This window comes from Glycine max, chromosome 12, assembly GCF_000004515.6.
Source record: "Glycine max cultivar Williams 82 chromosome 12, Glycine_max_v4.0, whole genome shotgun sequence".
NCBI classification, from domain to species: domain Eukaryota; kingdom Viridiplantae; phylum Streptophyta; class Magnoliopsida; order Fabales; family Fabaceae; genus Glycine; species Glycine max.
The window spans coordinates 4,547,098-4,615,644 of record NC_038248.2 but is presented as its reverse complement, the minus strand read 5'-3'; the positions used below and the strand labels follow the sequence as shown (position 1 = coordinate 4,615,644).

Below are 68,547 nucleotides of genomic sequence, written 5' to 3'. Positions count from 1 at the left end.
GAGTGATAAAAAATGATTTTTAGATATAGGTTTAAAATTGTACGATTATTATTGGATTATACATGAAATTGCATTAAAAAAATATATTAATGTGACCTCACAACTTTATATAACATTTCTTGAGAAATTATACTAACATTTCTTGAGGTTTCGATAGATTTCTCGTTATACTCCTTTTTTTACACCTATATTAACCATATTTAATTGTTTGAAAAACATTAAACATTATATTTGTTTAAGAAGTAAAAAAAAAAATTTACATCCTTATACATTACATTAACCTCCGAAATTTTTTGAAAAATAATACATTGTGTACCCCAGTAAAAAATAATGTTGTAAACATTAAAAAAATAATAGGAGATTTATGAGTAATTTCAAAAAAATTCAGAGGAAATTAGTATAGTTTTTTTAAAGTATTGTTAAATATACAATCACGAAAAGTCATATTAAGTTGATTTTCCTTGCTTGTATTGGCTTGGGTACCACTGGTACATTTCAATCTCCTATACTAGTTTTAGTATCCATGCAACGCAACGCTGGAGACACGGGAAGATTCAAATTTTACTGATAAATATTATATTAATTTTAATAATTAACAATATATGTTTGCTAATATGAGCATTATAAGCATGTTATATATATATATATATATATATATATATATATATATATATATATATTATTTTTTATTTACCATATATATGTATTTTTTTGTAAAGGAGAGACAAAAGAGGAGATAAAAAAAAAAAAGGTAAAAAGACTTGATTGGAAAAGTGAAAACTTCAATTAATGAGAGGACACAATTTATTTCTTGTGTTATGTTTTATGTATATTTTTATACTAATGAATTTACATGTAGATTCAATGTGTAAAAATAAGAAAAGAATAAAAATTTATCTGCAATTTTAATATTTTAAATATCATGTGAAAAATTCAATCAAAAATTTGAATTGAATATAATATAATGAAAAAATGTGAGATCATATAACATAACATGCTAATGCCACCTAATCCTACCGCTTAAAATCAAATAAAAAATCTACTCGTACATCATTCAGTAGCAAACCGAAGCAATGTCCACCTTAAGCATTCGTTGATAGTGGTGTGGTAGATTCCCATTTTTGCATCAAGTTTTTTATGAGTCATTTTTGCATCAAATAAATATTTTTAGAAGATATTTCAACTAACTTATGGCTTATTTTAAAAAATATTATGAATATATTTGATAAGATATTTCAATTAGTTTTTAATTTTATTATTAATTAAAAAAATTATTTGAATGTTGGATAGACAATTTTCTTTTAATAGTTTCTAGTATTTTTTAAAACATTACTTGAATCATCAATCTTGAAACTTTAACTCGTAGTTCTTTATATTTTCTTTTATTATTATCCTATCTTCCATATGTTGATCAAAATTCCTATTTAGTCTTTTAAATAAATTGTAATTTTTTTTATCATTTTATATTTTTCAACTAATTCAACAATTAATTTTACTGAATACTTATCATTTAATAAATTAGTTTTCAACTTTCAATTACAACTAACTTTTCAACTTCTAACTAACTTTTTAATTAGTTTTTGTTAAAGATAGTTTGTACCCAATATGTTATAAAACAGTTTGATGTAAATGTTTAAAAAGGAAAAAGTTTAAGTGCAATTTCAAACTTAAGGGGTATTAGTATAATTTATTTTAATTTATTTAAATAAGAAGATGATAAATAGGTTTAATTATCAATTTAGTCACTTGATTTATTTATAGTGTTCAATTAAGTTTCTCTATTTCTAAAACTCCAATTAGATCCTTTATTTTCTTAAAGAGGGAAGATCCACTAGTAAGTCTTTTAAAATTAATTTTCATTCTCACCATTCATTTTCTTGTGACCTAATAATTAAGACTAATTATTTATTACAATCATTAGATTTCAAGAAAATAAATTAATATAATTTTTTATTTTTAAAAATACCTCAATGTGTTACTTTCAGCCAAAATATACAACTTAATGTCAAAAGCCTCAATTGGACTAAAAGTGCCACATTGAGACATTTTTTAAAAATAAAAAACTATATTGAACACATTTTAAAAAATAAATGACTTTATCGAAATTTTAAAAAATAGAAAGAACTAATTGAATATTCAAAATAAATAAAGGAACCAAATTGATGATTAAGAAATTATTTATTTAAAAATTAATTTTAGATATTACTCTTTTGTCCCTAAGTGTCATATTTTAAAAAATAATCCAAAATAACAATTATGTTAACTTTTCAATGTTAATATTAATTTTTTTTCTTCTAATTTTATACAAAGAATATAATATACACTGAAATCCCCTTAATTATTTGAAAATATGTTATACCAAACTCCTCTAAAGAGAGATTACCGTAAATTTTAAAAAGAGAAAAAATTGATTTAAATATATTTTTCCTTCTTGCAATTTAGTGTTTTTTTTTATTTCTATATTTTTTTTTCGTTTTAATGCTTCTAAAATATATTTATTTTGTTTTTCGTCTTTAAAGCTCTTTAAACAGTAATTTGAACAGTAAGAAAATATTTTAAACAGTGAAAAAATATTATCTAAAACGTTTTAAAGATAAAAAATAAAATAAAAACATATTTTATAAGAACTAAAATGAAAAAAAAAAACTTACAGTGACAAAAACAAAAAAAATACTAAATTATAAAGAAAAATTTTATAATTTCACCAAATTTCAATTTTAATTTGTGTGATTTACTCTATATAAATTAATTGGGTAATTTTAGTAATTAGTGCCCCATCTCGGTCCTCATATCAAATAACCCCTTTGTGCATCTCAATTCCTCGATCACAGGGATTTTTTTCACTTTTTTCACCAACATTATCGGTATAATATAGTAGTAATATAATAGAACATATAATCATTACTGAACTTTTTTTATTGTTTTAAATTGATTATTATATTGGAAAATATTTATTAGTCCTTACTCCTTAGTTTTATATCTCTTATTATTTCTAATAAATAAAGTAAAAAATATTGCTAAATTAAAAAGATAATATTTTATCAATTTGATCAATAAAATCGAGTAGTTATTCTGAAAAAAAAGAAGTCTTGTGAATTAAGTGAAAACTTTTACTTAATTTTATAGTGACAGGTAGAAAATAGTCATGATATTAAATGAATCCCTTAATTTGATCACTGAGATTTTCGTGGTTATGTGTATAATAAGACAAATTAAGTGGAATGAAAAATTGTTGGTTTGAGATTATATAGCAAGTCGTAAAGGTATTTTTCTTTGACAGAAATTGTTGGTTTGAGATGCAAATCTGTAAATACAAAATTGTTTATTTTCCTGACAGAGGGAGTCTTCCACCACATGCTTTACTACCTGACCAATGTGACTATGCAAACGGTTTATTTTCTTCTTATTTTGCAGCTACTCATAATTGGAGAAAACAAAATTCAATTAAATAATTAACTATTTTTCATGTACAATTCGACTAAATCTCTACAATGCTTCAGTATAAAATTGACCTTAACAATGGTTTTGTAAAACTATATTTTTTTTTATAATAATTAAACAATTGTTATGAATTGAGGACAAATTAAAGTATCACTTAATATTTTCCTTTCTATCATAATTGGCTTCCCCCAATAAGGTCACAGTTAGTTCAAAACCTTCAAATGGGTTGGAGCATTCCTTTTCCATTTCTATTGCTGCTGCCTGATCTGCAAGAACATGAATGATAGAACTACAAAAAAAATATTGATGTTGCCTATTCAAGTGTCATGCTTTTAGTGTTGCCTGCACCTTGACACTCCACTGTTGATCCTTCTGTCATAAAGCATTAAAAAACTGTTAGAAATTGACCATGTACTAATATTTTTCCAAAGAAAGTTTCAATGGATAAAATATATTACAGGCACAAAATGCACTATGTATAGACCATAATTTTTCAGTTAACAATGAGAGGCTAGACCATAATTCTTCAGTTACCATCTTAATGATTGTTTTACCCTTTCAATTTTGGAGTTACACCATAATTTGTTTTGCTACCTGTCTGAGAGGCCAACACGTGTACATTTATCAATTTTAAATCATTTGTTTTGGTTGTTTATACCTTTTAAATGCTGTATTTTTGAAGTGTTTTATTGTTATGTTTAAGTTTCTTGCCTCTAGAGTAATCTTCATTTGTTTATATATATATATAATCCTGCCTAGGTTAGCTTTGCTATTCTTAGCCGGTCCCAAGCCCGGATAAAAGGAGAGGGTTGTGTTAGGCTTTCGACAGCCAACGTTAAACTTTGTCGAATCTTTATGACATGGATCAATTACGTAATAATGTGAATGCTAGGTCGTTGCCCGGAAGTAACGCGCTGTATGGCTCGAGTACAGTGTCAAAAGAGCAAGGGCCGCTGCATCGCCGCCCGGATGTAGTGAAAAGTAAGCAAGGGTTCCCACATTTTCGTGAACGGGTGTGGGTAAAGAAGCTAGTTCATGACAGGAGGATTCGCTTTGGTACATGGAATATAGGCACACTTACTGGAAAATCTATGGAAATAGTGGATGTTATGGTGAGGAGGAAGATCAATTTTATGTGCCTACAAGAAACTAAGTGGACAGGTGAAAAAGCGAAAGAATTAGACAACTCGGGATTTAAGCTGTGATATACGAGAAAAATCAGATCAAGAAATGGGGTAGGGATTATTGTGGACAAGGAGTGGAAGAAGGATGTCGTAGATGTAAGAAGAGTAGGAGATCGTATCATAGCCTTAAAATTGGTTGTGGGACAGGACACCTTTAATGTTATTAGTGGGTACGCACCTCAGGTTGGGTTAACAGAACACTTTAAGGTAAAATTTTGGGAGGATCTAGAAGGGGTACTTCAGGATATACCCCAAGGAGAGAAAGTTTTCCTAGGAGGGGATCTCAATGGACATGTAGGTAGCGTGGATAGAGGTTTTGAGGGGGTGCATGGGGGTTTTGGCCTAGGGGAGATGAATGGGGAGGGTAAATCCATCTTGGAGTTTTCGGAGGCTTTGGATCTTTCTATAGCCAATACATGGTTTAAGAAAAGAGAGGAACATCTTATCACTTACAAAAGTGGAGGGACATGTTCTCAGATAGATTTCTTCCTTATCAGGAAGTCTGATAGGAAGTATTGCTTGAACTGTAAAGTTATCCCGGGAGAGAGCTTGACTACCCAACATAGAGTTTTGGTTATGGATGTAAGAATTAGAGATAGGGCAAAGAGAAGAAGTCCTATGGTAGCACCAAGGATCAAATGGTGGCACTTGAAGGGTGAGAAACAAAGAATCTTCCAACAAAAGATATGGGAGGGATGGTGTGGACAATTACAAGGAAGTGCAAATGATATGTGGAACAAGACGTCCCAAGAGATTATTAAAGTGGATAAAGAGACGTTGGGTGAATCTAGAGGTTTTGGACCTAGGGGTAAAGAATCGTGGTGGTGGAATGAAAGTGTTCAGAGCAAAGTTAGAGTAAAAAAGAAGTGTTTCAAGGAGTGGTCTAGGTGTAGAAATTCTGAAACTTGGGATAAGTATAAGATAGCTAGAAATGAAACCAAAAAGGCGGTGAGTGAGGCAAGAGCCCAAGCTTTTGACGGACTATACCAAGCTCTAGGAACCAGGGACGGAGAAAGATCTATATATAGGCTTGCTAAGGGTAGAGAGAGGAAGACTAGAGATTTGGATCACGTAAAGTGTGTTAAGGATGAAGAAGGCAAAGTCTTAGTGCATGAAAAAGATATCAAGGAAAGGTGGAAGGTGTATTTCCACAAATTATTTAATGATGGATATGGATATGACTCTAGCAGTCTAGACACAAGAGAAGAGGACCGGAACTATAAGTATTATCGTCGGATTCAGAAACAGGAAGTAAAGGAAGCGTTGAAAAGAATGAGTAACGGTAAGGCGGTGGGGCCAGACAACATACCTATTGAAGTGTGGAAAACTCTTGGAGATAGAGGTCTTGAGTGGCTCACCAAACTCTTTAATGAAATTATGAGGTCAAAACGCATGCCGGAGGAATGGAGGAGAAGCACGTTAGTTCCAATCTATAAGAACAAGGGGGATATACAAAATTGTGCAAATTATAGGGGAATCAAGCTCATGAGTCATACCATGAAATTATGGGAAAGAGTGATCGAACGGAGATTAAGAAAGGAGACTCAAGTTACTGAGAATCAATTTAGTTTCATGCCGGGAAGGTCGACCATGGAAGCGATTTATTTATTACGGCGGGTGATGGAGCAATATCGCATGGACCAACAAGACTTGCACTTGATTTTTATTGACTTGGAGAAAGCGTATGATAGAGTGCCTAGAGAGATTTTGTGGAAAGCTCTAGAGAAGAAAGGGGTTAGGGTTGCATATATTCGAGCTATCCAAGATATGTATGATAGGGTATCGACTAGTGTTAGGACACAGGGTGGAGAGTCAGATGATTTTCCCATCACAATTGGTTTACATCAAGGGTCAACCCTTAGCCCCTACCTTTGTACCTTAATTCTGGATGTCCTCACGAAACAAATCCAAGAGATAGCGCCGAGATGCATGCTTTTTGCAGATGACATAGTCCTCCTTGGAGAGTCGAGGGAGGAGTTGAATGAGAGGTTGGAAACTTGGAGACGAGCTCTAGAAACACATGGCTTTCGCCTAAGCAGAAGCAAATCGGAGTATATGGAATGTAAGTTCAACAAAAGTAGGAGGGTATCTAACTCAGAGGTGAAAATAGGAGACCATATTATCCCTCAAGTCACACGGTTTAAATATCTTGGGTCTGTAATACAGGATGATGGAGAAATTGAAGGGGATGTGAATCATCGCATTCAAGCAGGATGGATGAAATGGAGAAAAGCATCGGAGGTGTTATGTGATGCAAAGGTACCGATCAAGCTAAAGGGAAAGTTTTATCGGACTGCGGTAAGACCGGCGATTTTGTACGGAACAGAATGTTGGGCGGTCAAGAGCCAACATGAGACTAAAGTAGGTGTTGTGGAGATGAGGATGTTGTGGTGGATGTGTGGTAAGACTCGACAGGATAAAATTAGAAACGGAGCTATTAGAGAGAGGGTTGGAGTAGCGCCTATTGTAGAGAAGATGGTGGAAAATAGACTTAGGTGATTTGGGCATGTAGAGAAGAAGACCGGTAGACTCTGTAGTGAGGAGAGTAGACCAGATGGAGAGAAGACAAACAATTCGAGGCAGAGGAAGACCCAAAAAGACTATAAGAGAGGTTATCAAGAAGGATCTCGAACTGAATGATTTGGATAGAAGTATGGTACTTGATAGAACATTATGGCGGAAGTTGATCCATGTAGCCGACCCCACCTAGTGGGATAAGGCGTTGTTGTTGTTATATATATATATATATATATATATATATATATATATATATATATATATATATATATATATATGCCGAAAAAAAAAGCAATAAAAGTTGGCAACTAGTAAGTAGATGATGATTGTTTATTAATGGAAAAAACTTTGTTTTTAATGCATCAATTTATGATTTTTTTAATTCGTAAAAATTAAAGATAAAACTAGGAGAATCATAATAACCCATCCATGCTGTTTAATAAATTAAATTAAACTCCTTAGACCATCAATCTGTGTGATTGCATGTTCTTGAGATTGTTTGAGAAATTTTATTCCAAACATATTGAAGTATATCAAAGAAATGAGGTGGGGTCTATACGACACGGGAGGCTGAGTGTACTTTCTCATTGTTTTAGTTTTAGTCAGTTTTGACATTTTTTTGTGTTAAATCTGATTTTCATTTCAATAAAATTTTGATTTACCTTTCAAAAGAAAAAAAGGTTACAATGCTTTAATCAACGCTTTGAACTAGTAGAACATGACAATGATGAAATTATTTGTGATGATTTTTTTCCTAAATAAAAGTATTTGCTTATATTTTTAGAATTTCTTATGCCAATTTATCTATCTTTACCAACCTACTACTACTCCAAATAAATGAAATGGTATTTATTTTAATCATATTTTTGTTTGTGAAGATTAAAGAGAGAAAACGAAGAAAACTCCAATGAGTCTCAATGTCTCACATGGGAGAAAAACCATTTACAAAAGAAAAAAAAAACAAAAGTATTTTATCTTCTTTAAATATTATTAGTTAAAATTATAAAGATTTATATTTCACAGGGGCAAGTTATTTTAATTGTCAACATAACACAAGTCTTCACTGTTCACGGGTCGTTGCCTATCAGTCTATGACCCTATTTACAAGCTAAGTCTATTATAACAGTTGGTATTTTTTATGTAAAAATATTTGTCGTGAGAATTAAGTAGATCACTAGCCATTAGCTGCATTCATCGTTTCAGATGAACATGGTCAATAAGAATAAGAATAGAATAAAGTAACTGTTCTGGCTTATTTTTTAAATATGAATAGCAATGAACGATGCATTTATTTACTTATTTTATTTAGCATGTTTAATAGATTAATAAAAGTATATGTATTTTTTGGACCCAAATCAAAATTTGGACCAAGACGGGTTTGTTGTCCAGGTGTAACCTTTTGGGCTTATAAATAAAACTGTCTCCTTAGAGTTTCGACTTGAATACGTGGGTCATGGAGGTGTTATTGGCCCCTACACTCAAAATTCCAAGATTACTTTTCCTCTAAAAGTATTAGGGTATCATGATTTTACTACATAAAAGCGTGTTGGCACAACGGAATCAAGGGAGTAAAAGAAATACACAATGGAACAAGGGAGGTTAAAACACCAGGGTAGTAGTAGGGAAGTGTGATTGTGTTGTATAATGTGAAACAAAATCACACTTTCCTTTTGATTTTGTTCTTGAAAAAAAGAAATGCACAATAAAATTATATTTTCGTTGTATATTTTATTTCCATAAAAATAATAAATGAAAGTGTGATTCTATTGTACACAATACATAACAGAATCACGATTCTGTTATTTTTTGTGGTGTTGTTACACCATGAAATCGTAATTCTATTGTGCAATAATAATACCGAAAATAATAAAATCATAATTTTACTGTGCAAAAATTTATAACAAAATTATAATCTAGTTTGACCACGAAGACGAAAAAAAAAAACTTGACAACATGAGTGTTGAGAGTTAAGAGCAAAAAAAAAGGAAAAAAAATGAATGTAGAGAAGAAAAGAGGAAGAGAAGAATGAAGATAAGGGATGTGAGAAATGATAGTTTGATAATTATAATAATAACCCCGTTTGATGGACATTGTTTTATGTTTGTCTATGTTTATTTACTTTCGAATATCAAAAAAGCTAAGATATTATAAAATAATATTTTATATTAAAAAAATGTGAGAATTATAAATTTAAATCAGATAATTAATTGAAATCAGCATCAAGGTCTCAGTTTAATATGAAAATAAAATTAAATAATAAAAGGTTTAAAATCAAATTATTTTAGTTGAAAAACAATCAAATTATTATTATGGTTATAATTATAAATTATTATTTAAATTATTTTAAGAAAATTATTTTAAAAATTAATAAATTTATCATATATAATAAAATATGGTTAGTTGATTGTATAATCACATAACATTTTTTTTCTCTTTTTATTATATTTTTATTTTTATTTGAAAAGGATACAGAAGGGCAAAAATACAAACATAGACACACGTGCAACGACTCGTTTAGTTTAAATCTGAAACCCTGAATAAATAGGTTAAGTGGCAACTGGTGGTGTGACCTATATATACCATCTTGTTCCACTTCCGAGTTAGGGTTTGGTTTCTACCGCATATCGCAGTTTCTTCCTTCATTTCATACTCTCTGGCAAAACCCTCGTCGACGGTGACCAATCGGTGGATCAAACATGGACAAGAGCATGCTAGCGGATTTGGATTCGCTCCCTGAGGCTGATAAGCAAAGAATGACTGTCATGATCGATCAGCTCCAAATCCGTGACAGGTTCTAATCTTTTCCCTCCTTAAGCCTCTATGTTGCTACATTTATCCGTTTTGCGCTTTCAAAATCTGCAATTTTGTTATCGTGTGAGCGTGTGTGTGTTGAATCGTTGACTGTTGACTCCCTTTTAGATTTCGGGGCTTCATACTACTTTGTAAGTTATGGGCAGCTCTGTTGTTTGAAATATCTGTGTTCTCTTTCTATGAAGCCCATATTGTGAAGTTCTCCTTAAAACCAGTGCAACATCTGAATGTTGCTTCTGGACGTTTTGGGAACGACATTTTGTTATAAGAGAAGCTTACCGATGATAAGATGGTTAGAAATAAGTTCCATTCAATCAAATTAACCCCTTTATTGGTCTCCATTTTGCTTTTTTTTTTTTTTTTGAGAAACGAGAATGATTGAACATATAAAATACCTGTATGCTGCTAGGTTTTAAACCGAGGGCGTTGTTCTGCTGTGATATTTGACATTGCAGTAAATTTTGCATAAATGAAGCTACATTGAGCCCAAAAACATTGATGTTGCAGCTGAAATTGCGGCTCTGGATTATATTTTAAAATCAACAAAAGGTTGATCCAGGTTGTAAGAATCAGGCTTATACTCCCACAAGGATGGGAGTTTGAGTCCTGCCGCGAATGTGAGGATCTTGTTGGTGAGTCATTTGTAAATTCCTTTTTGTAAGCTCTCATTAAGTCCACAGACTTGCCTTGGCCCTAATGAGTCATCGGGACTCAACTTAAACTTCCCTTCAACAAGAGAAAAACAGATTGTGAATTTTTAGATTTTTTCTGTTTATTTTTTCTGAAATATTGAAATGTAAATGTTTTGGACCACAACGTAGTAGGGATGATTGTTTGTTGCTTGATGAGGGGTAACATTGTCAACCTTGACATAGCAATTGCTTGTTTAGTTGAGCTTTTGCTTGGTATAAGATGGGATCCTGATTAAGATTTATGTTTCATTGCAGTCTGAGAATGTATAATTCACTGGTTGAGAGATGCTTTAATGATTGTGTTGACACATTTAAGCATAAATCCCTGCAAAAGCAAGAGGAAACCTGTGTTCGAAGATGTGCAGAGAAATTTCTCAAGCATTCTATGCGGGTTGGCATGAGGTTTGCCGAGCTCAACCAAGGAGCTGCTACACAAGATTAATTTCTGTTTAACTTCTTCCAATGGAAAACTGTTAATTTATTATTGTTATTATTTTGAATGCAGTTCGTTTACTTGCATTTTTGATCCTGAAAAATGAGACTGTAGAGAATTCTAATTTGCTATTGGTACACAATAATTTGTGCTAAATAATTTCATCATTATGCAATAACAGTGTTTCTGAATCCTGATTTGATTGAGTTTATTTGCTACCCAAGGTCCATTACGAACTACCCCTCACCTTCCATAACTCCATTCCAGTTCTGTTGTGTAAAAGCAACCAAATCGAAGCAGAAAGCTTTGGCCACAAACTGATTTGGATTAGGTGCATTCATTTATATTGTTGTTACGCCTGGTAAAATGTGCCTATATATCAGTTTGATATGTAATTGGTTTGCAAATCATGCATGGCTTTGATTTGAGCCATTTGCATGGAGACCGAACGATATACATTTTCCCCGCGTCAGTTTTTAATGAACCGAATACAAATCTGCTACCGAGCATTTTAACAACTTTTATTTCTTTAAGGATGAATTACTTGTTTGGTCCTTATATTTTTATTATTTGTACTTTTTAATTCTTATAGTTTTAAAGTGATTTTTTTAGTATTTATATTTTATTTTTTGATTTTTTTTAATTTCTGTAATTTAAAAGTGATTTTTTTAGTTCTTATAATTTATATTTTAATTTTTTTTAATCTTTTTAGTTTAAAAGTGATTTCTTTAGTCCTTATATTATATATTTTAATTTTTTTTAGTTTTTATCATTTAAATATGAATAATATTATTAATTATAATTAATTATAAAAATATTAACAAGTAATTTGTAATTAGTTTATTATAAGATAATTTATAATTTATAATTAATTTGTAGTTAATTTTTATATATTTTTTAAATAATAATTAAAAGATAATTAAAATATAAATTATAAGGATTAAAAAGATTATTTTTAAATTATAGGGACTAAAAGAAAATTAAAATACAAATTATAAGGATTAAAAAAATTACTTTTAAATTGTAGAGACTAAAATTAAAATATAAATTATAAGGACTAAAAAAATTATTTTTAAATGATAGGAACTTGGGCACCTAGCATTTTTGCTTGGGCACCCAATAACTTTCTAAAATGTCAAAAATATCCTTATGGTATTTTCGATTACAAATAACAACTATATTTTTTTTATTTTTGCAAAGTCATTTTTTTTCACAAATTTTCCATAATTTAGTGTAAGTTGCTTTCGTTAAGGGCATTTTGAAAGTTTATTTGGTCTCCGGTGGTGTACGTGAATTTTTAAGGAGTATATGGTGATTTTTGTTGGTCTTCGCCATCAAAAAATGAGAGGAGTGCCAAAAAAGTTGACGTACGTACGGATTGGCCATCCGTGTGTACGTCAACCTTTTTTTTATACCGACCTTTTTTTATACAGTTTACAATTTTTTTTAATAAGAATAACAAAAATTTTGCAATGATAAAACAAATGAATTCACATAATATTTTAATGATTAATTTTAATCCAGTTATTGCTTAAATTTAGTTATTAATTTTAATTTACTAATTGGTTAAATTTAGCAATGATAAAATTTAATTTAGTCATTAATTAAAAATAATTTATTTCAAAAACATGATCAAATTTTTTCAAAAATAATGGGATAATATTAAACATTACAAAAAACTATTATATATAAGTTGCAAAAAAATTTAGAATCAACACATGATAAAACAATTATTATAAGGCAATTATTATATAAATATATTATTCATAATAATTAAAATGTTCTGTTGGAAATCCTAAAATGTTTATAAACATGGCCAATACAACACACAGTTAAGGGTGAGATCAATGAATTCAAAAATGATTTCCATGTTAGCTTTCAAAGACAAAGTTTTGCATAAATGTTTTCATCTAGCTCAAATTTTAAGTGTCTTCCTCCAATGATTGAACACAAGCCGTCATTCTGCAACGTTCTCCAAGTGCAAATGAGTTCAATCTTTGTCTTTAAGAAAATAATGCATGCTGCTTGGAACGTCCTAATATTAAGAATAGTGTTATGTCAGCAATTTATGTAATGAAATTTAAAACTTGAAAAATAAAGAAATGTTGACAACTAAATTAATAAGTTGCTTACCAACTGTTAGAGGTAACTTTCTGCTCAGCGAGATAAGCCTTGAAGGTTACAGAACCTGGCACTTGATGGTATAAAGAGTGTTATCTTGGGAACGAACTGGGCAGACAACTGGTCTTGAATATGGTAAGAAAAAATGCACTCTTACCATAATGAGTTAAGGATACTAGATGATATCTGGTCTGTTAGTAAAAATCTCGTAGTGATGTCCACCCTGCTACAATGGTTGGTTGGTCCAAATCATTATTGTAGACAACATTATGATAATTTTCGTCTTTGTCAATCAAATGTCATACACCGTCAAGTACGTCCTTCCACCTGACACCATATACCTTACTAACTTCACTGAAAATCTACAATTTATATCACAAAATAAGGATGGTTAGTTACACGAAATAACAGAAAAATCATATGTTAATTAAATCAAAATGAACATGACCTGGTCCCTAGCGTGAACAGTCTGAAAATAAGTCTCAGGTAGACCTGCGACATTCTGCATCATGTTTGCCATTTTCCTCAATTCTTCGTGCTCTTCAATTGTTAATTCTGACATAATTAACATTCAAGCAATTAACAAAATTAACATTCAAGTAACTATATGTTAATTCTTACTGGGCACATTCGCAAGAAGCTGCTCCAGTTCCTCGTTGAGGCTGGTCCAACATGATGACGACGGATGAAAGCGTGACATTCTAAAATATATTTGATAAAATAATATTTTAGTATTTTTGTTCTACTAACATTTTCTTGTTTCTAATCCGAATTTTCTTTCTCAAATCTAATGTTTGTTTTAAAAATCTAATAATATAAATTGTAATCTAATCCTGCTAACATTTCTTAGATAAACTGAATAATAAATAAATCATTCATAAAATCAATAATAAACAAACTAAAATCAGTATAAATATTTGTCATTTTTCTTATTTTTTTATAATTAAAATCATTTAAAAAAAAACTCATACGAATTGGCGATCCGTATGGCTTTTTCACAAAAAAAACCATGGAGCAGAGAAGCATGGCAAGGAGGAAGCATGGTAGGCAAGAAGAACAATACACACAACAATACACAAAACACAAAACAAGCAACACCAATGCAAACCAAAACACAAAACAATACACAATACACGATATCTAACGGCAAGGAAGAACAAGCACCAGAGGAGGAAGAAGATTCACTAACCTTGAAGATGGGAGAAGAAGAGGCCGCAACAACGAGGAAGAATTTGCAAGAGAAGAGGAGGAAGTGCGGAAATGAAGCGAAAAGAGGCCACAGATTCTCAAAAATGAAGCGAGAAGAGGAAGAAGATTCTCGGAAGAACAAGCTTTCTCTTGGAGGAAGAAGAATCGAAAATGAATAGTGACTCGTACGGATGAGTCACTGTGCCGCTTTTATATTAAAGGGTGACGGACATTTTCGCCTTTTCTCCCACGTTGCTGGGTGCCCCAGCAAAAATGCTAGATGCCCCAAGCAACTGCCTTCATGATATTTATTTGGGCCTAAAAATGTGATGTGGCCCTAATTAGTTTTGGATATTAAGAGGGGGTTTAGATATTTCAAGTCATTTTATAGTTTGAGGAAGTAAATTAGATTAATGTGTGTTTTAGGCAAAATGTTCCATTTTCATCACCTAGAAAGGGGCTATTTTTTATTTCAAAAACTAAACGCATTAATAATTTTAGCTTCGTATTATCCGACCAATGTGCTCTTACAATTTTAATTCTTATGGATAAAAAAAAATTTCATGGATCAAATTTATTAAAGGGACCAAAATAAAGTCAAATTAGATTGTTTTGGTAGTTAAGTTATATTGGATTTAATTTTTTTTTTTTGTAATGGATCAAATAAGTTAAATGGTGCATTGTAGTAATATCAAATATGCATTTAGTGTATTTTTTAATCAACAAATATTAATTTATTAAAATATTAGTTTTGTTAGTAGACAAGATTGAATCCATAGTTTTTTTTTTCTCTTTTCTTATTCATTAGTCATCCAACTCACTTTAATTAGTGGTGGAGTCATATGATCATGTTTATTCTAGTCAATTTTGATTTGACTCAAATTTAAGACATTTGGTTGCCATACAAAATCACTTTCAATTGAGGAAAATCAAGTCGGATTGGAGCAATATGGAGCTGATTTTGCTTCATGTACACGGAGAATCAATTTTGAACTTATGGCTAATGCATCGTGGTATATTGAAGAAAATGTCTGGTCTGGTCATGGCTTCATTCTTCAGCAAATTGGTTCAAATCTTCCTTTGATGGCCAAATCTGATTTTCTTTGGGCCTTTGTAGGATGCTAATGCCCGCTGAACTTATCTTGATGGGGCCGTTATATTGCTGTAGGGGAGCAATACGTTAACAAAATTGTAGAGAGGGTACTGGATCGTATATTGGATCCTTTACTTTTGTTGTTTGGTTGCAGCGGGGTTATGCTCTATTTACTCAGTTCTAGTAAATATGGTATAACATGTGCTGCCTCACAAATGCTATATACTGCCCATCATGTAATTTGGTATCTTGGTACCGATTATCATTAACATGGGATATATATATATAATATGCTATTTGTATTGTTCTCACCGTTGAATTACATTTATGTTATTATTAAGATTATTTTTGTCAAATTTTGTTAAAGTTAAATAAAAAGATAATTAAATAATTTATATTTTGATATATTTAAAAATGTTTATATTAAGTTGATTTTAATCTTTATAAATGATGTAACAAATGAATTTGGATTAATTGTATATATGATTTATGAAAAAAAACTTTTAATTCAATAATAAATTTTAAAAAAATATTATATAGTAAAAGTTATAGAATAATGTAATAATTCAGTAAAATTTGATCACTCATATATATAAAAATATTGAAGAAAATGTCTAGTCTGATTCAAAAATAGTTAAATGACACAATAAGAATAGTTTCATTCGTAACTTTAGCCTTAGTCATAATCACTGCATTATATTATTGGCTTGCTATGCTATGTAATGAAATGAGAATGCAATTGGCGCATCATGGTAAAAGACATTTGTAATTTGCTTATTTTTTAAAATAAAATCCATTGTTAAATTAATAAATAAATAAATTAAAAATGTTAAAATGATTAAATTAAATTCTCTAAATTAGTTTTTATTTTGTTGATGTATATCAAAATAGATAATTATAATAGAAAAGGTATGCAAAAACATTAAACTTTATTTTGGTGTTTACATATTCAAAATCAATTTTGGTTCAAAGTATCAAAATTTGAAAAACCACTTTTCTAATTTTGTAATAAAAAAACATGTTACTGATAAATTGATTTTAACCAAAATCAATTCTATAAAATCAATTTGGTATAAAATTAATTTTATTAACATACGTTTAAACATATTATGTGTCCAGTTGCGCATTCGCAACTTACATTTTGTCAAATTTCGGCGTTCAATTAAAAAATTCATGCAAAAACTAATTATACAATTTGCTTCAACTGAATTTGCATCCATCTTTTTGACACACAGCCAGATAGACCGTGAGTTGGTAATACTTTCAAATCCACTATTTTAGTCCTTAAAATTTAAAAGCATTTGAATTTAATCCGGAAAAAAAATCATTTATATTATAAAGAATGAACTAAATTCACATATTTTTTAAAATCTAATGATCAAAATTGACGATTTGAAAGTATAAGAATTAAAAACAAATTTTACTAAAATTCAAGAAGTAAAAAAATATTTTATAATTGTTTTAGACATGCTAATGAACATATTCTCTCTATAAAATTTCACATGTTAAAAAGTTGAATTATTATTTAGAGAAGGAGAAACACTACATAGACACGTACCCAACACGAAAAATTAAATGAAGCCAAATATCTAACACTTCAACCAGTTGCGAATATTATATTAATTATTCCTATATTTACTGTAATTAATGGGTACCACTTCATAGCAGTTGAAATTAGCAAGAGTGTTAATAATACTGATTAAGTTTTAAATTCTTTATTATATCTTATGAAATGACTAATAATCGACATATATTAAATTAATTATTGTTTGTGTTGTTATATATTTGATATACTATTATCTATCAGAATTCTAAAGCAGGCTAGAAATAACATTTAATGAGTTATCCAAACCGCCCCAAAATTAGTATCCACAATTTATTTGTCAATTTGGTGATGAACGCAAAGCAAGTTGCTCGGTAAGAAATTTAGAAGAATCTTAGTTTAAATAACAATTTAACAATCTTTATCTGTGAGAATATAACAATTTAACAAATACGACGAGGGTATTTATAAATTATAAAATATTAAAATGAGGATATAGAAGAAGAAGACAAAGGGCATTGCGTGAAGTGTCGTCAACATTAAGGACCAAGGGATCCAATTCTGCCCAACATGCAGACAAAAAAACTAGGAAGCTTACTTGCTACTAGGGCTATAGATAATACGAATCTTATGTAGGCTTTTTTTATCATCTGGGGCAGTTTTTTTTCTTTCAAAATCATCAAATGTGGATACTTTTAATTAATTTTTGTTTAGGGATAAATCATAAACTTAATTATGACTTTATTAACACAAGTTATACATTTTTATATTACTTCAATTTACAAATTAGCACCTACTTATTTAAATTTTGTGTAGAAATATAATAAGTAATCCACATTATGTGGATTTAGCATATCATCATTCAAATTCTAATATTTTTATTTTCATTACTTTATAAAGTAAATATTGTTTAATAAAGTCAGTAGAAATTACTAAATAAGTACGAAATTTGTTTTTTTTTCTTACTTTATTTTGCTGGATAATACTAGAACATGGCTGGCGCGCGTTGTGTGTTGATTCATGCAATGGTGTGACATGAGTGATGGAGCAGAAGAAAGAATTTTCAATGACTCTCAAAAATGATTGAGGGCCCTCCATAACTTAAAACTATCTATCTTAAACAGCTTTTAAATTAAAAATTAAAAATAGACTTTAAGGTATTTCAACAGCTTTTTTACTTAAAATTAACTTTTAAAAAATATCTAAACAACTTTAACTTGATTTTAAAAGATTTTTTAATTAGCTTTAATTATAAGTTCATAAAGGCTGGACCAAAAAGATGGCATGCAATGCAATGCCAAATGACTAGCCATACGCACCTTCCTTCTTCCTCTCTATCTCCATGTCTTTACTTATCCTTCCAAGCTATTATCTGGATCTTCGGTCAACTTGTTGTTTAACTTCTGAATAGTTTCTCTATCTCTCTGGGGACCACACATCACACTACAACCACTAATATTAATTAATGCCTTGCCTTAGTACATCTCAGCACGCTTTGTGTCTCTCCTCTACGGCATATCCTTTCTCCTTCTTCCTGTATCCTCTGACTTAATTTACTACAAACAGGTTCTTCTTGGCCTTTTCTTTTCTTCATCCTTCATGTTTTTTGTATGACATCTTTTTTAGCCTTCTTTCCAATTCATCATCATGGTTTCTGCTGGTCCTCCTCATATGAATGGTCTCTTTTTTTTTTTTCTTTTTTTTTTGTGACCTATAGGCAACAAGGCTCAAGGAATTAGTATTGTTTCCATCATGGGAATTTGTTTGAGCACCCAAATTGAAGCTGGTACATATTCCAAACTTTTGTTTACCTTTGCCTCCATCCTGAATTGAGTTTTGATTACATGTGCTTTTGTGTTGATTGATTTTGGTGTTCTCCACTTTTAAGTCACTCTACTTCAGCTTCTTCTCATACCCTTTTTTGGTTTTAAAAGACCACATGGAGAGAATTTTGATAGGACAAAGTTGTTTTTACCAAGTTTGGCTTCCTTGCTGGCTCTTGTTTAATGGGTTTGGTTTGCAACTAGCCTCTTTCAGTTGTTCTTTTATGCCAAATTTCTCGTTTCAATATATTGACAACCTCTCCTTCAGTGCTTTCATCTAGTCTTAACTTAGGGAATTTGACTGTTTTCTTCATAATGTACTCATATGATTCATAACCATAACATTGTCTAAGTATATCCAGTTTGCTAGCTAAGTGAATTAATGTTACAAAAGTGTAATAGGACATATAGTTTATGAAAGTTTAACATTAATTGTATTGATATATTTCATCTCAGGGCTGAATTCAAAGCATGTGAGTGTCGATGCAAAAGATCTCAGCAGTCCAAGCAGTAAAATTACAAAAGATCTCAGCAATCCAATTAGCAATAAAATTACAGAAGATCTCAGCACACCAATTAGCAATAAAATTACAGAAGATCTCAGCACACCAATTAGCAATAAAATTACAGAAGATCTCAGCACACCAATTAGCAATAAAATTACAGAAGATCTCAGCACACCAATTAGTAAGGTCTCAGAGATCTTAGTGCCTCTGACTCCTCAGATTGAGGGTGAGATCTTGCAGTCATCCAATCTGAAGAACTTTAGTTTGACAGAACTAACAGCTGCCACAAGAAATTTCCGTAAAGACAGTGTGTTAGGAGGAGAAGGTGATTTTGGATCAGTTTTCAAGGGCTGGATTGATAACCACTCACTGGCTGCTGCAAAACCTGGCACGGGCGTTGTTGTTGCTGTGAAAAGACTTAGTTTGGATAGCTTCCAAGGTCACAAGGATCGGTTGGTGAGTTTAATATTCTTCTTTAACCCCTTTGATTTGCTCCTGCTAATTAAGAATCAAACACTGCCTCTGTTACATGTTTAATTTTTAACTGTGTTTGAGAATATTTTTACCATATAGGCAAGGCACGGTATGACTCATGAAGCAAGTCTCGAGGTGCCTAATCTCATCCATATTAATTTCTCTTCTAAGCTAAACTCAATCTGTTTTACATGACAACATTTTAAACGTGTCATGATTTGTAAAGTATAAAGATCAAATAATATGTACGGGTCCTTTAAGAATATTTTATACTGTGGTTCAATCATAAATTATCTTTTAAACTTTTTGTTAAAGATGTTTTTTGATTGATTGACAATATAAAAGCTTTTATAATCGTAGTACATGCCTGTTAAATTCATAATTAATAATGTTATGAATATTTGGAAAACAGAGAAGAGTTTAAGTGCTACCCTTATATGGGTTTGCCTTACATTGTTTTAATTTCTTTTCTATTTTAGGCTGAAGTGAACTATCTAGGCCAGCTTTCTCATCCTCATCTAGTGAAATTAATTGGGTATTGCTTTGAAGATAAAGACCGACTTCTGGTCTATGAATTTATGCCTCGTGGTAGCTTGGAGAATCACTTGTTCATGAGTGAGTTTTTCATCTCCCATCTTTTCACATTGTTGAACTTGAGAAGTGTGTGCATAACATTTACATGATTAATTGCTGTAACAGGAGGGTCATACTTTCAACCTCTTTCTTGGGGTCTACGTTTGAAAGTTGCTCTAGGCGCTGCCAAAGGGCTTGCATTTCTTCACAGTGCTGAAACAAAAGTGATATACCGAGATTTCAAGACCTCAAATGTCTTGCTGGATTCAGTATGTGCCCTACACACACATGACAATGTTTCATGAATAGAGGAAATTATAAAGATACCATATCTGAAGATTCCCTTGTTGATTTGATTTAGAATTATAATGCAAAGCTTGCTGATTTGGGGCTGGCAAAGGACGGACCAACACGTGAGAAAAGTCATGCCTCCACCAGGGTAATGGGAACCTATGGATATGCAGCTCCTGAATATCTAGCCACAGGTATTAATTGTGCGTTTAAACAAATGTTTATTTATTATCTAAAATCGGCATTCGTACTACTACTTAATTCGGTTCTTGGCATTAAAAAAAAACAATTTGACCTTTTTCATTATGAAAAGGCTAAGTAAGCCATTGACTTTGGCAACTATGGTGCACATTAGGGACCCCTTAACTTCATATTTCATTTTTATTTTGAGTGCATAAATTTATTCAAGATTCAACTCAATATCATTCTAGCCAACTCGCCAACGGGGTTGGCGTATCTGATAAAATCTTTCACTCACACTAGCTTTGACTTGGGTTTGATTATATAAATCTGATAATATCATTCTGGTTACTTACTAGGGTCAGCCTAATGAGAAAGGATTTAGTTAATTTACTTGAGATCCTAGCTGGAAATGACTAAAATTATCATTTTGGTTAATGACTAAAATCTATGTTGGTGAAGGTAATCTGAGTGCTAAGAGTGATGTCTTCAGTTTTGGAGTAGTCCTGCTGGAAATGTTATCTGGCAGGAGGGCTGTGGACAAGAATAGACCATCAGGACAACACAATTTGGTGGAATGGGCCAAACCATACTTATCCAACAAACGCAAACTTTTGCGTGTGTTGGATAATCGTCTTGAAGGCCAATATGAATTAGATGAGGCATGTAAGGTAGCTACCCTCTCTCTGCGATGCCTTGCAATAGAATCAAAGTTGAGACCAACCATGGACGAGGTTGCCACGGATTTGGAGCAGCTCCAGGTCCCCCATGTGAAACAAAATCGTAGAAAAAGTGCTGATCATTTTACCCATGGTAGAATTGCCACTGCTTCTGCTTCCCCGCTCTCACGTGACATTGCAAATACACATCCTTGAAAGCTGCATGTTTCCACATGAACTCAAACATGTTCATATCATGCACACATGTTATCTAATAGGTTTTACATATCTTAGTACATTGCATGTATATATTTCAGGTTCTGTTTGTTATATATATAGTCAAAATGGCTGGAACTGCAGGTACTTTCTTATGTGGCTCTGGTTAGCTCAATTTTGTTGTTTTTGATATATTGGTGTAAAGTTTCCTACTTTATTTTGTTACACTTGCAATGTGCAGCTTTCACATAGAAATTGTAGCAAAACTAGATCCTCTTGACCTTCAGTGGGAACCTTACATAATTGTCAAGATTTTTTGCTTTTTTTCGGGGTTGCTAAGGACTAGTAGATGCAAAGTTGTGCTTGATTGAAACTTTCACAACACGAGAGAATTGTGGATAACTCTCTTCCTTCAAATCAAAGTCACTGGGGCCGTTTATCGTGAGACATTAAAAAGCGACTTGATGCATGATTCACGATCAATTGAATGAGTTTTGGGCACGCTCTGGGGGCATTGATCAACTCTGTCTATAACCAACTTTATGATGTTCTTGGTACAACCATAAAGAATAATGTGTGATAAATGAAAAGAGTAAGTACATAATTTTATCCAAACAGATAGTGGTTATCCAGACCCTGATAGATTAATTTTTCCAAAGAAAAAAGGAATTTTTCGAGTCTTGATAAGTATCCCTAAAATAAATTAGTTTTTCCATCAATTAAATGTAAATTTATTACATTCTTAACATCTTGCGTGTAAACTATTTTGAAGTTTTCATTAAATGTAAATTTATTACATTCAAACATATTGCATGCAAACATCTATTTTTTTTTAAATTTTGAAAACGATCAAATGAACGAACTTATTGATACTTTCCTTACTTTATACCTGTCACTTTTGAAGAAAATTTATTATCTGTCACCGTTGAAAAAATAGAAGGAACAACGGTATATAAAATGTCAAAATAATAAATAAAAGAGATAAAGAACATACTAAAAATATTACAAATAATATAAATGTGGAAATTAATATTTTTTTTCTTAATTTGTATACTATAACCTTTAACGAGAGATAAAAAGATAGGAAAGAAGTATTCAAATATTCATTTTGATACTATATAAGTGAACAGCAAACATTTCTACAAAAGCCCATGAAACCAAATGAAACATACCAAAAGTCAAACCGGTGTGCTCTAAGCTGAGTGCTATCGCAGTAATGGCATCTTGTTTTACGAATAGAACATTTACCTTTTGATAGAAAACTTGATATTAAATATTCATTTAATCTCTGCAAGTTGAAAGACTCAAGCGAGTATAGCTGAAATGAAACATTTAATTCCTTTTATTGCCTAAATACTCATTTTGAAGACTAAATTCGATGTTACTTTTGGGAAGGCCAAATCATTTAATAAATTATAGCTTTCCTCAAAATTAACCTGTACATACAATTATTAACTGATACAAAATTGGATATATACCAGCATGTTACCTGTGTGCCTGACAATGTCGATTTCACAGAGTGAAAACTATGTGATCAACAAACATTGCTATTAGCAGGTGACTGTAGGGGAAGAAGATTTTTCTTTCCAAGATATACAGGTCACTTATCACCAAGTTCTTACTAGCCCAGGTGCCCAACTTTTCCAATCCAACCTTCCAACGGACTTGTTTCTTAAGCTGACCATGTCTTTCAATTCAAAAACCTTCTTCAGGTAATTGTTCCCTTGTTTAGCTGCAGGTTCAGGTTGAGTGTCCTCTACAGATAACTTTTCTTCTTTTTCTTCTCCAGTTGCTGCTACAGCAGCTTGGGGGATGTGTTCATCATGAGGAACTGTGTCATTAATAATGCTTCCAAGAGACTCAACCACCTCGCTCATTTTTGGACGGGATTTCGGCTGCTTCATGAGGCACTTGTTTGCTAGGATTGCAAGTTTATGAGCTGATTTGATGCAGTATTGTCCCTTAAGCCGGGGGTCTAATATATGATGGAACTTTCTAGGATCAGAAACATAAGGTCTTACCCAATCCAAAAGCTTTTGCTCATTTCTTGGTAGGTTTCTCTCTACAACTCTCCTCCCAGTGATAAGCTCATAAAGAACTACACCAAAGCTCCACACATCACTCTTAGCAGTTAGCTTACCAGTCAGAACATACTCCGGCGCAACATAACCTATGGTGCCGACAACCTTAGTGAAGAAATAAGTCATTTATTTTGCGTAACAGCAAAATATCAGGAACAAAACAAAGATTCAGACTTCAGATTATCATTGTAACTTTTTATAAATTAGAATCATTCACATTGAATATGGTGAAATATAGTTAATTTACTCAAAATAAGCTGCCAGAAGGCACACTATTCTGATGTTGTCATGCAATATTGTAAATATAATGAGTTTTCTCAAGAGTATAGACAAATTCTTACTGCTGTTGAAACATAGCCAGACCCTTCTGAGGGTCCTTGCCTAGCCAGCCCAAAATCAGAAAGCTTTGCATTGAAATTCTCATCCAGCAAGATGTTGGATGTCTTAAAATCCCGAAATATTAGCTGCACCAGTAAGAATGGCAATCATTAATAATGTGTTTCCCCAAAAGTTCTCAGTGGATTTTAGCATATGTGAAATGCTGTAAAAGATATCCATAGTACAAACCATCCACATCCTTCTATTTATGACAAAAACTCTCTTCCATAAAGATATCCATCCACCCAATTCACATTTAACCAAAATCAATTCTGTAAAACCAATCCAAAATCAAGCATGCAAATGTTTTAACCACAACTAAAGACCCACATGCTTTCTTTTCAAAATCACATAAATGATCACAGAGACAAAACCTAAATAACCTAATTAATACGACAAGGTAAAGAAAGTCACAATCTCCATCACAAACAAACACTGTACCTGAAAATCCATTTCCTCGTGAAGATACGCCAAACCCCTCGCCGCATCCCGCGCAATCCTCAACCTGGTCCCCCAAGGGATTATCGTCGACGGTACTCTTGCAAGGAGATGATCCTCCAAGCTCTTATTCGGCATAAACTCGTAAACCAAAAGCCTCTGAATCCCTCTCTCATCGTCTTCGGCACAGTACCCAACCAATTTCACCAAATTAGGGTGCTTCACGACACCTAACAGGTTCAACTCGTTGATCCACTCCTTGTGCCCTTGGTGGCCGTTGCGGTTCAGCTGCTTGATCGCGACGTCGTTTTGGTCGAGGAGGCCGCGGTAGACGGAGCCGAACCCTCCCTCGCCGACGAGGAGGGCGCGGCTGAAGGCGCGCGTGGCGGATTTTAGGTCGGAGAAAGAGAAGAGGCGGAGGTGGTTGGCGCGGCGCTGCGCCAGGAAGTGGTGGAAGTCCACCGTGTCGGAGAACTCCGTTGATTCGGAGTCGAAGTGGGAGCGGCTGGTGCTGCGCGTGTCCATGAGGCTCAGCGAACGCGCCCACGACACCCGCGAGGTGGAGCCGCCGCCGCGCGAACTCGGCGGCGCCGCTCCCGCCACGGAATCCTCGTCTTCTCCTCCGTTTGAGAAATAGAAACACTTCATTATTATTATCAGAAGAACATTCCACACAGTAACTTGCAACTCAATGTTTCATTGTTTCAGACACAGACAAAGAAAGGAAATTAGTATGAAGAAGAAGATGGATAAAAATACTACGCTTTTTCTCCCCTTTTTATTTCGGTTTGGTTTTATTCTTCACCTCTACCATCATTAAATTTTATACTTAATTTATTAGATCTATTAGACTAAATTAAATTGGTCAATTTGATGACATAAAAAAAACTGTAAATATTAATATTATTTGTATGAAAAAACTGACAAAATAATCAATGCAGTGTAATATAAATACTTTAAAAGAGTAAAGTGGAACTGTTTATCAAATTGAAATACAAAAAAAAAAAAAAGAGATATGAATATATTTTAATATAATATAAATGTATAAATTTGATTCGAGTAATAAAATATGGATTTCTCGAAAATGATACGTTTTTGGTAAGCAAATGATGCGTTATTATTTACCCTTTTTTTTATCATTGAGAAAATATTATTGACCCTTTACTTGTAATGGAATAAAATTTTATAGGATCTCAATTATGCTATTGACATCTTTTTTATAATGTATAATGAAAATTATATCAGATAATACTAATTTATTTATAAAGTACAAGAAGGAGGCTATTGGCTTTGTTGTGGTAGAATGAAAAAGAAAACGAAATGACAACAGAAGGAGAGTATATTATAAGAGAACGTCGTGCCATTCGCTTGTTTTTCTTTGTTTCCTTATAGACTAAGAATCGAAATCTTTAACTTTATTTCATAAATATATTCCATTTTAAATTTTAAGACTGTAATTTTTAGTTGTTTAAATATTTAAATTTATACAAAAAAATAATTCAGGACTTAATCTTGCAAAACATTATTTATTTGAATCTTTTAAACATATTTTTAATTAATGAGTGAATAACGTTTTATAAAATTAAAGATTAAACAAGATTTTATAAAATTAAGACTTTTTTTCAAAGGATTATTAAATTAAGACTAAAGACTTCTAATCTCATAAAATTAAGAGTGTTTATATTAGAAAACATTCTCTACATATAAATTAAAACAACTATCTCAAATGCGTTTTTTTTTTCGATACTAAATGCTGCGTTTTTAAGAGCCATTTTTCAATAAAAAAAAATTAGGTACTTTTCTTTAACTATGCTATTTAAAAAAAAATCAAGAAATCAAAGTGACAACTTTATACATATCATTAAAATCAAGAAATAGATTAAAAATAAAGTAACAACTTTATAATTAAAATGTGAAATCAAAAGTATACACGTAAGAAAAATAAACCATAATTACACGAAAGGAGAAAGAGAATAGGGGGAATTTTTTTTTAGAAAAAAATTAATTTTATCTATTTATTTACTTATTACTAGTATTTTGTTAAAAATGATTAAAAAAAGTAGAAATATATTATTAGTACAATAAGTAAGTTAGTCAACAATTTATACAGTTAAGAAAGGTAGGAAAAAAAAAAGAAAAAAGAAATATAATAAATGAAGTGAGAGAAAATTCATATTGTATAACTTTTTTTTGGAGGAAATATTGTATAACTTATGCATGAATAATACTAATAGCACGTTTGAAACTTGTTCATAAATATTTTCTCTCTCCAGTAAAAAAAAAACAAAATATTTTCTAAAAAAACTTGTTAATAAATAAGGAATTATGTTTAAGATATGAAAGTTATAATTATTAATTTTTTTAAATCACACGTAAGATGTAGAAAATCATATTAAAGATCTAAAACTAAATTGAATATTTCAAATTTTATTATCTTTTTAGCATGTAAACTTTTAGGATTTGTTTTTTTTTTGTTTTTAAACTTTTTTTTACGTGTTAACATTCTTTAATTTCTTAATTTTTTTTACTAAGAATGAAGAAGTTTAATGACTAAAAATAAAAGTTTTAAAAATTTAAGAACAAAAAAGATAATAAATTTAATATTTTTTACATCTAAAAAAACATATAACAACTTTTTGAATTTTATAGTCATATATGTAAAATAATTTTACATTTTTATTTAATCATAAATTTATTGTTTCATATAATTTTTAAGATCGTTATTTAAAATAATAATAAATTTATTATATATAGTAATATATGATTAAATGAAAGCTTAAAATTATTTTATAATGTAATTTTTTTCTCTTATCTTTTTTTATTCTTAATTTTGGTAGAGCTTAGTATTTTATTTGTCATCACCGTGGATTGTGTGACTGAGTAGTAACTGCGGGACCTTCATATTCAACAATAATTATACTGAATAAATAGATTTGTTCGTACGAGACATTCAGAAATCGATTCCTCAAACATAAAAATATTAAATTTAGTATATCGACATTCATGGATAAAAATATGATAAATTAATCTTATAAACAATTTGATATTGAATTAATTTTTGAAAAGTATAATTTATTATTAAATTATTTTTTAAACATTACAAATAAAATAATTTCACAAGATGAAAGGATTAATTTATTATATATTTTTACAGAAATTAAATTTTTATTTTATATTTTTTATGAATTCATTTATCATACTTTTAAGAAGAATGAATTTAATTATTTATCTTATTATCATCGTCACCAGACGGCGGTGGGGTCCATGTGATGGAAGAGCTGAAATCGGTGTAGCGAAATTTTGCACACATTTTGCCGTTGTTGACGCCGTCTTCCCTCAAATGACACCATTCTTTCTTCAAATACGAAATGTCAGTTGGAGTTCTTTTACTTATAAGCTATTATTATTTTGAATATTTTACAACCAAAGGTAAAAAAAAAAAATCAGCCACGAAATTTCTTTTCAAAAGTTAAAGAAAATCAAACGTATGCTAACAACACAAGACTTTTCCTGAGCTTATTTCCAATTGTAAAAATAGAATTATAATGTATAATAAATGTATTGACTTTTGAAATAGGTTACTTAAAATTAAGTGGTCACAAGACAGAAGAGCCAACTTAACTTTTTAGAAAAAAAAGAAAACTGCAAGAGTCCCATGGTCTTATCCGATATTAATACTTGTAAGATACTATTTATCACTCGTGCCATGTAAGTTATTAGTAGCATTCCCCTCATTCATTATATCAAGTTAGATTACCTTATGCAATGAATTCTCCTCGAAATTTCAATATAGCATTCATTTACCTAAAGAATCAAAGTCATGTGAGGACACGATAAGCTCATTAATCATTATATGCAAATTTAACGCTACTAAGCCTTGTCATTACCAGTGACGCCAATATAATGATGTAAATAACTTAAAACTTCAAGTGTACTACTGCTTCCACTTGATTTCTACTTATTAATGATCTCTCGACACATAACATGGTGATGATATATGATAACTACGCATGCAAGGTGTCTCTCGGTTGTTTTCTCTTAAGTAAAATCTCTTCTTACATATGATAAATTGTGTTTATTGTCTGAAATATTTCGTATTTGTATAAATTCTTAGTTTAAAGTTTTTTAGTTGTGCTCCGAAAATAATTAAACTATACTCGACGAAAATATTTGGGGTTGTCAATAATGTGCTTCTACAGCCTTTTACTCTCCTAAAGTATAATTTAGACGATTTATTTTGTTAGTTTTTTTGGTTAAGACCAATTTTTTTCGTGAGGACCACTGTTACCAACATTCTTGTTTTTCGCTATTTATACACCAATTTTTTTATTCAGCAAGGCCCAATGGGGAGTGCCAAAAGCCGAAAGTCCACTCTTGTTTGCCTATAATTTTTGTCATAATATTATTTAAGGTTCCTAACTATTTGCTTTCTGTGCACCCCAAGTATATTACAGTTGTCCCATCCATGCACTTGGGGTGCACCAAAGCAAATAATGAGGTATGCTAATTAATTACGTTTTTGTAATTACACACTAGGCCTGTTTATCATATTAAATTTTGTTCTTGCCGTGAATAAATTTTGTTGACTCGACCATCTTAATAGGCTGTGATGATGGATAATTGGTTTTGAGATTTGATAAATTTTATGTGTCTTGGTATGAGTAGTTTAAATATAAATCATGGTTTCGTTGTAAGAGAAATCAAAACTATCAACGAGAATCACACTCACACCTAGAGCCCAAACCGAAAATACATGATAATTGGAGGAGAAATTGAAATATTTTTTTCGACCTTTCGAATTGGTCATTCCAAAAGCAACAGGGAAGTGCAGGAAGCAATAGCCTTGAAACTCTTGTTTAATCACTCGCAAGAAAAGCAGGGAATGATACGTTTTCAAATGGGTTACTAAGTTGCTAATAAAAAGGTATTTCTTCATCCACAATTCATCTCCAATATTTTGGCTCTGTCTTTCCATCGAGATTACACAAATGCTTTGCCAACTCACCATACATATTGATGCCAAGATGTGCAAAACGAGTTGGGTCGAGGTGAATTTCGTATAGGCTACATTTTTGTTGGTCTAGCCTAACTTGTAGGCCCAAATGAGACAGGACACATCAAGTATCAACCCATTTTTTTGTCTTAAATTTATATTCATTTTAAAAAGTAATAATTCTTGCCAACGATTCATGGGCATTTGTATCATCCACTTCCCATTTTAAATACTGCACCTCTAAGAGAAAGCTGAATGGACAAAAATGTCCTGTCCTCTTTCTTCTATCTTCTTCCTCTCTTGTTCTCTCTCATCGTGACCACAACATTGTACCGGTGGAAGTGTTCCTCAGCGGTGTACCTGGTGGACCTTGCATTTGGGCAGATTTCCACAAGGGTGGGTTTGGGTGACAAGACCTACCTTCCAAGAGGAATCACTTCTTGCCCACCCAATCTTTGCATGAGCGAAGCGCATTTGGAGGTAGAGGCCGTCATGTTTGGCACTGTTGGAAATAATCCAAGTCCCACATTGGCTAAAAGTAATCCCACATTATAATATATAAGTGAGGGACAACCCTTATCCCTTGAGTTAGCTTTTGAAGTTGAGTTAGGTCTCTCACATTATACATTCTAAGATGGTATTTCTAATCCTAAGACTTAAGCCTCTCACATTATACATTCTGAGAGGCACCTTGGACATTAATATTCTGGAACCCAACACCATCTCTCTCAGCCATGTGAACTGTCGCTAAGCTTTTCAAACAGTCTTTTTTGGAATAGGAGAAATACTATTTTGGAAGTATATCCGTATTATTGAATAATTTATTTCAGAATAGAAAAAATCTTTTTTGGAATTACTATTTTATAATAGAAAAAAAAATCGTATTTTGAAATATCTATTCTGGAATAGTTGTATAATTCCGAAATACAAAGAAAGGTTAATATGACTTCCCTTGTATTTCAATGGGGCTTTTTGATGGAGTGGTGATTTAGATGTCACTTGACGACAAAAGAAACGAATGCTAGAGATGACACTCGACGCAAATGGGAGGACCTTGTGGAAGTGCAAGAAACAAATGCAGGCCAGTTTGGGGATATTTCAAAATTGGGAAGTGCAGGATTCAAAAATAGGAGGTACAATATTCAAATATCCGATTCATGGACCCACTTGACCTGTTAGCCCAGTTCTTTTTACAGCTTATATTTAAGAGTCTGGTCCACCATATTAAATCATATTTAACAGCTTTACGTCAAAAGAATGCTAACGGAGTTACATGACAACTGAAGGTAGATATTAAAATATAAAAGAATTATTCGTTCAGGAGTTAAAACCTAATATTTTTTAAGTATAAGATCAAAACGATAAAGTTGGAACAAGTAGAGAGACCAAATATATATATATATATATATATATATATATATATATATATATATATATATATATATATATATATATATATATATATATATATATATATATATATATAGCGCGATAAATTGTCTTGTAACGCTGTGCTTGCACGTGATGGGAGAATGGTGATAGCCAATTTAGTATGAGTGCAATAATAATAAACCTACGATCACAAGGGCCTTCATAATTTGTTTTACCTGTTCCAGTTGTTTCTTTGGCACGTTTTTTAGTAATGATAACACAATTGCAGGTTCTCTGGTATGAAAATGTTTTTAATTATTTTTTGTTCGTATATTTTAAATAATTACAAAAAAGGTAATATTTATTTATATTTAAAAATATTTAAAAATAAGAAAATATTTTTTTTATTTTATAATCTTTTTACAATATCTTAAAATAAATATTTTAAAGCTATTAATAAGGCTGGTCAATATTTATCTATAGGTCTAAAGTGTATTTTCAAAAAATTCGTCCAAAAGAATAAAGTGAATTTTAAAATAGAGTATTTTTAAAACAATTTATTGAAGTCATTGTGATTTTATTAAAATTTATTTTAAATTTTTTGAAATGAAAACTCACTTCTAGATTATTATAATTAATATTTTAAAACATTTTTAAAATTAAAATATAATCTATTTATTTAATTTTTCTTTGGACATTATTCGTTTAAAAATCATTATATTCAGTTGGTTGGGTAATGTGAATTGTTGAAAACTTTCTAATATCTTAATTTGATTGTAACGAATACAACAAAATCTGTTTTAGCTTTAGAACAAGTATAAAAATTAACATTAGCTTTTGTGTTTGTGCGTGATGATTTTCCATGGAGAAAGAATTTGATCCAGCTTTGTTATGAGCTTTTGAGAGTAAGTAGTTAAGTCACAGGTAGGTATTTAAAGACAAGATGGCAACACACAACTTACTTGTTTCGTCTCCACGCGCGTACGTGGCTATTGGTTTCGCTCAAGCTAAAAGCAATTGTTTCAGAAAACCGAATGGAAGAAGTGGAAATATATATCTATATGTTTTTATGATTATGTATAACTGAAATGAATTATGAAAATTGTTTGTCAAGTTAGAAAATTTAACATCATGGGCATAATCATTCCAAATCTGCAGATGACATGCGTTCTTTCATTCAAATTCTTATCCACGATGTGGACCTTGACATTAATTTTTTTGCTCTAGATTCATTTTAAGAAGCTTTTTTTTTTGTTGAGAGGTCATAAAGACCAATTTGCTCCACTTCCCTTTTAGTCCAGTAAAGTTGCAACTAGAATTTAATCCTACCTGCTTCAATTAATCAATTCAAACCTTTCATTTATTATTTGTTAAAAAGTTGTTGTGATGGTTATCTTAGTCAATAAGCATTTTATGACAAATGCTATTTTTTTATTGGTTAATAAATAAAATATTAAATATATTATTTAAAGTAAATTACATATGTCTCTCTTCATGTTTAAAAAAATTACATATGTCTCTTCTTCTTTTGAAAAATCTACATATATTTCTTTTAAAGTTTAAGAAAATTACATGTATCTCTCTTAAGATTTAAGAAAATTAATAATATCTCTTTTTTATTTTTAAAACCTAAACAAACTCTCTAAATGTCGTTTAAGCATTTGATAGTAATAAGTCATGTGCATTGATGGTTTTGATTAAAAAACGGCTAAATTGTTTTTCATTCTCATAAATATGGAAATGTTTTAAATCCATAATTGCAATTTTTTTTTGTTTATTGTTCCTCCTCGCAAAATTTAAATCTTTTATTTTTTGGTGTGAAATTAGTTAAGAACTTACATGCATGTTATGGTAAAAAAGTGTCAAATTTTTAAAAGTTCTACATCGACTATATGCCCAACATACATGAATGTTGTAGAAAGTATCAAATTTTTTAATTTTTATATATTACTTATATGTATAATTGATATAGATTCTAAGATAGCGTACACTTAAGTTCATACATACTTGAACCTAACTCTGAACAAAAAAGTAACATATTTAAATTTGATGATAATGAAAAATAGATAATTTTTTTGTCGTAATGGATTATGAGCATTTTCATATTTATGAGAACAAAAAATATATTTTAGTATTTTTTAATTAAATTGTTAATACATAATTTGTTATTATTAAATGTTTACATGATATTTATCAGATTTGTGTAAGTATTAAAAATTAAAAAAAAACATGAATAATTTCCTTAAGAGGAATGCTGAGGTTAAACTCTTTGAGAGTTTACTTACTTTTTCTAATTGGTCTAGCCCACCTCATTTTTTAAAACCACTATTTGTCTACCGATTCTCCAAGTTTAGTAACTTTATATTTTTTTAATCAATTTTAAGATGCAAGCTGTCATCCTCACTGCACAACACAAACCATTGGTTCACCGAAATCAAAGTTGTATATATATTTTCCTCTTCATCATAGCTTCCTTTTTTAATTGATTTAGGTTGATATCTCTATTTTTTTAACTGGTTCTTTTCTCGTTTTGTACCCTCAAATCTTTACAAGAAATTTTGGAAAACCAAATAAAGGTGTCTCCAACTGATGTGGTTATGCAATTCAATACAAGTAATATGCAGATAATGTGTAACAAATTAAATAGTATAGGCAGGATTTCATTAAATCTGAAATACCAACAAGAAATAATCCAAACGATAATAAGTTTGGCCAAAGAAGAGATACATTACAGAGAAGGAGATCACAAAATCCACACCAATCCCTTCAGTCCACTCGCTACCTAATTATATCCATCTCTTTTCCTCTCCTGCCCTCAACTTCCATGTAGCACCCCTTCCAAATATGAAAGTGACGAAGTTGTTGGTGCAAGAAATGTAAGGGCAAGAAGGGTAAAATAATGGGTAAATGAATTTGGACCCTACGCTGCAAGCTTGTTGCTTGACTGTGCCTGTGTGGGAGTTTTCCATATATGAAAAAGGGGCAACGCGTTAGGGTTGAAAATAAAAATTTGGGTCTTAAAAAAAATATAAATTTATTAAATCTGGAGTACAGTTAAACAAGTTAAAGTTTTAAAAAATAGGTGAGGTGGACCAATCGGGAAGAATGTATTAGCGGAATCTAATGATATTTACTCTTATTATATTCTTTCTTTTGCTTTGACTCTGCTAATTATTAAGTTTCTTTTAAAGATGTCACCGGATTGTTTGATGGGAGAGAAGAGAAAGGTGTAAAACTCACAAAAATTTGAAAATTTCTTCATCTTTTCTTCCTATTTGATCTCAACCAAAGGCTTTGATCTAAACCAAATCAAGGCCACCTGATCCACACATCCCCTAGAAAAGGAAAAAACGAAAGAGAAGAGAAAATGAGAAATGCATGTGAATGAAACAAACAAAACACTCATTTTCAATTATAGGGTTCTTTGTAAATTGCATTGGTTGGAAATCTATAATGCAATCTGACTGACTTGATTTCAATCATCAACTTAAAGAGAACAATAATGCAGTTAAATTCATAGAACAAATTTATACCATTAATAATATATATAACACCATGATTCTATAATAAAAAGCGCAAATTAGCTGCGGGCTACCATTTTGCTTAAGCCACTTCAGCGTTACCTACAACACTTTCTCTCATCCTTTCGCTCTCCCTTTCGCCTTTTCCATTCCTATTACGCCCCTTTGGTCTACGGTACAAATTAAAATACAACTTCACGCACCCCAACTATAATTATAAAACCCACCCAATCAGAAAAGAAAAAAAAAACACTAAAACCCAACAACATCTAAAGTCACAATTAAGAAGTTGTCACTCACTATCCAGTCAAACGACCATCTAGGAATAAGTAATTAAAAGGCGGGAACCTTGAAAAAAAAAGGATTACAATAAAAAAATATACATAAGCATGTCATTGATGTTGATGACATGGGTGGTGATTATGATTAGGGTTTTTTCAGACACGGAAATTCTTTCCGGTGAAAGTTTGACCGAATTGCCAATTGGGTGGAGCGATGTTCCACGAGGTTGAGGTGCGGCGGTCGCTGCCGGTGACACGAAAGGACAGGGCCTGGCCCACCAAAACCGCGTTTGACTGCCAGTTCTGACCCCAGTTACGGCTCATTGGCATCCACCCGGTTCGGGTGCCCTTCACGTACGTGCGCACGATATCACCCGCACCCGCTACGTTGCTAATCAGCACCAGGTTGAAGTAACGGAATCCGTTTATCGTGAACCTTATCCCTCCGTGCTTTCTGCATGGCACCCTGCGTAAATACCAACCAAACCTAGTCGTCAATTATTTTTTTTAACCTTTCCCCACTCCTTCAAAAAGTAAACTACCCCACCACAATATCCAACTAACACAGTTAATAAAGATACTTTATACTAGTTTATATAGTAGTACTTTATACTCGCTTAATTAACCTACAGTTCTAAAACAAGGTTAAGTAGATATCAATTACTATCAAATAAGAATGGACGTAATTAAGATTATAAATTTATTTGGTGCGTTTACGTACGTAACACATTAGATATGAGAATGCAATAACACCACCGAAAGTGACTAGAAAGTAAAAATTAATGATAAAAAAGGACCGCAATAACACTAGCTGGTGAAGGATGAAATTAAGGAAGATCCTAAATTGGTGAAAGGTTGAGTGAAAGAAACCCCGAATTTAGTGACAAAAATTGACCCTGCCCCACCCTCCTCCACTGAATTGAATCAGACACAGCCCATGCCGAAAACTGTAGAAAGCATAATGTTACATAAACAAATCACCGTCACATTGGCTAAAGTAACAAACCATATGGGAAATGAACTAACTAGTAACTACCTAGGGAATTTTTAGGTTCAAGTCAGTAGCTTCCTTTCTTTTCCTTTCAGTTTCACTCTGTGACCAGACGAGACCCCTACCAATTTTCGTGCCTAGTACACTTTATCAATAAGTCAATAATCGTACTTCCAACCCAAAAAGAACAAAAGAATCCAAAAATCACGTATGAGAGAAAAAAAAAAGTAACAAAAATAAGAAAGTAAAAAAGTATATAAAAAAACCACTATAATCATTAAAGATCATGCTCCAAGTATATGATAGCTTTACATTATCAATAAATAAGAAATAGGTCTTGTTAACCAATAAAAAAATTATAAATAATACAACTTTTCGTCTTCAAATATATATATATATATATATATATATATATATATATATATATATATATATATATATATATATATGTGAAACTGTTTTACTGCTATCATTATATAATTCAGTCTACTTTTATCAGTTTATTCCCTTCTAAGTTGACTAACAACAAAATGTGTATTAAAATGGATGTGTTAAAAAGAGCATGTTGCTAACCGGCGATAGGCGACGGGGACGATTCCGGCGCGGTATTCGGCGATTTTAAGGAACATGGGCATGGCGAGGTCGAAGTGAGGGCGAGGAGGGTTGCACCAGCCGCCATTGTCGTTAGGAAGAGCGAAGTTGGGAGGGCAAAAGTTGGTGGCGGTGATGAAGATGGAAGGACTGCCGGAGTGGCACCACTGCCTGTCGTTTGCGCACTTTATCTCAAAACACGCACCGCAGCTAAGCCCGCTGTTGAAGAGCGCCGTGCTCAATGCCGCCGTGTTCACACCATAACCCTGGCTGTACAGGTTTCCATACCCACACGCTCCCCCTGCAAAATAAAATCTCCTTAAAAATAGGCACATTGTGAGTACTAAGTACATGCTACATTCTAGGTGACACCAAATGAGATATAAGTTTGGTCTAGTGACAATGACGAAGGTGTTGGTGAGTTAGTTCAAACCCATGGTGCCGGAAGCATCGGAGCCTCCGTAGAAGGTGGCGTGGGCACTTTGCCATGCACCAGCAGAGTAAACCCCTGGGATTCGAGCTTGAACCATACATGTTAAGGAGATAATGAAGAAAATGCAAAGCACATTGTTGGCCACAGCCATTTTCTTCTTTTCTTTGTTTCTCTGGGAGATTCGGGGATTAGAGGTGATTGGTCAGTAGGAGAGGGTGGAGTACTTATGTAGCAGGGGAGGCGCTAGTGACAGCTTGCACTGGAGGGGCATTTTTTGGAAATTTCTTTTTAACTTTTCTATCATTATTATTAAATGCTACTTTGCATAATTTATAATAACATAATATTTTTCTTTTCATACAAAAACCACCAAATATATTTGCATTGTTACTGGCTACTCTAATCTTGAACACGTATTGATCACCTTCCGTTTACGTGTGGGCTCCACTACCCACACCACCTCACCTTCACCGGATTTCTTGGAGATTACCACTCACGCTCTTCACAAGCGAGTGATATGAAAACCCTTTTTTCTTTCTTGTACTTATTTTTTTACTAAAAAATAAAAAAATTCTCTCCAAATCAGATTTGATAACTTCACATGTAACACTTACATAATTATTTACAAATTACACATTCATAAAATTTTTACATCAGTGGTAAAAATTAAATTTATATTCTTTTTAAAATATGAATTTATTTATTATTACTAAATAAATCAATCTTTTTTATTCTTATACTTATTTCTTTAGTAAGAGAAGGATTATCTTTTTGTTATTTTTTTTCTTGTTTCAAAGTCCATAGAATAATTATTATGGTGAAGGTGCATGACCCTCTATCCAAATCCGATACGTATAGTACGTGATTGTTAAATGGAAACGGAAAAGAAAACAGAGAAATATAGAAGCAGAACAGATAACATGAAAAGGACAAGTAAATGAATATTTTTTCTAGTGGAATTAAGAATTTCAAGGACGATGGACAAAAGTGCCCCTGAAATTTTCTTCACATCAGGATTAGGTTACGTGACAACAACTACATTATGTGATATATATATTTAAAATCACAATTGTGCATAATGTATAGGTTTTATAACTTATGGCAACACGATTGCAATTCCAATTCCAATTTAAAATCATGCCCTGAAGTGAATGAATGATGAAGGAACAGGACAGAAACCGAAGGGAAGTGCTACCCAGCTGACCCTATGAGCAAAACGACACAAAGGGGATTGAGAATCCAACGTGTGGGGCGAGTCCTTTTTTTTCTCTATAGTCCCCGTAATCATCGCTCCTTAAACACCGGTCCCAATTGGCTTTAACTGTAACGTGGGTCACCGTAGACATCCACATTCTATAACCCTTTTTCTTTCCCCTCTCTCTCTCGAGCCGTAGACATCCAATGGCAAAAAGTATTTTATCATTTTAATTTTTTAATTAATGTCCTGGTGCGGTAAAGTTGTGTCTTGCTGACGTTGTTCATGGGTTCGAATTTGGAAACAGTCTTTTATTTAATTAATGGGGTAAGAAGTTTTTTTTTTTAATGTCCTTAGGACAATGATCAGTAAGACTCTAATAATATATACTTTTTGCTTCTGCTGCTTAATTTTCTTTACAAAAACTCTTCATTAACTTAGGTGAATTTGTTAATGAATTGGTAGGAGTATTTGAGAGATGCATAAAAACGAAAAATGGATAAGTAAATTATTACACAAGTAAAACGTCAGTCTAGCTGTAACTTTTGAAAAAAGAAAAAGAAATTGGAAAAGCAAATTAGCTGCATCGGATGCTCCAAATGCCAAAAGATGATTGAAGATCTGTGACCGGTTTCCTGTTTGTCTTCTTTGTAGTGTTATGATTCATCGTTTGAGGAGTCGTGGGAACCTTCTCATTTTTTGTCAAAATATGCCAAACAGGTCACATGGAAAAGGAGGGAAAATTTTGGATTCTCGGCCAAAAGAGTAAATTCGAAGTAAAGCTCAAGTTAAACCGAAAAAGCTCCACTTTGTCATGGGGTTGGTAGAAATTGCATTCCCAACGTGCATGATGTGTACTGGAACACAAATAGTCAAGCATCGATCCATGTCATGGAGACCGAAGACAATCCTTAGCTTTAATTAATATTGTACCTTTCCATTAACATTGATCATTCTCACTACTTCAAACTTATTTGTGTTTATTGGATGATCAATTTAAGATCTATTAACTCGAAAGTCAAATTAGATTGAAAAAAACAACATATTATACTTTCTCATTTGAATGCTTTTGGATTAAATCTCGTTTATGTGAAACCTGATCCGCTACATGAACAAATATATATTCAATTATATATGCATGCCACGGCCAATCAACATATATAATAACACTGATCGATACAATGTAAGTTGTAACACACTCTCAAACTGGATGAGAAAATAAACGTGGAACTTGAAACGGAAATTATAGACCTGCAGGAAGTAAATTAAAATGACTGGTGTGATAAATATGTTGATGTTTATTAGCATGGGAAGAGCCATTTTGACAGTAGCACTAAATGAAAATTGATCTGGGAGATCAGATTTTAGTCAAAAAGTAATTATTAAGAGGTGCCTGAGCCTGACATGCGTATACTTTATACATACTAATTAATCTTGTTCCATACTGAAATAAGACACAAATATTAGACCTAGTTATTGGCTTAAAATACAAGTCCTTTATTATTAGTACCGTTGAGTAAGAGGGTGCAGCATGCCACACTTGAATTTGCATTGTTCTTTATTTCAATCGGGACACAATTGTTAGTTTGTAACCGAAAATTGGGGGCCATCATGATCATGCACAGGTCAAAATTCAAATGGTGTTATTAATGCAACCAACCATAATATAATCAGGTTGAGTGGTCTTGTGGAAATATGATTATGAGAGGCAACTGAAGGTGAAAAAAAGGAAAGATTGCGTGCTGGGCATGGCGGGGTGGTGGGGTTGTGGCATAGTCATAGCTTTTTTCTCCCCTCCAAGGCACCCCAATGCCATGTGCTTCCCACACAGGTCGCGTCTAGAGAAGACACCAAACAAATTCCATACGCTTGGGCCAATAATCTTGCTCCACGTAACCTGTAACTTATTCATGTGGAGGGGTGTAGGGTTTTTATTTTTGGGGAATTTTGACTAAAAAAACACTTTCTTTTTATCATTTGTCCCCACATACGCAACCTTGTTATAAAGGCCGATAATACATTCTAAACAGTCAAACAATATAGGATTTTTAATACAAGTTCTACAGATAATTAAATAATTAAGAATCGTAATAATACATGATAAAACAGGAATCAAGTTTGAGTTTTCTTTATCAAATAAATTTAAAACTTATCCTCCACTAGTGCATTTTTTTTCTTTGGACTTTGATGATATGTTGGATGGAAGAAAAGAAAATAAAGAAAAAGTAAAACATGAATATCAATATATTTCTTTTTATTTGATTGAAGAAAAAGAAGAAAGAAAAGAAAGAGAAAAGTTGATTTATAGAAATAAAATTTAAATTTTCTCTCTTCTTATATGTTTTCTTCTCAATTCAAATTTAACTTTTTTTCTTTCATTTTTTTTCCTTCAACGAAAGATAATCTTTTTTCTCTTGACTATAGAAAAATTCAACTATAACAAATCAAGTCAATATCATTTTTTGAACATATTGGGTTCACATGTCATCCCACTTAGTTAATTAATTCAATCATATTTTCAACTACTAAAATAAAAAGTAAAAAAGACCTTGCACATTTCCTTCAATACTTGACTTTTTTCCATTGTAACGCATGTGATATGTTACGTGAGATATATATATATATAAAATGGGGAAATCAAAATAAGATCTAAATAAAGAATTTCATAGTTAAATTTCAGACTATTTATTAATAGAAATTCTTAAAATAACTCTACGTGCGATCATTTTTTACCATGTTCTTCCATGTAATTTTCAAGATCGATACTGACATCAACCCAAAATAAAATTTGAAAAAAAAAATAGTTAAAAAGAGGCTTATAGAAAAAATGTACTAGAGGAAAAAGAGAGTTTGATAGCTATGCAATATATAATGATAGTATAAAACAAATTTTTTTAAAGTTTCATGTGATATGAAATCTTCACTGTACAGATATAATTGTATGATTAACATTTAATTTTCAAGAATGTTAATCATAATATTAAATAAAGTTTTAAAAAATATCAAATTATTATGAAAAGAATAAATATTGATCATTGATTTTAACATGAATAATTAAAATTAAAACACAATTTTTTAAGTGAATGCATAGTTTCAAATCTTGACTATCAAAACATAATTGTATGATTAACGTTTAATTTTCTCACTTACATATCACATTAACTCTTTGATTATGGGGGATGGAAATGATTTAGGATGAATGCAAAAAAGTCAGGATGTTTAGAAAAAAGAAATAAGGTAAAAAAAAATGTTGGGATTGATTGTATTATTTTTCACCTATTTACATTAATCTCTTCAACTAAAAATCTTTAATTTTTATTTTTCACTTATTTTCTTTCATCTAAACATAATTAGCCATGACATGGTAACATGTTCAAACTAAAAACACTTAGTGTGCATTAACAAATTCCAAAATTTTTTTTACTAAAACTTTAATAAGTTAATACGCCAAATACTAGGGGTATCTATACAAATTCAGATTGGTCCCTTAAGCTCACGGACTTACTTTGCAGGCAACAAACATCTTTTTTAAAATTTACATAGTTATCAAATTTTTGAGTTTGACTTGTTAAGTCTACAGATTTAGTAGATTTTATTTGCGGACTCGTTGACCACTTGTTTAATCCACTGACTTGTTGACCACTTGTTTAATCCGCCTAACTTTATTTGTTTCTTTTAAAGTCTACATTAAGTTTTAAAAGTTTTATTTTGATTCTTTACATTTTTTAAAGTTTCAAATTAATCTTTTATGTTTTTAAAAGTTTTATTTTGATACATTAAGTTTTAAAAGTTTCATTTTGATCCTTTATATTTTCAAAAATTTCATTTTAATCATTTCTTCTAATTTTTGTTAGCAAATGTTAATGTGTCATTAACTTTAAATTTTGAAATAATTAATTTAAAATAGTGAAGACTAAAAATGGTTACCATCTTTTTAAAATGCATTCAATCACCTGTTTTTCTTTTTTCCTACAAATTGCATAACCACCATAATATAAACAATACAATTATCGTGTATTCAGATCTATAATCTCCTCAGCACTACAACTATAGTCAACAAACAACTCGAATAGACAACATCCATCCACCAAATAACACCATCACACTACCCACTCCATAGTCAGAGTACGACCCAACACCAACATAGATTAGAAATGTTGAGTTCTGATGGTGATGAGAAGCTTTAGATCTAAGGTTGCGTGCACTACTACAAATAAGGTATTCTACATCGGTTATTGAAGCCATTTTACATCGGTTTTCAACCGTCGTTGTAGCGGACGACGTAAAAAGAGAAAACCTTTTCTACGACGGTCGTAAGTGACCGTCTTAGAATGTTAAACATTCTACATCGGTTCTCAGAACCGATGTAGAATGCATTTTTTTTTTATTTTTTTAGTTCTCCAACAATGATTTTGAAAGTTCACCTTCCACAGGCTTGGCCTCACCATCAGCAATACTGTAGGCACAAGGCCCAAGCATCCACATGCACCTAAAACACCAAGTTAGTAAAATTAAACGGCATTTATAATTTCTACCTTACAGACCACAAAGCAAACTGCATCAAGTTCAATAATTAGTATTATCTCCAATATTCTAGAAGGAATGGCTTGATCAATACCTAGTTGTTCAACAGGAAAGTAACCTTTTTTCCTCATATTTCCAATGTCATGCTTGGGTCTGTGCTTACTAATGGTAGGCAAGTCCTTTGCATTCTCAAGAAATTTGAAACCTCCAAGGCTACAGCTTGTACTCACTTACAGTTTAGATAGATGCACAAGGTTACAATTAACATCATCAAGGATAAATTACTAACATCTTTTTTTTGTCTGTAAATTAATAACATTGTTAAAGAGATCAACTACAAGTACAAAGTGAGACAAAAAGTGCCAACATATTATTAAAACAAAATGCATAAGGCAAAAAAAGTGTTCACTTATTATTAGCATTTCACAAATTCCATTTGTTCTAAGCCAGGTTAATAACTTCTAGTTCCTGTTTAAGGTAGGTCATAAGTCACTAATTTAATAAACATGAATTACATGCATCATAAAGTCATATTTTAACCTGTTATGTGCATCAAACCTAGTCAAAAGTTACTTTCTAACTTGTTGTATTAAAAGAATTCATATAAATTATAGAGATGTCCAAAGTAGATGATTCCAAAACACTTTTAAAGCTAAGAATTAAATTTTTAAGCGGTAAAAATAACTTTAATAAATTCAATATAGGTAGTTCAGATAGCGACTTTGACTACAAATATGTTATAAGGCAGATTTCAACATCAATACACAACATATTCCTTTCTCACATCAAGGATAATTATGAATTCACCTAGGACACATGAAGGATAGGTCACAATGCATAAACATCACACCTCTTATTAGTATTTCCTATTAGATTCACAATAATCACGCAACACACAAATTTAAGTGATCAAATTCATCACATACATATTTGACATAAAAAATATATCTAACTTCAATTCTATTATAATCTACATAGCAAAAAATATAATTTTCGTTGTGTATTTTGAGTGTTGACACAATAAAAATTAGTTTTCATAACATTAGTGAATGAGGATTGAGGAGGAATGAAATTCTTTGATGGGCCAAGGTTGCTCTGGCCCATTTTGATATCTTAAACTCACGCCCGATTAGTATACTGCTCCTATAAACTAATTCCTAAAAAATAAATACACCTACAATTAGTTTTATTTAATTAATTATATAAAATTAATTATAAAAATATAATTACTTTTATAGAAATTATTATTTCAAGTAATTTATTTTTATTCATTCATAACCGGTTATATAATTGGTTTTAAATAAGAGACCTCTATGATAGCAAGGTATAAGGAAAGAAAGGAAAGTATGAAGGCATACCAAATCCACCAGTGCTCACAAAGCCTAGGCCATACATCTGTTCATGTGTTCATATTGTTAAAAATGTCAATTTAGGCATAAGTGCTTCTTTGCTGCCCCTCTAATACGTGCTAGCTCAACTGCACAATACTATGACCAATACCTTGGTCAATTATTAGTGCCTTCTATCATGATCAATGCATGTTAGCTATGATAAACTAGGCATTGGTTCGTTAACCAGCTTGTCACTCCCATACATGCAAATAACAGTTTCAACTAATTATATCATATAGAGAGTAAAAAAAAAAATATTGTTTAAGCTCCTTTGAATTTATATTTATTAATTATTTTTCCATGACTTGATAGGAACACAGTAATTCCTTAAATCTGAACGGGACAAGGAAAACCTCCAAATAAGAGACTATATATATTTTCAATATAAAAAGACTTATTTTCAATTTCTTATAATAAAAAATACAACGAAGAGACTATATATAATATAAATTTTGTATTAAATATAAAATTGTCTTCAATATTTAGACAAAGACTTTAGTTTTACCTGGATGATCTGTAATGTTGCATCAAATTTCTGGCTGATAATGGCAATAGAGCATGGCGTAAAATGACTACCTGGATGCAAATTTCTACAAGAATTTAGATTAAGATCATTGAGTTGTGGGCAGTTTAAATACAAGGCTTGCATGTTAATTCAAAAAAGGAAATTCCAAATATTAGAAGCATGAGAAAAAAACATGCTCAACAAACTTGTTTAGTCAAATAAAACTTACATCCAAGCAATATTAGAATTTCATAAAATAAAATAAAAACAAAAACCCAACAACCAGAAATCCTTGAGAATTCTACCTCAGATTCTTCCAAATGTTCATCTGCCAAAGATTTGAAGCAACTTAACTCTTGTCCAACTAACTTTCGCAGGAAAGTCAGATTCCATTGGTCTGGCAGCTGGAAAGCCTGTAGTGAGAGACTTGTCTAATAAAGCTTTGACAATGTCAAGTGTTTCCTTTTAAATCAACTTGATGCAACTTTTTATTATATATTAATATGGAGTACATGTAAGAGCCACTAGGTTGGGCACATGCTGATCCTACATGGACTTCTCAACAAATCTAGGCTCTAGCTTGCAAAAACTCAGGACATGGAGGTACTTGATAATTTCATCTGTTAATGTTTAAACTCAAACAACAGGTTCTTATCTTGGATTGAAACAGAAGCTTCAGAAGCTAGACACTGTCAACAGGTTTATTAAAAAGATCATTATAATGAAAACTCAAAAAATTCTATGCAGTACCACTTTTATTTGCCTTTTTCCTCTCTTTCCATGGTCTTCTAGATGTCCACTCCTTGAACACATCCACTCTTCCTTCCAACCCAGACTCACCTGCTCAGTACTTGATTGAAAGAAAACATTTCAAAAGCAGGAAATATCAATAAATAAATGATATTAAATTTGCAGCATAACATTTCAGACTAGACCATTTCTACAACAACATAAACTCCAATTACATGATTTGTAGTCAGAACAAAATCCACTAGGAATAACTGAAAATGCTAATAAATTAAGTTCAAAGCTGTTCTTTCAACTAAAAAAAACAACATCCTGCAAAAAATAAAAGAAAATGAAAAATCATCATTGAAACATAGTCATTTTATACGTTTTATTCCTGAAGTAAAGCAATCTAAATCTCACTCATTTGTTTTTCAACAATAAGAAGATAGAGAATACAAGCATGAGTGGGTAAAAAAAGAAATATGTACCAGGAGTAGCACACAGGTCGAGAACATGATCCCCAGGTATTTAAAGCCATAACTACAGCTCCAAAAGCTGCATCAATTCCATATATCTGACATATGAAAAATCCATCAATACCTGAGTTTTAAATAAAATTTGTAGCAACCAAACTACTTGGTTAATCTATGAAAAGCCAAACTAATATTCCATGACCAGTTACCTTCCCTTCTCGGTATGCCCTAGAACCAGCAATTTGAACGTGAGGTGGAAGAAAGTAAAATCCCAGTAACCACTCTAATTTTTCGAGTTTGCATTTCACCTCTGCTTAAACCTCTTCAATACATGATTCGAAACCGGGTTTCAACCTTTGAAGGCTCAATAAGAAGAAAAATAAGTTTCAAATTAAAAGGCATGAAGTGAAGCAAGGAGATTGAGAAAATGGTGAAAAATTGGAATTACCGAATGTATCGTGGGGTGGAATCAATAGCAGTGTAAATGGAAGGGTCGAGCCCGTTGGTCTCCAGGAACTGAAGGAAAGCGTCCGGTAGTGGCGCCTTTGTCGCGTGTTCTTCTTCCATGGAAAGCTCAAGTCAGGTTCGGTGGTAAGAAGGTGGAGAAAATGTAATGGGAAGAGGAGAGAAGAGGAATAGACGCGTGAGGAGAGAAGAGGAGCAGCTAGTGAGTGGAGAGAGGAATAGACGCCGTGGAAAGAAGAGGAACAGACACGTGGGGTTAAAAATTAAAATGGCCCGGATTCAAAGACGGTTTTGGGAAACCGCCTTTGAAATATTCACAATATTTATGCAATTGCCATCGTTATACGTACTAAGACGTTTTTCTATGACCGTAGTAAATATAATGTCGTAAAAAAGGGTTTTTCCAGTAGTGGTGAGTAATTTTGGATCTTATTTTGATTTTTAGCCTCATTATTTTAAATTAATTATTTAAAAATTAACATAACACTAAATTAAAATTTGTTAACAAAAATAAGAAAAAAAGATTGAAATGAATCTTTCAAAAACATAAATGATGAAAATAAATTTTTGAAAATATAAAGAATAAAAAGAAATTCTAAAACTTAATATACCAAAGTAAAAAAAATACTAAAACATAATAGACGTGATGTTTTACCAAAAATAATATAAAGTAAAAATATATTAACTTCACATATTGTTAATGGCTGTGCATATTTTCTGGCAAATTTGGGTCATGATTATGATGTTTTTTACACTTTGATTGAGCTATCCCTCCTTTGTTAGTTATGCTTGTTGCGATTGATGCCAGAGAATGTAAATTTTCTCAGTTGGTGGGCTCTTAATTAAGTTTTCTCTTCTCATAAAAAAATTTAATATAAACTTCACATATTGACTGAATTGTATGCTTTGAATATAGTTATACAAGTCACAGCTAGCTAGCCCCCAACCACCCAAAGATACAATTTTTTTAGAGGTGTTTGTTTTATTTTCCTATCAAAATTAAAGTTTTATATCAATGATCTATATAATCCTTTTGATGTAAACTTTTAACACGTAGATTCCAACTCTAATTAAAAGAAGTACAAATTGCACCTAAAAAACAGTATTTAAAATTTGTCCATAACGAATTTAGACAAGTAATTGTATGAATCTCTGATCTCTCCCATCCAATGTTGAGATCGAAAGCGGCCCGGGATGGCACCATTTCACATGCTCTTTTATCAGAGAAGGAGAGGGAGAGATAACTGACTTTGGCAACAGTTTAAATGTTGCATGTGGAGGCTGGTGAGATGAAAGATAGGTGCACACACACATACACCATTAGCCACTGGCATGTGGGATGGAAAATCCTATGCAATGTGGTCCATTGTGTACAATGTGCCCCCACAAAATATTGAGTTTTTGTGAATTCATTCATTCCCATCCTTATCTATGATATTCCTTCCATGTGATGATCTACTATAAAATAAAGCAAGGCCATCAAGGCGTCTTAATTCGTCCAAATTTGAGAGGCTGGCTGGTTAAGACCCAAGAATGATGACGGAATGGGTTGGTATCAATGTCTCACTCAACTAAGTTTTGAGATTTTAGTTGATGAGTGAACTTTCCGAACCAACGGTTCAGCGATTTAGAAAGATAAGATTAGTTAAAAACTCAAAAGTTATTGATAAGGGAAAATACAATGGAACGCCACATTATTGGCTTGTTCTTTACTTGGGATACGATAGACTACCTGAGAGACTGTTATTCAAGAACAAAGTTATTTCTTGGAAATTAATGGAAAGGGACTGGGGGAGACCCAGGACAGACCATAGGGGGGCTCAAACCATGTTTTGTCTAACAAAAAAGTTATTTCCCTTCTAATTTTCTATACTCATGTCCTACACTACACTTTTTATTTTAATGGGAAAATAAATGAGAGAAAAAAGTACTACTACATTCTCCACACTCTCTGTCTCTCTTTTTGTTAATATAAGTTATATGTATAATAAAAAATTACAAAATAAAATGTGCAATTAATAATGTTGTGGCAACGATATCGTCATCAGCCATATGGACAAAACATTATGATCTGGTTGAAATTATACGCCCTTCCATATATAAAGAAAACGTAGAAACGTGAATAGATTATTGTGTTAAAAGTGATTAGACATATATAATTAATATGTTGAAATTGAACTTAAATTATTTGGATAGTATTTAAATTTAACCATCGGCAGAAATAAATATTAAATATAATTTACTTAACTTCTAGCTAAACTTTGGATTTGTTAGAGTTTATTTCTTTTTATAAACAGGAGAATAACATAAAAATTTAAAAGCAATACTTTTAAAAGAATATACTTTCTTCATCCATTATTATACTTATCCTGTGAGAAAAAAAATTATCTTAAAATAATTATCATTTTAATTTTTTAATATAACATCAATTATTTATTTCACTTATAATATTAATGATCAATAATAATATTTATAAATGAATTAATGATGATGTAAAATTAATCTTACAAAACTACTACTCTGTTTTATTTATTTATTATTATTTTATTTGTGTAAAATATCTAAGACGATAACTATTAACTATTTTAGGGGGGAAGGAATAACATTTAATATCATTAATATATATGTTTGCCGTAATTTCATACATCTCAAAAGCTTTCTTCTTCTAATCCGATGGCATGGCAACACCGCCACACTGTCTTTTACTGTTTTCCAATTCTTTATTTATCTTTTGAGGGAACCATGAGATTAGGGAGCAATTTCCTTCTTTGTAGTATTCCTATTCTCAAGAATATGAAGTACCACCCAATATCATACATAAAAATAGAAGAAAAAATTGAAGTATCTATCTACAACTGCTATCACTAAACATCTCAAAGGCTAATAATTCAAGTGATGATAACAGTTTTTTTTTACAGGATATTTCTCAACCGAAAATTAAAAATTAATCTCTTAAAATATTAAGATCTATTTAAGAGTTAATCTCTCCTAACAATATTTTTTCATAAGTACCGATCAAAATTAAACTTATATTCATATATTTAAAAGATAAAGTTATCTATCAAATTATAACAATAATTTATTATATAAATAAATTAACTACTGTTACAACTAAATCAGTGGTAAAACATCGAAGTGGGACCACAGAATCTTGGTCTGTAAGGGAAAAATTGATGCTTCTGTTCCTTCCCAGGACCAATGTCTTCTCCCAAATATTCATAGAAAAATTAGGTAATACATCATATAATTATATTTGAAAAGGATACCAAACTAAAGATGATCTCCAATTCTCCGTCATTATGGGGATTAATATTGAACGACAGGAGTGTTGTTGAACCACTGATAAATATTGTTTTTGTTTAAGCAAGATGGTCAAACATAATTATAGGGTTGTCTACCTGCAGCAACTGTGCAACCTGGTCGTGGCAACAAAATTAGTAATCCTATCTGGTGAAACATAATTACGCGCATTTTTAAAACACATTACTGTTACACATTTTTATAATTTAATTACAATTAGTTTTACCTTAATTTTTACACGTGAGAAATGATGAGAAGCGGGTCTTTTCATGCAAGACTTTATATATATATATATATATATATATATATATATATATATATATATATATATATCTTTTGAAATAAACATCAAATAAGTAAGATGCTGTTACAATATATAAAGCATATCGTTAACTAGTATCTTTATAACAGTAGCTAAAGAATTTAAAGTAGAAAAATGTTTATTATCATTCTCAATGTGTCTATACCGTACTTCAGAATTTTTTAGTTTAAAATATCTTAAAAATTACTTAAATATGAGGGACAATAAAGTAAAGATCTTAATTCTTAAAGTGGAAATACATACACCTCAATAATAGAAAAGTTTTGTTAGAAATATTATTAATGCATTTTCACCATGATTTTCAACGGATTCTCATTGTGATTTTTAATAATAAAAAAACTTTCTATTTAGAAATAGGATCTAATACAAAGTTATATAAAAATTTAATATTATTATAACATCTATTCTCAAGTGATCTGTGATAATAACCTTATATCAGCCATGCATCCATGGTAATTCTCAGACTCTTAAACAAACAACAATGTCTTTCACATCCTCTCAGATTTTCTATAATATCGCGATCGCACGCCTACCCTAGGTCTTCTATATACAAGGATGCTACTAAGTACTAATGATTCAATGCATTAATCCCAACTCTTTTAATCTGTCTAAATAACTATAAGATTAATAATTTAAAATTCCCCGACTTCCACACATTGGTAGTGTTAATTTTAAACTATAAGATCTTTGCTTTCAATTTATTTCGACTAAACAAATCATCTGAAGCTTCTCTAATTTGATGACCATCCCATACTGGCAGCACTTAACATTTTTCAATTTTCTTACATGCAACTAATTAGCAATTACCAATTGGTGCTATAAGAAGGCAATAAAATGGAGTGCCTAACAATCATGGTCTGTAAAGTTTTCAATTGAATGAACTGTGACACAAACACTAGAAAAATTAAAACAGTTAAACTTATCATTTTCATGTTTAGAATCAGCAGGCAAGGAATCTGAAAATTGTTTGGTTAGCGAACTTTGACCCTGGCCAGAAGAAACTAGTAGGTTTGGGAAAAGGTACAGGAATTTAGTACTATCATATTAAAACGTAATTCAATTCCAGAAGTTAACTTAGGAGAAACAATTGTCCCAGTTTTATAAGGAGTTTTTTAACTATATTCTTAAGCCATGCATGTGGAGACATCTTAACAATGAGTCCCCCATGAAATAACATTAAGGGGATATATCGACTCCAGAGATGTCAGAATGCAGAACTCAAGCAACACTAGTCATTTTCACAGCAATTCCCATCTTTGAGAGTTATTTTTCTTCTTTCACAAAATACAACTTCATCTCTTCCCTTTTTCCTTACAATAGAATGATAGATATATAGCTAGGTGTCTTCTCACATAGTTTTTACATCACTTGTTCACAATTCATTTTTTTCTCTGTATCTTTTTATTTCATGTATCACTCGTATTTTATCTCAATTTTTCATATACCAACGAAAGAGACACAATAACCATTGTAGCAACCATCACTACCAATGCACAAATTAATAATAGTGCTAGGAATCAAATTTTCGGGAATGGTATTGTGATGTCCTTTTGGTAGTATTGTCACATGGTAAGCCTTGCTAGTCGTGAAAGTGTCATCACATTCACTCATCAGGAATCATGCTCCTCCTGAGATGTTTGTATTTTTCCAGGAGGTGGCGAGAATGGCCTAGATTTTGGTTTTGATTTTGTTACTGACAGAGAATATACCTAAACATGCTGTATCACTCAATCAAAATCACCATCAATTTGCTTGTTTGATTCCCTTATCTTATTTATGATTGCACTGTTTTATTACTAATGATCTAGAGGGTTAACACTCAAAAAGGTTTATCACTTTTAAGAACCACATGACATGTTCTGGTGTAAGTGCTATTTTATTGATTTATTTTTTGGTATAATACAGGTGCTTTTCTCTATTATTATTAATTCATGAATATTTTAGTTTCCTACTTTGTTAAGAATATCGTGGAATAGTGAAATAAAACGTGATCAGTCAACCCTCTTGAATATCCTTGTTTCTTCTTCATAGATTGAGTACATTTATCATACCATTCTCCAGGTGACTGATTGATCCATACAAGGATTTTTTTCAGTTAGCATATTTTGTAATAATACAATACCTATAATCAAAGTCAGGCAGAGAATATTCAAGAATGCATTCGTGAAATGTTGTTTTTATATTGACCAATATAAGTTGGCATTCTAGAATCTTTTTCCTTTAGGAAAGTCAACTACATTCGAATCTGAATTTTGCATGGACTTCATTTCCTCTAGTACAACTTTCTTTTCATTCGAGCATTTAAGGCATCCTGTATTTTTATTTTTATTTTTGAAATTTCTACAATAGACAGTGATTAGGTAAAGGCAAGAAATGAAGGTACTGTTATTCATATACACATTTGGAAGTAGGATGGACGCTGCAAGTTGACATGTTTCATATTGGCAATAGGGAGGTTTAAGGGCCCGTTTGTTTTGTTTGGTTTAATTAATTTTAGAAAATACTTTCTTCAAAAATGTTTTCTAAACTATATAGCCAGGCCCAGAACTCAAAACACAAAAAGTCATTTTCAGAATTAAACTTGTAACTTTCGAAAATGAAAACAAGTGAAAACATGGTGCACACTCCCAATGCTCAGAACGTGTATGTGGCCCCAAGTACGTCCAGACCTTCTTGCTTCTTTCCCATCGTTCCTACCATGTGCATCCTAGATCTACAGTTTAACCATTTGCAGCTGACCCATCAAATCAGTTATTTGTTAAGTTGTATTGTTGTAAACTTTCAAGTTGTCGATAGAAATCATATTACTTGTGCTGTTTTAAAATATTTAATCGGTTCAATAAAGAAATTTTGCTATTGAAGTTCTTTATGCTTGGCTTCTTAATGTGTTTGTAACAGCTTTCTCCCACCACATCCACTATAAAAATCACGTCAACATGGCCACACTATAATTAACTTCTTACTATATGAGATGCTGATAAATGTGTAAATCACGAAGCAATGGCAACTTGATGTTATATTTTATTTGTTAAGCTGTGGTTGAATAATCATCAGTTCCAAGGGATGCAGAAGTACTGATTTTATGATAGACCCAACATTGACATGATTTTAAAACTTGAAAGGTCATATCAAAGTATGATTAAAACTTAGATCGGGGATTATGCACTAATACTAAAAAGGGAAAACATTTAGCGTGGAAATCGTAAGAAAGTGCAAAAATAATCATGACCAATATAATTTTTCCTCTTCCAATAAAAACATTTTCACTTTTAAGTTTTTTATCCAATGTCCTACCATTTACCATTATTTAAAGCAGTGGGAGAGACAAAGTATGAGAGATAGAGCTGCAATAGCTGCCAAAAGTGGATCCCCTTGAGAGATTCTTATATGCAGAGCAAAACTCTTATTGTTTTGTTAATAAAAGTCTTACAATGCCAGTTTCATAGACACTGCATGCTCTTGACCAAAGCGAGAGCTGCTTTCTCAAAAATAGCTCCTATATATTATGCCCTTGATATATATCAGAGCTCTCATTAGCAGCAGTAATTACATGCATGTTGATGAACCAAAGCAGAAAAGCAAACTTGTGCGTTTTTACTATTACCAAAATATTGCTAGTGTAGGTACTCATGTCATTATATATATACAAATACTATATATATTGCGAAAAGAACACTTCTCAAATAGCGTGTCCTTCCTCTTTGGGTTGAAATTGTAATGTACTTCATTACAATAATAAATTATATATAAAATTCGTTAAAAATTTAATTTTAAAAGTAAAAAAGTCCAAATTAAAGCAACACTTCAACATGTTAAAATATCTAATCTAATCTATTTATGTATAAATTGAATCATAAAATTCAATACTCAAATGACTATTAACTATCCTAAATAAGGAATAATAAAATTCATTCAACCATAAATGACCCTTAATCTAATAAATTCTAACCACTCTAAAATCAATTAAATAAATGAGATAGTAATTCTTCAAGTCTCGTTAGACTCAATGATTTCGTCTTCATGCATTGAAAATAACACTAACTAATGAGATATATAATTTCAATGAATAAGACACTCAATTATAAAATAATTCACAAACAATACTCTTTTCAGCTGGTAAGATGATGACCGGAAAAATCAACCATGATAACTGCATTATTCAAAATAAACTTGTAATAATATAAATATCTTAAAATAATAATTTACTCATAATTAGATATTATACCATCATACAACAAGCCTTTCACATAACAATAATTAATCATTAATAATATCACAATCAATCAATGCTAAACCAACCAATTTCAAGACATTCAATATTATGTAGAGATATATTCCTTTGAAGAAGTTACCTCAATCTCAATCATATGGAGTTTCAGTTCAATCTTAAGTAGAGATATACTTTTTCCTTGAAGGAGTTATCTTAATCTTAATTATGTGGAGTATCAGCTCAATCTCATGTAGAGATATAATTCCCCTCCAAGAAGTTATTTCAATCTCTTGGAATGTGAAACACAAGTTTAATCTCATGGTATCAAACATTCACATACATCGAAAACATGATGTCATACACTTCAAGATTAACTAAATCATACTAATAATCCATCACAATTCGATCAATTATTAACACTCACTAAACAATCATTGTTCAACTCAATCAATCTTATAAATAACGATTATCACACTAGTAAAATATATGTAAATCAATATACATAAATTATTAGATATAATACAATCATAAAGTTTAGAATGTTACTAATCCCAATTTTTTTTTATCTAAAATCTCAAAGAAAATATTTCAAAAAATATACCATGGATGATTTTAAAAAAAATAAGTGTTTTATTCATGTCTTGATTGAAGACCTCCCTAAGCCTCTAAACATTTTCACAACATATCTTATAGTGACAACACATTTCCTTCTTATGCGTTCTTTGTTTTCATTATTTTGATCTCACTTTGTTTTTTTTTATTTCTCTCTCTCTCTCTTTAATATTCCTTGATTCCTCTAGTCTCTATTTATACTAATTTCAAAAAAAACTTAATTATCTATTATTTGAGTGCATCTTATGTTATCTTAAATATAAAATAAAATTAATATCTTATTTTATGTTATCCATATTTATCTTATAAATATAAAATAAAACTAATATGCTTAAAATAAAAGATAAAACAAATATCTTATCTATATATATATAGAATTACAGAAATCAATCTTCATAGTAGTTTATTCTACTTGACTATCTTCTTTTAGTTTTAAACTCCAACATTCTGGTAAAAGCTTACAAGCAATATGAGGAAGTATGTGAAAGTAGCAATGTAAGGATAGTCTGCAATTCAAATATATTTTTTCTGTTATTTTGATTTTTGAGATCCTAGGATTTGGTTTCGTCTTTAACCTAGACCAGTTATAGAGTCGTAAGATCTATGTAATCGATCTTGGATAAAATTTTGTTAGTATTGTTGGATCTTACGATTTTAACCTGCAAAAACGTGCAGGTCAAAATCTTAATTATGGAACTGGCACGCAATCAAATGCTAAGCAATGCAAGTATTTCCATTTGAATACTTATTGCTTGTATAAATAAATATTCGATTTCTGTTTGAATGTTGTGAAGAAGAAAAAAAGGTACGACAATAGTTGTCTTTCAATTTTAAATTGTGGCCCGGGATCTGTTGTAGCCACAAATGTTAATGGGCAATTGCTAAATGCACCTTTCTTATTTGCTATATGCTTTTATGTATGCAAGTTTGTTTTTCCACCCTCAAAATTACCACTTTCGCAATGTTCCTCTTGGTTGTTGACACGTGCATGATCAAAGTAGTGATTGAGTTCTTACGCTTTACCTTAATCATTTCTTGCAACCTAAAACACTCCTTCTCCTTTAGTTGATTGTAGAGGGCAGATTCCCAGACGATGACGTTTAGGAACTCCTACTTCCTGCCTCCCTTAACATATCTATGCAACCCTTAACTTTTAGGAAGTGTTAAATTTTGGGTTTTTTATCGGTTGGAGTAATTTTTTTTCCATTTTTTTTTCATATGGACCCTTTTTAAATTATTTTTCAGGTGTTACGATTTATAATTTTTTTTAACTTGAAGCCCTAAATAATATTTTTTTTATTTTAGAACTTCAGTTCAATTTTTTATTTATTTACGATTTCAAAATCGTAAGTTGCATTTTTTTTTATTTCTACGACTTTGGATTTGTAACATGTTTTTTTTTTACGTTTAAAGTTTTTAATTTTATAATTTTTTATTTACTTGAATTTTCTTTTTTATTTTGTTTTCAAATTTTTTAATGTGTTTTTATTTAAAACATATTATATTTTTAAATATTTTTTTATTTAAAATATAATTTTACTTGTGTATATTTTTTATATGATTTTATTTAATATATTATATATTGTTTAAATGTTGTTTTATTTAATATATATTTAAAATTTATATAATTTTTAATAATGTTATTAAATATACAAAGTATTAGCCGTTTACTTACTTTTATATGCACAGTTATTATGATTATGTTAAATAAACAAAATATTAAACTATAAAAAATTATCTAAATTTTAAATATACTAAATATTTTAGATTTCACATTATTAAAAAATTACATAAAATTTTTAAACTAGAAAAATATTTAAAAATATATAACATATTAAATAAAATCATATAAAAAATATATATGAGATATTAAATAAAACTAATAACAAGTAAAATTAAAAATATTAAATAAAATTATTTACAATTTTTTTAAAAATTGAAAACAAAATAAAAAAAGAAAATACAAGTAAATAAAAAATATAAAATTAAAAACTTTAAACCAAAAAAACAACAACTTGTTACAACTTCAAAGTGATAAAAATAAAAAAAATAAAAAAAACAAAACTTACGACTTTAAAGTCGCAAGTTAAAAAAAATATATACGACTTTGAAGTCATAAATAAAAAAAATAAATTAAAATCATAAAATTATTTATCATTTCAGTTAAAAAAATTATAAGTTATAACAAATGTTACGACTTTTAATTTAAGAGTCATAATATGTGTTATGACTTATTTTGTTTTGGAAAATAATTTAAAAAGGATCCCCATATGCAAAACGGAAAAAAATTACCCCCAAAAAGCCCGTTAGATTTTAACACTTTCTAGAGTTTAGTTTCTGGAAAAATAGAATGTTGAATATATATATATATATATATATATATATATATATATGCGCGCGCGCACAAGAGGTGCATTTAACAATTGCCATATTAGTGAGGAAGGATACAGTCTGATGGGTGTCTTGGTAAAGCCCAAATCTGTGAAGTATTCGGATGGATACTGATCAATTGAATGCTGCCACCCATACCAAAATTGAGTGTATTTTAGTAATTTTATCAATTTTCCATAACTTACTCTTTTAGGATGAACTTAACTTAATGTCAGCATAACTATTTTTATATTAAAATTTTACATCTATGCTCTCATTTTTCATACTTATAAAAAATATTATTTAGCTATTAGAGTAGTTAAATAATTTAAATAATAATATCAAAATAACATGGTTTATTAGAGCTAAGATTTAATTCTTGGGAGAAAATCACCCACTCCAAAGTCCAAGCAAACCCTTTAAATTAAAGCAAAAGACAATGAAGCAATAATGGATTCCATTTTTGGTGAAGAGCCAAAGAAAAGAGATATTTAGGCAGCAAGTGGAAAGGGCAGTATTGTCCAATTGGGAAATAAATATAGATAGATTTATGTGGCGAGAATGTGTTTGGCTTGCGAATGAATTGTGGCGTCGTGGGCTGATGGCCGGCACGAGCCTCTCTCACGTGATCCAATCGACGGTCCTAGAATTGCCCAGAACCACCCGCCACGTCAGAATCTCCGCCAAGAGCCACCGCGTCTCCGCCACCTCTGACCAACGCCCCGCGGGACCCTGCTGCATCTACGTTGGCCCCCTCGAAACCGCTAACAAAGAGAACCTCGAAGCCCTTTATTGCCAAGTAAACTAAACTAAACCATTTTACTCTCCGCAAATTTCGTTTTCTTATATTGAATTACACAAACTATGATAAATACTATTATAGAAATATTCAATCCCTTTTGTTCCATCTTAGTTAACATGCTATTTTGCAATAGGCACGGGATGCTTATTATAGTGGTCAACCTCTGATAGTGGATGACATGTTTGATAGAGTAGAGGTGAGGTACCTTTCTTCACTATGTAATTTAACATGTGATAGTATACTACTATATAGTTCTTATTAGCTTCTAATTTGGACTACTAATGTTGTTCCTTTAATTAAAATAAAATAAAATTATGGAAACAGTTAAGGCTAAGATGGTTTGGTTCAAAGTCAGTTGTAAAGTATCCTCGGTGCAGTATTAGGAGGCAATCCACATTTGCTGATGCTGAGGTAATTTCATTTTCTCTGTAATTCTATATTAACTTGTTCTTGTCTCACTTGCCTGTGTTGTGATCCCACCTTCATGTCAATTTACCGTTATCTTGCTTGCTCACTTCCTTTGATATCCTCAATTGTTTTTAGAATGCATTGCTAGACTATGTATTTCCACTTCTGGGTTCTTCCCCTCTGTTTGGTACAGTAGAAAGAAATTAAAGGGAACAGATAAGATTGAAAATTGAATTGAATAGAAAATAGAAGGAAACAAAAATTAAGACCTTGTTTATTTATTGTTTTAAAAAATAGATTCCTGTTTTCTAAAATTTGTTTGTCGCTTGATACATTTGAAGGTGTTTGTTCCCTGAGTACATTTCTGTTGTGTTTTCTAGAAGTCTATCTTCTGAGCACTTGAACAATAGTACTATAAGAAAACATAAGAAGTGAATGATAAAACATCTTCCAGCTGTTTCTGTTTTTTGGTTTTCAAAACGCTTATCTTGGATGTAATTTTCAAAACTTAATTGATTTTGGATGAGAAACTAATTTCTGGGTAGTGTAGAATTATTTTAGAAAACAGTTTTTTAAATCAAAAAAAGTGAGAATGGAATAATAAAAAATGGTTTTTAAAAGTCAACATTTCTTTTTCTTTTGTTTTCAACCAAATAAAAGAAAATGCATTGCCATTTGTGTTTTCTTCCTCTCATTCAAACATATCATTATGTGGCTCAAAAATTTAGGTTTGTGCGCCATATGATGATGTATTTCTATTATGTTGAATGTCTGTAGTTACTACATGTTTATCTTGTAGAATGTTCAGGGCTCCCTGCCTTGTGCTCCATTTTTTTTGTTTTTTTTTCTCTAGAATATTGAGTGATGTGGTCGTAGGGCAGGAAGATCTGTCTATGGTTTTTGCATTAGCAAGCACATGGGCCATGTTCCTTGCATTTGGCAGTTTAGCCTGTGTTGGTCCCGTATCATACACTGTTGGCATGGCTTATCAAAATGCATTCGATTCAGGCTTATCACTTGGTAGCCAAACACCTGGACTAGGGTTTCTGGCCGTGGTGAACAGCCTTATTTTCGTTGGGCTGGGTTTTGTGATCGGCTACCCTGTTGCTTCAGCTTCAGGTAAAGACCTTTTTGCTGCTTTTCCCCTTTCATCATCTTATGCCTTAATCTTCAAATTTGTACTCCAAACCATATCTCAAATGCCCCCTTATTTTAGTCCAATTGGGAACTCCTTATAGGAAAATTTTCTTTCTGCAACCTCAGAAAAATATTCAATCATTGATGTCATTGTCACTACTTCCATATCTGTATTTTATTAACTGTCCATTTTCGCAGCTAAGGTGCTTCAAGGCCTTTGGAGGAATGACTTGGTGGCACTAAAAGGTGCATGTCCAAATTGTGGAGAAGAGGTCAGTCATTGTGATAAATGTCATATAAGCACTTTGTTTCTTTTCCATCCTGTTCCTCAACTTATATTTATATCTGTCCAGCTTTTGAGGCACAACACATACATATGGTTTAATTTTTCTATGCGCACTGAGTTGGATTCATATTCTTTTAGGTATTTGCATTTGTGAGAATGGACAGGAATATTGAGTCACCTCACAGAGCAGATTGTCATGTGTGTGAATGCATATTAGAATTTCGCACAAAAGTTGAGGTATCAATGTATAGACTTTATTTAGTATTATTATTTTTAACTTTTCCCAAAAGGCTGTTCAAAAAACTAAACTGTTAGTTATTTCTAATTTAATTAGAGACAATTGAGACAGCTATGCTATAATTTGCAATGCATGTTGATGACTGCATGGCAGAGAATATTTGTTTCTCTTCCATTTTTCATCCTCTGCACCCAAAACCAAAAGATGCTGCTGCAATTTGCATGACACATGGTTTTATTGTTTTTCAGCAATCAGTCTCAAGATTTGGTAGACAGTGGGTTTATGGGCGTATTTATCTTGTTTCATTAAGAGGCAGATCCCGACGTAAATAACAGCTGTGAATTTTCTTCCGATTTGTTTGTGTGTGTATATAGTAAGGATCAGAGTATCATCAAATTCCTTCCTTATTCTTATTTTTAGTCTGGAACAGTTTTGCCTGAAACCGATTTAAAATACTTATCATAAGGAAGAAGTTGACATGTTAATTAATGGACAACTGATTTCTTTTGTTTGATTGTGTGTCAGTGTTATGCAAGATTGAGTATTGAATTCTCATGTAAAGCAGAATCCCAATTATCATGTATACAAGATGAGCTCTGTATTTTTTTTTTTAATGTTTTTTGTATCTTGTAGAAACACTTGTGATCAAATATGAAATGTCAGAAACAGAGTTATATTCCCACTTTGCTTTTTATTGTTATTGTTGTGTGCATGGTGTACTACTGCCATGAATGCCGGTGCCATTACCATGTTTGGAACGCTGAACTCCAATTTCCTTCCACTAAATATGATGCCCCATTTATTTATTGTTTAGATTATTTCAATCTCTAAAAATTCTGCTAATTCGAATTTCGGTCTATATATTGTTTTTTTGTTTTGGATTTAGCTTATACCTTTATTTCCTACCTATTGCAAATTTCATTTTTCTTTCTAAATAAAAAAACTTGGAATTTTTTTTTATTGCAACATGCCATTTGAGGGGCAATAGAGAACAAGTGTCATCCAACTCCCAAGTTATCTTAAGGAACACAAAAGTAACCTTAGTAAAATACCATTACGAAAGTTGAACTGTAAATTTTCGATTGGGTGAACATCTTTTTTTGTTAATGATGGTGATACTAAATTTATTAGTAGAGCCAGCTCAATAGCTCGTGATAACTTTATGCTAAAAAGAGGATATTTAAACCCCAATAGATATAGCAAATGCTTGCTCTTGTACACTAAAAACTTAAATCGGTTCGATATTTTGCTTGTTCTTTTATAGAAATGTTGGAATTTTTATATGACGTGCATGTTTCATTTTTCGCGACAAATATCCGTATCTAAATCTGCAAACTAGAATATTCTTTTACTTAGTTTCGTATCAAAGAGAAAGGACAACGTTATTAAAATAAATTTATTATCTAATAAACAACCATAATCCAGATTGTGAAAATCTTCGGGTTTCTTTTACCATAATCATGCATAAATACACAACACTGGATCCTTAAACAATTAGTTGATAGCAGCTGCAACCAAAACCCCCCGCAATAAAAATATATATCCCCTAACAGCTACACTAAGACTCCAACAAAATGCGGGAACCCATTCGGGAATTCTATGTTCATGACATAAACATCAAGGCTAAATAGTGCTTCGGAATTTGCCTGCAAGCAACTTTATTTCATGGTTCAACAAACAGAATTTCAATTGTCGTCAGTTCTGCAATCCACACAATTTGCTGTAGTACGAGGTGTCATTAGAAATATTTGACTAAAAGAGCCATTACCATGGAATGCAGAAGGTAGTGTTCATGCATGCATTGCAAAATCAGAACATTTTACATAGAAGTAAAGCAGATGATTGCGATCCGGGCAAATGTAATCAAGTAAATCTTTCAACTGTGTTTAAGCTTCAATGCCCAGCCAATCAGAAGTGTGCTAAACTGTAAACTAGAATCCAGGAAAGCTGCACAGATATTAAAAGTGAAGTCAGATTGTAGAACAGTAAAAGCCTCATTTTCTACAGTAGACAAAGCAATGACCAACATGTCATATTACCAGGAAAAGAGTTATAGAAGCAAATAGCCCCTCTTGAAGGAGGGCTCCATGACCGCCAAACTCTTCCTCATCAACCTTTAACATTACTGCATAGTAACTATATATAATCCCAGTGGATAACGCTAAAAAGCTGCAAAACAGGAAAACATTTACCAAATAAACATCAAATTTATTAAACGGTGGTATCACGATTCATTCTTAATGGCACAAAAGTAGAATGATAGATTTAAATCCAGCCTGAGAGAGAGAGAAAAAATAAACTATGAACTAAGGATTTCAATTTGGACAAAAAAGATAATTTTCTATGATGTTACAGAAGCAACATGACATTGACCATTCAAGTCCTAGAAAATTTATACCTAGTAGTGTTTTAATAATTCATCAATTCTTCTGTTTATAAAAATCATGATTGTTTTTTGGTGTAAAAGGGAATGAAACCCAAAGAGAGGACAGTATATTAAAAACCTCTAGGAAAAGAGGTTGAAGCTACATCAGCTAAGACTTGAAAAGCAATAACAGAATGAGTGAAATAAAAAATTCTACTGTTCTAAATGCTCAAACCATGTTTGGCCAACGCATCAGAGACCTGATTGGCTTCACGGTAAATATAAACATGATTGTACAAAGTAAAACTGATTTCTGCAACCAAATACTGTAGCCTGATTACTAGATGTTTTTCTAAAGGTCAATACAAACAAACCTTCATAAATAGTACCACGTTGAAATGGTAAAAATGAAAATCAAGAAACAAGGACAACAACTTCAAAAGATTGCTATTGGCGAGGCCATCTTCTCTATTTCAAGAGTTAATGTTGCTTAGGCACAACAAAATTGATGCATACAGGTAATCTCCTTAGTTTTGTAACCAGAACAGCATCCTCATATGTATAACATCCACCACTTTTGCTTAATTTATGTCAAATATCAATCACTTTTAAAGTTTAGTCCCTCTACATTTCTTTTCCACCCATAAACCCCTCTCATAGATCTGCATGGTCATTTTCCATTCTTTCCTTTCCCATAATCAAAATTAATCATTGATAGAAGAACACACACTTACTCCTCCACTAAGTACTTCCTTGTCTCATAAATGTCGTGATCAAAAGTTAATACTAGGCCACGTGACCAAAGACTACCAAAAATATCTCAATTCCAGCACAGGACATTCAGACAAGATGTTTCTAGATCTATGCATTGCACTGTTGCACCATTTGGTAGACAGTCAAAATCAACGAACAAGACCATTATCATCATTTGTGAAATTGCAATATCACAAGATCAATGAACGCAGTCAATATACAGATAGAAATTTAATGACACATACAACTTTAGATAAACATACTAATCCAGAAAGAAAAAAAAAAACACTTACATGATAAACCATATGCCTCCAACCAAAGGTATGGAACCCCAAAGGAATCCACACGCAAGGCCAAGCACTTGTCTAATCCAATGCAATACGTCTCCCAATTGATCCTGCTTGGAGGTAACACACAGACAAGGAGAAACAAGGGGTGTTAGCATATGATTAGATCAATTAAGTAACTACTGCATAGAACAACAAAACATGACAAAATAAGAACGTCTGATAACCAAATATCAATCATGATTGCACTATGTAAGTTGATTCTTAATCTTAATCATGCACTATAAAAGAAATTGGGAACATATTATATCAGTAACACAATTATTTTATTTTACTTCTACCCTTTTGCTTACCCAAGTTTCAGTTAGGCAAATAATGCAAATTCAGAATGTCCAAAATTAATGATTTCGTATTAACTGAAATTTCAGCAAACATCTCAGGGGCCATAATGGTAATAAGGATGGATCTACAAAAGATGAAACTGAAAGAACAAACCTTGTCCCAGGAAGCTTCGGGATCAAACAATTTGGCGAATTTTGAAGGCGTGAGGTGACCGTTCTGGTGCGGTTGTTGATGGTTGAGTTTAACGGATTTACCTTCTTTCATAGTGGGAAACGAAGCAACAAATAAATATTAAAAAAAACAACGAGTGATGGGGAGTGAACTACTTCACACAAAGTTTGGGTTTTTGAATCGTTATTGGTGGATGGCTGATGATTAGGGTAAGAATTGTTGAGAAACGGCGACACTGGAGGGTAGAAAAAGGAAATTAGGGTTTTGGATTAAAAGTGAAAAGGGAATCTGAATTAAAATTAAAAATTGCAGGTCTTGGTGGTTCGATCTGGCATCTGATCTACAGTGTCTCTCTGTATTTTTCTCAATCTCAACAACCACAGATGAGGTCACTTGCTGCTTCCTTGTAAGCTTGTACTTTGTTTTATCATTCATCATAAATCTTAATAAATTTAGTTTTTGATTTAGGTTTAAATTTAAATATATCCAATTCAGCAGTTTTTTTTGTTTAATCAATAATCAAACATGGCAGGAGAATATAAAATATGGAAATTCTATAAGCTGGTTTCTTTTTTTTATTATTAAAAAATATATGTTTAAAACTATATTCTTTATTCACTTTAGGTAAAAAGTTATCATAAAATTTTTTAGCTAAATAGTTTTCATTTATTTTAATTTTAGAAAAAAATTAATATTTTTAATTTACTGAAATATATAAAGCTTAAATTTATCTATATGTAAAATGAGAGTACCTAAAGTTACTTTTTTATATATATTTCAATCGATTAAAAAAGTAAATTAATTTTTCTAAATTTAAAATAAATAATTATTAAAATTTTAATATTTTATAATTTGTTTACATATATTTATGTATTTTAGTAAAATTTTAATTTATAATTATAAATTTTTTAATTTTATACATAAATAAAATTAAAGATGGGACATTAAACGTGATAATTATAGCATTAATGATAAAATTAAAAATTTAAGATAATTATTTATATTCACTTGGGATATTAGACAAATTCCTTTTTCATTGATAAAAAAATAATTTTATGTTTCATTCAATTACAATTAATCTTTGAATGATTTTTAAGATAAATATTATAAAAAATCAATAAATTTATCATAAATAAATTATTATTAAATGAATATGTAAAATTATTTTATAATATAATTACATAATCATTAAACTCAAGTCATTGAAATCAAACTCTACTTCTAATCATAGAAATAATTGCTAAAAATACTTAAAGGCAATGTTATAGGATATCTAAGTTTATCTTATAATTTTCTATAAATATTTTCTTACTGTTTAAAATTTAGTAAAAAGAAAAATACACATTGATTCTGACTAATCTTCAGTAAAAAAAAAACATTTATAAATTGTAATTTTAATTATAAATTATCGTTACACAAAATAATATCATTAGAACACAAGTAATAATGCGTGATTAAACTAATCTTATTTTATAATTTAAATCTAAAGATACCATATTAATCCAAATCTAGTAGTATTTGTTTTCCATTTTACACAACAAACGCTCTTCTCTCTTCAATCGTTTGAGTTTGAATTTGATTTGGACGAGGTTGGAGGTTTGCAATTTCCTTCGGTTGTGAATCTGATTGTCTTCTGAATTAGGGTTTAAGCTTTACACGCAGTCGCAGAGATGGGTAGCCCCTCGAAGAAGAATGAAAGTAAGGGGTTTTTCGCCGCCATGTCTTCCATGTTCACCAGCGCTGTGAACCGATCAGTCAACGGGTACTTCATTTTCACAATCCCTTTCTTAATTCGCCTCAAATAATCAATTCTATGTGCCCAATTGTTTCAACTTTCAACTGTCATTTCATGATTGCATTCCTAGTGTGAAAATGTTCCCCTTTTTATCATGTAATTGCAATGCTTACACCTATTACATTCGTCAATTCTAGCAGCTTCCGAAATGCTTGTCAGTTTCCTTACTAAGATTTGCAATGATTTGGAGAGGAATTTAAGCTAATTATATGTTTCTGTTTTGTTTCTAGGCTTAGTGTAGAAGTCATAAATCCAGAGGGAGGTAAAGAAGATGCAGAGGAGGAAGCTCAGAGAGGAAGATGGAAACAGGAGGTGTTGTTTATTTAATTTTGTTTAATTTTTGTAAATTTTTTTAATTTCAGGCATTTTCTAGTATTGCTTTATTTCTAACTCCCTGTTTGCACATTTAAAATGCTCTTGGAAGTTATCACCCCCTCAAGTTAAATTGTTTGTGTTGCTTTTCAGTTTTATTGACTGTTAATAATAAGGATGCTGGCATATTTTTGGTTTTATTTTATTTGATTTCCTTTTTCTCTTCCTTGGCATATGCCTCATTCATACATGCTCATATTCTGATTCTGAATATTATTATCTCTTTTTTCTCCCTTTGGCTCTTGTATATAAAGGAAAGAGATGGTTACTGGAAGATGATGCAGAAGTATATTGGCTCGGATGTAACATCAATGGTGACATTACCTGTTATTATATTTGAACCAATGACTATGATTCAGAAAATTGCTGAGGTCGGCTTACTCTTAGTTTTGCCATTGTTGATGATACCTTAATCTGTAGTGTCAATTGATTGAATTTGAAAATTGAAATTGCTTGAAATAGTTGATGGAGTACTCCTACTTGTTAGATCAAGCAGATGAATCAGAGGATCCATACATGCGGTTAGTTTATGCAAGTGAGTAATTTTTTCCTTTTTTATTTTCTCTTTTAACTCTTATTTCCCAATCACATTGAAAAGTCGTCCTGGGGATATAGTTTTAGATAGGAATGAATGGCAAACCAGAAGCATTCTGACTAGTTTTGATGAAGGATTTTTTGCTGATCTCAAATATCTTCATCTGAGGCTTGTTGTTGGAGTTCTTGTTCTTCAATCTTCCTGTTGCATTGAATAAACTATAGGCATGTGTATTTATTCACTGTTGTACTTTATGTAATCATCACAGCATCATGGGCTATATCGGTGTACTTTGCATACCAACGAACCTGGAAGCCTTTTAATCCTATCCTTGGAGAGACTTATGAAATGGTTAACCATGGTGGAATTACATTTCTTGCTGAACAGGTATCTTTTCAGTATGTGATTCTCATGGAAACTCTCTGGTGCAGGATTTTCTACACTACTTTCTCTCCTTCTCTGCATGTCTTTGAAATATTGTGTTCTTTCTTTTGCATACTAGAATTTGGAAGAAATATTAATTTCTTCTCCTTCTTTCTTATTTTGTTAGGTGACTTGGGACTTAGCTCACAACAAAGTATATGGGTTTTGTTACTTTTCTCTCTGTGTATATATAAATAAAATATTTTAAATTTCAGGTGAGTCATCATCCCCCAATGAGTGCTGCGCATGCCGAGAATGAGCATTTTACATATGATGTGACTTCAAAGTTGAAAACTAAGTTTTTGGGAAACTCTGTTGATGTTTACCCTGTTGGAAGGTGACAAATATATTACATTTGTTTAGTAGATTTCCTCTGTTATATCATTTTATTCTTCTTGTTACTGATGTTTGTATTCTTCCAAGTTCCAACTCTGATTGCTGCATTCACCTATGGTACTCTTTCTGAAAGAGTTTTCATGTCATCTCTATTATCTTAAGAGATTAAAAGTATTTTCAAGCAGGGTAGAGACATTTTTGGTGACATTTGATGAATGTGTGGCATATTTGTTCTCTTAGCATGTGGGTTTGGGCCTAACTAACCCAACATTCTAAGATATTCCAAGCTATTTATAATGCTTTCTTAGTCCCTATAGTTTGCCAATGGAGGTTCCATGAAGAATCTTGATAAACTGTGGTATTAGATTCAATCTTATGGTGGTGCATTATATGGTTATGCAACAAAATAATTCTTGCTTAAATTTTAATCCTAGTTGTTCTGATCTGAGTTATCCTGTTTTGTTTTTATTTGCTATTTAAAAAAGGACTTGTATGTTTGCAGAACACGTGTGACCCTTAAGAGAGATGGTGTTGTCTTAGATTTGGTGCCACCTCCTACAAAGGTTAACAACCTCATATTTGGCCGAACTTGGATTGATTCACCTGGGGAAATGATAATGACAAATTTGACAACTGGAGACAAAGCTGTACTATATTTTCAACCATGTGGATGGTTTGGGTCTGTATCATTTCTGTTTCTACTTTTCTAAAAAGGAAATTATTACCTTTTTGACTAGTTTGTATCAGTTCTATAATTCTATTTCTATATTGGATTTAGATTTCAACATTTGAGCAATTCTGTTAGTCTATTACAGGTTTGACTTCAATGTATAATGAAATTGAAATGATTTTCTGGGTAATATGTGAATAAAAATGTTCTATGTTTCACCTGACTTTGATTTGATTAACCACTATTTGCTTTCCAATTTGTGCCAGTTAAAAGTGAGTTATTGAAAATAATTGAGTGGACCTGAATTTTGTTTCCGCCTTCTTTTAGGATTTCTATATTTTACTTCATCTTTCTCCCCTTTCTCCATCCTGTTTTTTAGATATCTAACTATTGTCAATATATCTATAACCTTTAATTTGGATCTATTTATTTCCTGATCTGTTGTAGTGCTGGTCGATATGAAGTGGATGGATATATTTATAATTCTTCAGAGGAGCCTAAAATATTAATGACAGGGAAGTGGAATGAGTCAATGAGTTATCAACCCTGTGATTCAGAAGGAGAGCCTCTTCCAAACACAGAATTGAAAGAGGTGATTTTTTAATAAAAAATCTTCAGAATGAACTTGAGAATTATTTGCGATTAAAATTGATGGTAACTTTGCTTCATAGGCATCTTGCTATTTTCTTGGTCTTATTGTTTGATGAC

At 31.3% G+C, this 68,547-nt stretch overlaps 7 protein-coding genes and 1 long non-coding RNA gene across 13 annotated transcripts in view; 4 read left to right on the top strand and 4 right to left on the bottom strand.

The window, feature by feature from the left end:
* The first annotated feature begins 9,732 nt into the window (after nt 1-9,732).
* LOC100500613 (uncharacterized) lies at nt 9,733-11,294 on the top strand. The gene is made up of 2 exons (NM_001249885.2): nt 9,733-9,933; nt 10,901-11,294. Exons 1-2 carry the CDS (start codon nt 9,839-9,841, stop codon nt 11,085-11,087), a joined length of 282 nt encoding a protein of 93 aa, NP_001236814.1. The 5' UTR covers nt 9,733-9,838; the 3' UTR covers nt 11,088-11,294.
* Nucleotides 11,295-18,309: 7,015 nt separating this feature from the next.
* LOC100812366 (protein kinase APK1A, chloroplastic-like) lies at nt 18,310-22,011 on the top strand. 5 transcript variants are annotated; one of them, XM_006591840.4, is made up of 8 exons: nt 18,310-18,589; nt 18,741-18,809; nt 19,303-19,808; nt 19,926-19,961; nt 20,306-20,441; nt 20,526-20,668; nt 20,761-20,884; nt 21,333-22,011. In XM_006591840.4, exons 2-8 carry the CDS (start codon nt 18,776-18,778, stop codon nt 21,743-21,745), a joined length of 1,392 nt encoding a protein of 463 aa, XP_006591903.1. In that variant the 5' UTR covers nt 18,310-18,589; nt 18,741-18,775; the 3' UTR covers nt 21,746-22,011. The 5 variants fall into 5 exon arrangements, with proteins under 5 accessions (XP_006591903.1, XP_040863042.1, XP_014619830.1 ...); XM_014764344.3 differs by having other exon boundaries at nt 18,371-18,631; XM_041007108.1 differs by lacking the exon at nt 19,926-19,961 and having other exon boundaries at nt 18,370-18,631.
* A 1,049-nt stretch (nt 22,012-23,060) lies between these two features.
* LOC100811825 (serine/threonine-protein kinase PCRK1) lies at nt 23,061-25,439 on the bottom strand. Its single transcript, XM_003539624.5, has 3 exons — nt 24,646-25,439; nt 24,168-24,290; nt 23,061-23,931 (listed from the first exon to the last, which is right to left on the bottom strand). The coding sequence occupies exons 1-3, from the start codon at nt 25,288-25,290 to the stop codon at nt 23,353-23,355; spliced, it is 1,347 nt and encodes a 448-aa protein (XP_003539672.1). The 5' UTR covers nt 25,291-25,439; the 3' UTR covers nt 23,061-23,352.
* Nucleotides 25,440-34,964: 9,525 nt separating this feature from the next.
* EXP5A (expansin-A4-like) lies at nt 34,965-36,974 on the bottom strand. The gene is made up of 3 exons (NM_001256049.1): nt 36,824-36,974; nt 36,373-36,691; nt 34,965-35,274 (listed from the first exon to the last, which is right to left on the bottom strand). Exons 1-3 carry the CDS (start codon nt 36,972-36,974, stop codon nt 34,965-34,967), a joined length of 780 nt encoding a protein of 259 aa, NP_001242978.1.
* Nucleotides 36,975-44,630: 7,656 nt separating this feature from the next.
* On the bottom strand, nt 44,631-46,479 carry LOC121173183 (uncharacterized). Of its 2 annotated transcripts, XR_005887559.1 has the most exons (4): nt 46,089-46,479; nt 45,656-45,994; nt 45,189-45,288; nt 44,631-44,851 (listed from the first exon to the last, which is right to left on the bottom strand). It is a non-coding gene; the product is annotated as an uncharacterized lncRNA (long non-coding RNA). The 2 variants fall into 2 exon arrangements; XR_005887558.1 differs by having other exon boundaries at nt 45,189-45,994.
* A 10,897-nt stretch (nt 46,480-57,376) lies between these two features.
* On the top strand, nt 57,377-60,472 carry LOC100810752 (PGR5-like protein 1A, chloroplastic). The gene is made up of 7 exons (XM_014764533.3): nt 57,377-57,718; nt 57,855-57,917; nt 58,046-58,132; nt 59,011-59,248; nt 59,465-59,538; nt 59,691-59,789; nt 60,039-60,472. Exons 1-7 carry the CDS (start codon nt 57,470-57,472, stop codon nt 60,120-60,122), a joined length of 894 nt encoding a protein of 297 aa, XP_014620019.1. The 5' UTR covers nt 57,377-57,469; the 3' UTR covers nt 60,123-60,472.
* A 1,196-nt stretch (nt 60,473-61,668) lies between these two features.
* On the bottom strand, nt 61,669-64,083 carry LOC100526939 (uncharacterized). The gene is made up of 4 exons (NM_001249327.2): nt 63,691-64,083; nt 63,202-63,305; nt 61,830-61,959; nt 61,669-61,737 (listed from the first exon to the last, which is right to left on the bottom strand). Exons 1-4 carry the CDS (start codon nt 63,799-63,801, stop codon nt 61,699-61,701), a joined length of 384 nt encoding a protein of 127 aa, NP_001236256.1. The 5' UTR covers nt 63,802-64,083; the 3' UTR covers nt 61,669-61,698.
* A 1,082-nt stretch (nt 64,084-65,165) lies between these two features.
* Nucleotides 65,166-68,547, top strand: part of LOC100810228 (oxysterol-binding protein-related protein 3C) — a 5,025-nt gene continuing 1,643 nt past the window's right edge. Inside the window, exons 1-8 of the mRNA XM_003539621.5 lie at nt 65,166-65,470; nt 65,734-65,815; nt 66,130-66,246; nt 66,338-66,410; nt 66,679-66,797; nt 67,049-67,170; nt 67,672-67,848; nt 68,287-68,431. Of these exons, the coding sequence (XP_003539669.1) occupies nt 65,379-65,470; nt 65,734-65,815; nt 66,130-66,246; nt 66,338-66,410; nt 66,679-66,797; nt 67,049-67,170; nt 67,672-67,848; nt 68,287-68,431 (927 nt within the window). The 5' untranslated portion in view covers nt 65,166-65,378. The remainder of the gene's footprint in view (nt 65,471-65,733; nt 65,816-66,129; nt 66,247-66,337; nt 66,411-66,678; nt 66,798-67,048; nt 67,171-67,671; nt 67,849-68,286; nt 68,432-68,547) is intronic.

What these genes read in the sequence shown, in the direction of transcription:
- LOC100500613 (NM_001249885.2), top strand. Translation starts at nt 9,839, where the DNA reads ATGGACAAGAGCATGCTAGCGGATTTGGATTCGCTCCCTGAGGCTGAT. An exon ending in CAGCTCCAAATCCGTGACAG is followed by an intron (nt 9,934 to 10,900) that starts GTTCTAATCTTT and finishes GTTTCATTGCAG; the next exon opens with TCTGAGAATGTATAATTCAC.
- LOC100812366 (XM_006591840.4), top strand. Translation starts at nt 18,776, where the DNA reads ATGGGAATTTGTTTGAGCACCCAAATTGAAGCTG. An exon ending in GAGCACCCAAATTGAAGCTG is followed by an intron (nt 18,810 to 19,302) that starts GTACATATTCCA and finishes ATTTCATCTCAG; the next exon opens with GGCTGAATTCAAAGCATGTG. An exon ending in CAAATGTCTTGCTGGATTCA is followed by an intron (nt 20,669 to 20,760) that starts GTATGTGCCCTA and finishes GATTTGATTTAG; the next exon opens with AATTATAATGCAAAGCTTGC.
- LOC100811825 (XM_003539624.5), bottom strand. Translation starts at nt 25,290, where the DNA reads ATGAAGTGTTTCTATTTCTCAAACGGAGGAGAAGACGAGGATTCCGTG. An exon ending in ACGAGGAAATGGATTTTCAG is followed by an intron (nt 24,291 to 24,645) that starts GTACAGTGTTTG and finishes TTACTGGTGCAG; the next exon opens with CTAATATTTCGGGATTTTAA. An exon ending in CTGGCTATGTTTCAACAGCA is followed by an intron (nt 23,932 to 24,167) that starts GTAAGAATTTGT and finishes TTCTTCACTAAG; the next exon opens with GTTGTCGGCACCATAGGTTA.
- EXP5A (NM_001256049.1), bottom strand. Translation starts at nt 36,974, where the DNA reads ATGGCTGTGGCCAACAATGTGCTTTGCATTTTCTTCATTATCTCCTTA. An exon ending in CGATGCTTCCGGCACCATGG is followed by an intron (nt 36,692 to 36,823) that starts GTTTGAACTAAC and finishes TTTATTTTGCAG; the next exon opens with GGGGAGCGTGTGGGTATGGA. An exon ending in GTCCCCGTCGCCTATCGCCG is followed by an intron (nt 35,275 to 36,372) that starts GTTAGCAACATG and finishes GTATTTACGCAG; the next exon opens with GGTGCCATGCAGAAAGCACG.
- LOC100810752 (XM_014764533.3), top strand. Translation starts at nt 57,470, where the DNA reads ATGTGGCGAGAATGTGTTTGGCTTGCGAATGAATTGTGGCGTCGTGGG. An exon ending in TCGAAGCCCTTTATTGCCAA is followed by an intron (nt 57,719 to 57,854) that starts GTAAACTAAACT and finishes ATTTTGCAATAG; the next exon opens with GCACGGGATGCTTATTATAG. An exon ending in GTCCAAATTGTGGAGAAGAG is followed by an intron (nt 59,539 to 59,690) that starts GTCAGTCATTGT and finishes ATATTCTTTTAG; the next exon opens with GTATTTGCATTTGTGAGAAT.
- LOC100526939 (NM_001249327.2), bottom strand. Translation starts at nt 63,801, where the DNA reads ATGAAAGAAGGTAAATCCGTTAAACTCAACCATCAACAACCGCACCAG. An exon ending in GGAGGCATATGGTTTATCAT is followed by an intron (nt 61,960 to 63,201) that starts GTAAGTGTTTTT and finishes CCTGTTTTGCAG; the next exon opens with CTTTTTAGCGTTATCCACTG. An exon ending in CTTCTATAACTCTTTTCCTG is followed by an intron (nt 61,738 to 61,829) that starts GTAATATGACAT and finishes ATATCTGTGCAG; the next exon opens with CTTTCCTGGATTCTAGTTTA.